Source organism: Tachysurus vachellii, chromosome 1 (genome assembly GCF_030014155.1).
Source record: "Tachysurus vachellii isolate PV-2020 chromosome 1, HZAU_Pvac_v1, whole genome shotgun sequence".
Taxonomy (NCBI): Eukaryota; Metazoa; Chordata; class Actinopteri; order Siluriformes; family Bagridae; genus Tachysurus; species Tachysurus vachellii.
The window spans coordinates 16,424,323-16,495,808 of NC_083460.1; the positions used below are offsets into that span (position 1 = coordinate 16,424,323).

A 71,486-nucleotide genomic window follows, 5' to 3' on the forward strand; every position below is an offset into this window, starting at 1 on the left:
CTCTGGTTGGATTCCACTTCATGAAGATTTCAGACACTCACTCACTCTCACTCATTTTCAACCTCGGGTCACAGGGAGCCTGTGCCTCAGGCGTCATCGGGCATCAAGGCAGGATACAACCTGGACGGAGTGCCAACCCATCGCAGGGCACACACACACACTCTCATTCACTCACGCAATCACACATTACGGACAATTTTCCAGAGATGCCAATCAACCTACCATGCATGTCTTTGGACTGGGGGAGGAAACCGGAGTACCCGGAGGAAACCCCCGAGGCACGAGGAGAACATGCAAACTCCACACACAAGGTGGAGGCGGGAATCGAACCCCGACCCTGGAGGTGTGAGGCGAACGTGCTAACCACTAAGCCACCGTTGGGTTAAAGTATGATATATTGGGTTGTACTGGGGTTCACATTAGAGTATATTGTACGTATTATATCAGTGTACATTGTGGTGTATTTGGGAAATACTGGCAGAGGTGGGAGTAAGTCACACATGTGCAAGTCACAAGTAAGTCTCAAGTCATGAATGTCAAGTCAAAGTCAAGTCGAGTCTTTTTTTAATATTTGTCAAGCAAGTCTCAAGTCTCAAATTTGCAACTTATTTCTGACTCGAGTCAAGTCATATGACTCGAGTCCCCCATCTCTGCATATTGGAGCATAGAGGTGTATACTTTGGGGAATTTTGTGGGTTTCTTGGGATATTAATACCAAATGGGATTTACTGGGGTGTAGAGAGGTACAATATATTGTGTTTTAGCTGATGCTCATGTATACAGGGGGAATATTAGGGTTTATTGCAATGTACTGGTATATACTGGGGTTTGTTGGAGCCAAAGGAAATGTATTGGATGTATTTCAATGTACTGCAACGTAGTTTTTTTTTTTTGTTTTTTTTTGAAGAAGATGCTGATGTTTATTATTAAGAACTAAAATGCACTAATGTAGTAAAATATATTTATTATATAATAGAGAATACTGAAGTATATCAAGATGTAGTAGCATATACTGAAGCCGCTGTGTTGTGAATAATTGATGTAGGCTATTTGGACTGCAGCCGGCACCACGCGACTCTCTCCTGCTGATCTACATGTGTTCACACAGCACGAAATCTTGCTGGCACAAATCCACAAGCACTTTCTGCTTGTTTTTTTTTCTTTTTCGTTTTTTGTTTTTTTCCCAGACTAACTCCCTCTTTCTGGTGCATCCTACACCATCTCTCTAAAATCATGCCCACTGTCCATTCCACAATCTCTGCTGCAATTTCTCCCGCTAATCTTCCACTTGCTCTGTGTAAAAACCATCCATCCCTCTTTCTCTCACCATTTATCTGTGTTTCTTTGTATTGCTTTAGAACATACATTTCCCCTTGTCCTGTTCTCTTTATTCCAAACCCAGCATGTGGGGTTTTTTGAGTACTGGTCTACTATTTAGATTCACAAATAATTATAATGAAAAAAATGACACAATTAGAATAAAGGAAGCTGTTCCCAACAGAATCAATTTTGCTATATTATTGTACGGTGCTTAATTTTAGAGTGATTTAGCATTTCATCATAATCATAGCTGACTGCGCTATTGTTATCAGGCAAGCATCAAGATCTGGGTCCCCTGAAGGATCCTAAACATGTTGCTTTGAGAAGCCATGTTACAAGTGTGTTTTTTCCCCACAGGCAGCCACATTAAATGTTAGCATACACTTTAAAAGGAAAAGCAAGAGGTATGCTTGTTCCTGCCATTAATATCCAATCAGACGATTGTGTAACAGAACGCAAACACCAGAATGGAAAAGAATATGATCTTAGTTACTTCTTAGTTGCTGGTTAAAGAAGGGCTGCTTGAGTATTTCCAAAAATTCTGGGATTTTCATATGCAAAAGTTTATACAGAATGGTACAAAAAAAGCTTCAATTTATCATCAGCTTTTTTGGTTGAAACAACATGTTGAAAGAATTCTGACCGTTATCAAGCCAAGAGGATGGTTACGTTGAAGAAAACATGCAGAAAAGTACAGAAAAGTTGCAGAAAAGAAAACGTGCAGAAAAGTTGATTCAACAAGCTGGCCTCTGAGCAAGGCACGTAACCCTCAATTGTTGTATAAATTAGATAAATGTAAGTGGATGAGGGCGTCTGCCGAATGCCATAAATGTAAATGTACATCGGCAGAGGATGGCAAAGTTTTGTTTCTATCAGAAACCTGATGTTACCTGGGTATTGAGTTATACAGTATTGTACAGATCTGTGAGTGACATCCATCCATCTGTCATTATTCCTCCAACATTAATTGAATGAAGCTGTGCTCAGGACCTTAGAACTATTGACTGTTGGTAAAAATGTGGCCTGTCAATCAAACTGCGGTAGGCTTTTTTTTCAGTGTTTGCTGCGTTCTCCTATTCTCATTACAATCACACAAGATGGTTTACACGGAAATGTCTTTGTGGTGTGTATCGTGTAGCTCATAGTGTCTCTGGAGCTGCACATGTTTATTCGGACTGTACAAAAAAGTAACAAATTGAATTGAATTTTAAGGCCAAATTAAATTTTGTAGATGCGTGTTGTAAAAGGGAGCGCTATCGACTTTGTGGGGAGAGAGGAGCGTGTCTGCGGAGAGTCGGCTCTCTGCTTGTGGTGAGAAACACTATCGATTCACCGCTGACATCCGGCAGCTTATTTACCAACAACAAATCGATGCTGCCCTCCGTCGAGGGGTGGCAAGAGCTGTTGTTAGACGCACCTCAGTTTGGGACTGTTACAACGAGAAGATCTGGAAATCCATCAGTGGTTGCATTGTTTCCACTGCTACCAAGAGCAGCCTGCATTATGTTTACATTAAGACTGGATTCTAAAATGGTAAGAACTTTGGAAATGATCAGCCATGATCAAGATGGGAGGATGGGATGATGTCATGCAGCCTCGAAAGCATATTCCTGTTAAACTACAGTACAGCAATATGCCAGTGATTACAATGACACATTGTGCTTTTTATCCATTTATAGTTACATTTAATGTAAAAGTTCATTGTTATCAGTTACTCTTAGTTCTCACCAACCTTTTTTTTTTCTTTCTTGAAGTTAACAAGTTAAATATGCGCAGCATGTTGTGGTCCACCCTGCATTGGAATAATGAAATTTGAACAGACCTAAATGTTGTAAAGCACTGACACCGGAGACTCCTTCCGATTCTGAATAATAATCCAACATCTCCTCAGAGAAAAGCTGTTGCCATGGAAACGATAACGTATTAGAACGAGGGCAATTAAACCTGTGATTTTAATTATATAAGAAAAATTGCTGAAGGCAGCAAAAGACACAACAATTAGAGACACAACAACAATTAATATTCAGCCTGCATGGATAAAAATGGCTGAATCCTTCTGATGTTGTAGAGAAGGAACCGACATGAGCGTGTCACATTTGCAACCATGTCCATGGTTACCCCAAGGTTCCATATAGAATGTCTTAGTGGTTTGAAATATAAATCGCTTGATAGAACTTTTGAAGGATCTCTATAGAACATTTTAGGGTTTCCAAATCTGATAGAACCCTTTAATGTGCAACCTTTTCAAAGGTTCATTCATTCATTCATTCATTTTCTACCGCTTATCCGAACTACCTCGGGTCACGGGGAGCCTGTGCCTCAGGCGTCATCGGGCATCAAGGCAGGATACACCCTGGATGGAGTGCCAACCCATCGCAGGGCATCCTTTTCAAAGGTTTTAAATATTTATCTATAAGGAACCTAAATATGAAACACCAATAGAACCTTTCAGCTTGCAAATAATAACCATGTGATAGAAACCTGTAAGGTTGAATCTAGAATTCTAATTTTTAGAATTCTATTTTTTAGTGTAGAAATGAATCCTGGATGCATCAGTGTCAGCGAGATAGTCTTAAACTGACAGAAGCTAGGAATTAATGGAGCCTTAGATACCATGCAAGGAAAGGAAAAGATCTAGATTCCTACTCGTATTGGTTCTGTTACAATGATTAAACCTACAAATAAAGAAAAATTGTCTGTGCTGCTCCTTTCAGACAAATCCCCAGTTGACGGCTGATGGTGATGGAGGTCTGTATTAGTGTGCTGTATTAGTGCGTTGAAGGTAATATGCTGTTGGGAGGCCATTTTGTGCCTGACACTGTACGTCTTTCACGCTCGTGAAAGCTCTGTTACTTTAGCACGTTCCCTCTCCCATTCTCACTTGGCCCGAGTCTGACCACTGGGTTCTTCTCTCTTTCAATCACACTCTCACAGTGTGTGTCTTCCAAACACACAGTCCATCCCAGCATGTGTTCGCTCTGGAGTGTGTGCATGTCTGCGTGTGTGTCACGCCTCTTAATCCAGCTTCTATCCTTGCAGTGTGTCTAACGAGACAGCAGAGGCACAGAAGGTCTGACACACATCACAGGCACAAGATGGCTGCGATGTACAAACACGAAAGTCTTTACAAAACCAGCCACTTGTTTAGAGACCGCCGAATTTGAGAAGAGTCTGAGAATGAAAATGAGAATGACCAAGCTGACGTGCTGATTGGTTGAAATGTAAAATGCATTCAAATGACTGAAAATCACTCATACGTGGAAATATTTATGCCCCTGATTACTAGCACTTCTGTTGAAAAGTCTTTTTGTGAGGAGCTGCTAGTTAGCTCAGTTATTTAGCTAGCAATATTCCTGAGGTAACTTTAGCCCATAGATAAGATTCAAGACTAAAAGGAGCAGAAAATCTCACAACTGTGCGTCCCAACTCGCCTACTCTTCTAGGCACCAATCTACTATTTTCCTATTTTGTAGTATAAATAGTCAAAATATTATAATATGCGAAGGGATGGAGCTAAAATGCGCTGACGATGGATGAGAAAAACTTTTCAAGATGGCTGACGACATTCCGGTGACACTCGGCTTTATGGATGTCTTTTAAATTAGCTCATATCGCACCAGATTAAATAATGTCTCATATACAACATGTTACTATTTGTCTTTTGTTTGACATTTGTGTTGCCTAGATATATTACAAATATTCAATAAATGTGATTTTTGTAAATAAAGCCATTAAAATGTGATTTGTTTGGATGTAAAGGTTTTATCTACTATATAATTATATTTTTTAAACACCAATTCTCTATCCAACTCCAACTTAGATCCTTTAGACCGAAGCACATCTGATTTGTTGGAGGAAACGAACTCAAAATCGTTGAAGACGGAGACGAAGACGAACGTGTGTCGGTGCACGAAAAAGAAAAACTGAGGCAAATCCTCCAAGAAACGGCGAGCAGGTCGGCGACAATTAGGTATTAGGATGTAATTTGATTTCACTTTATTGACATTGTGTGTATAACGGAGTAGAGAAGAGCATTATGTAGCCCTGAGGACTGAGTATGATCAGAAAACGAAGGGTGACGCGAATAGTCGGATGATGTGCGCATTTACAACGCTGTTTGATCGTCATGGGAAGAAAACGGCGCTTTAGTTCATCAACAATGGAAACCGTGCAGCTATTCACCTCTCTCGCTATTTTAAAGATCTAGGGGGCACTCTTTTTCTCTCTCTCTCTGTTTCACTCTAACGCACACACACACACACACACACAGACGCACACCAGGGTGGTCGTTCTTTTCAACCCCGACAATCACCAGCCGAGTTTAGAGAGGGACAGATTTAACAACGTCTTTGTGCTCCCTAATTGCATTGGATTACGAGATCCTGGTGAAAGATACCCCACCACCTCCGCCACCACCACCTCCATCTCCACCGGAGAGACACACTCTCACTCACTTACTCACTCACTCAGTCACCCACTCGCTATGTGTGTGTGTGTGTGTGTGTGTGTGTGAGAGAGAGAGAGAGACCACCTTAGTATGTGTGGAGAGTTTAACACTGGAATGTGTCAAATAATTCCTCACACTGAAAAAATAGCACTACAATGTACCTTTTTTGTACTCTCAATCATACATTGCACCTTCTGTATCATATTTCACCTCAAAAAAGTGCATCTAGTCCACCTAAAAATGATTTACAGTAAAATTCATTAAAGGTACACACATGGAAAGTGAATAGTTTTCACTTTTTGGATCAAAGAAAGCTACGTAAGCTAGTAAACGTACAAAATTTCTACTGTGTAGCTAGATGCAGGACAGCCGGACCTTGCTAATAGGCTGATAGCCTTGCGTCTCTTGATTTGGCTCCGATTTACAGCCTGCTCTCACAAAGCATGCTTAATTATTTTTTAACTCCGTGTTGGAACATGACGCATGAAACCCCGCTGCTGTACACGGAGACAGTTATCCAATTAGACCATAAAAAATGAGAATCTTTAGAGCATGTGGGTCACATAATTACTGCTAATTTAACGCTTTGATTCTCCCTCTTCCATTTTTATTTCCTTATATGTAGTTTGAGCAGCGGCTCGTTCGAGTTCTGTGATAGCTTGAACGGGGGTGGACATGAAATCACTGGCGCTTCCTAATGAATCAGCACCGGGCCTTGCGCATCATTTATGCGCCGTTAAGCCGTGTAATTGGACGAGCCGTAGTTTGCATATTAGACCATTAAACGTAATGTGCTCCGGTTTTCTCATGACACGGAGTGTTTAAGGCTTTGTGGTGACACGCTAATGTGCTGAATTATGACCCTAATTGCACACAATTGTTCTTTTGATTTGGCTGATTTGGCTGTTAGCAGCGCAACATTGTTCCTTATTGCACCAGCGGATTTCTGGACCACGCAGAAGCCTGAACGTTTTCGGTCACGATCCGCATACAATCGTTTAACTTGTGCGCAAAAACCTAGCACAAGCTCGTACGGACTTAAATGACAAACGCATGACAAGACTCTTCTCTCACACTTCAAGAAGTGTTCATGAAGCGCACAATTAGCTGAACTCGTGTAATCCTGTCTTTAACTCTGGTGCAGTGAAGAGAAAGGAAGCAGGTTTGGGTTTTTTTTTTTGCAAGAAGAAATGCGACTTGATCAGTTTCTGTGTTCACAATGATGCGTCTTCTACGTGGGGATGTCAAAATTTGTTCCAAATATTTTACACTGAAGTCGGTTTACACAGAAGTTTCCATTTCTTTTGCTTTTTATATCCAGCCAGTAGTTTAGATCGTCTTTAATATGGCATAGCTACATGCTAAACCTTTTCAGTTATGACCATGAATTGACAATTTTGAAAGGTTTTGCTCTAATGCCCTAAAAAGTGAGGTGCCTTTTGATACATCATTTTCCAAATGAAATACCTACAAATGACCGGTTTACAAAAAGCAGCACCGCTATGCAGACGTTAAGGTGAGCCACAGGGTTTTGTTTTAATATCCATGACAAGATCAGGAACCACAGACTCACCTGACGCAGGCTCGTACAAGATGGCAGAAGCAAAACCAGACCGTGCCTACCAAGGTGACTCCCCACCACCCCACCACCGCCCCTCCACTCCAAGCCCCAGATGCTGCAGAGTCTGGAATTAAACAGCGTGGCTCAACTGGTAGCTGCAGCAATAGAAATTGCTTGCTTACACTCATCTGATAAGGATGACAGACCTTCAATTAAATGCAAAGCTTCACGTTTCTTCACTTTCTCATATCCTGGATCATGGATTTTATCAAAAAAAACCTGGAAAAACAGCTACCTGGAGGTATCGATCTCAAGAGAGATTTAGTCACTGACTGCATGGTTATTAATCTATACCCCTTTGGTACAGTATCATTTATAGAAACAGTCATTCCAGAATTTCACAGTTTTTATTTGGCCAAAATATTCAATTTTGCAGCTTTTTTCAAAAAATGTCATGTAACTTTTGGAGTTTTTTGTGCTTTTATTTGTAGAAAACTTCTTGAAATTCCATGCTCGGGATCGTTCTTTTACACTCCTACCAGCTATAAGACCATGTACTCATGAATCAAAGGTGTGTGTTGTCATGAGGTCACACAACAAGTCTCAGTTCAAACCTTTGGAAAATCTGACACACTTGGCTCTGGCTGCTTTTACTCCATACTGTGTTTATGTAGAACCATGTTTAAATTTTCTTGGTTTTCGGTTTACTAGTTAATATTTTAATTGTATTTTATTTATATAGCACTTTTAACAATGGACGTTGTCTCAAAGCAGCTTTACAAAAAGTTCAAGATTAATATTAGACTTATATTTAAATGTGTTTGTATTTATCCCTAATGAACAAACCTGAGGTGACTGAGGTGACTGTGGTGAGGAAAAACTCCCTTAGAAGGAAGAAGAAGAAACCTGGAGAGGAAACAGACTCAAAAGTGAACCTCGTCCTCATTTGGGTGACACTGAAGGGTGTGATTATAAACTGTTATAAACACCAGTGTTATTATGAATAATGTCCTTTCTACAGTCTGATTGATGAGGAGGTTGTTGTCCTCAAAGACCACGTGAAGTTAAAATCTTCTTTTTATTAGCCAACATGATATGTTTAAATTATTAATTGAAATTAGCTAGCTAATGATCAAGTTTGCTTTTGTTTTTTTTTTTAGAATATGTAAATTAGCTATCAATTGTTTTTAAAAACCCATGTTAATGTGAAGATTATGTAAATGAGTATAAAAAAACTAACATGTTAAAACGAGCGCATTAATATAAGCCTATTACTTAAACTACAAACACAACATCATACTGACTTGAACTTTGAAATGAAACTATATCTTGATTTGTACAGACAGCTCATTGACTGGGTTGAGTGTTTTTGTTTAATACATCTCGGTTTCGTTGAATATGCCAATAATGAGAAGTTCTGATGAAACCAGTGTCACCAGAATCCACTCCCTCCCTCCACCTGTACACACACTCACACTCATACACTCTTAAGTCTCTGTGTCTTCTCTCCTTCTGTCCTCTCTTACTCTGCTCTTTGTCCAGTTGAAAGCTGATGTAAGTAGGCTCTCAGATGCCCCAGAGGGGGGCGACGAGGGGGGGGTGCTGTTTGATTTGCCCCTATCCGTTCCCTCGGCCGGTCTCTATAGCAACACCCTGAGCTGATGAAGAAATGTACGATGGGGGAGAATAATGCGGTGTGCTTTTGCTTTCAGCACGGACATGGACAGCTGGTCAGTCTGAGGCACCTGCAGCCTGCTAACACACACACACACACACACACACACACACAAACTGACCACCTGAATTCCACTGTGTGTGTTTTCTTCTCTCTGTTCCCCATTTCTCTATCACCTTCCTACTATTTCTATTTCTGTAATTCTCCTAAAGCTTATCTCTTTTTTTTGTGTTTCTTAAATATTTTCCAGAAATATTACCTTCATGTGTTAAAAATAAAAGCCACAATGGACCATTTAATTTGATCTTAATCCAAATTGTACAGTTTCGAAGAACCTACTATAACCTTATATTCCTGGTCTGGATTAAAAATAGAGGATCGCAATGTGGCATGTTTGCCGTTTATTGTAGGTTTGATCTGAGATGCTTTTCAGCTCACTACAGCTGTAACAAGTAGTCATTTGAGTCCCGTAGCCATCCTATCAGCTTAAACCTGTCTTGTTCTTTTCTGTCCTTGAGCTTCAGCAAGGCATTTCCACCTGCAGAACAACTTCTCACGGGATGTTTGAGTAAGCTCTACACTCTAAAAAAAGTTCTATACAGATCCACGAGTCTGTACAATCCACTAGAACATTTTTATGTAGATCCCTTGCAAAGCAATGAGCCATTTCTATTTACACTTCTATAATTCAAAGAATGTGTAAGAAAAAATGAGTGCCAATACTTTTAGGAATTTTGTGTTTAAGAATGACACATTTATATAAAATATCAAACAGTTGATTACATTTGTGAAATTGTTGAAACTGAATATATGGATAAGTGAATAAGTTGGAGGAGTTCTGATGTAATCGACTGTTTGAATTTGCTGTATTTTCTTGTCAGAATTTTTATATAATAATTTACAAGAAGAAGGAACCGTCTCACTTGGATTTAATAAACCCTTTAAAATGGTTCTATATGAAAGGTTTCTTTTAAAACTACAGGGACCTGTGGGTGAAAATCCCAGGAGGTCAGAATCTTCTGAAAAACTCAAACCTGCTCATCTGCAGTCAAAGTCACTGTGATCACATTTTCCTTCCATTCTGATGTTTACCTGAAGCTCTTAACCTGGATTTTCATTGCCTTGTTGTATCGTGATTGGCCGACTGGATAGAGAGAGAGAGAGAGAGAGAGAGAGAGAGAGAGAGAGAGAGAGAGAGAGAGAGAGAGAGAGAGAGAGAGAGAGAGAGCTTGTGTGAAAGATGACAATGAGGAAAGCTGATAAAAAGAATAGCAGAAGAGAAGAACGTGAGAGTAAGAGGTAGACAGTATAAGCGACAGATAAGGAGTGACAGAAAAGGGTGAGACAAAGGTACGGGGTAAAAGAGACGGAGAGAATTCACTGCAGTGTGCAGTAAAGACGCATCTGCCAACCAATCAGCCTCTTTTGGAGGAGGGGCTTCTGTTGAAAACGTGTGTGTGTGTGTGTGTGTGTGAGTGAGAGAGAGAGAGAGAGAGAGAGAGAGAGAGAGAGCGTGTCTGTATGTGTGTGTCTGTTTGTGTGTGTGTGTGTGTGTGTGAGAGAGAGAGAGAGAGAGAGAGAGAGAGTGTGTGTGTCTGTTTGTGTGTGTGCGTGTGTGTGTGTGTGAGAGAGAGAGAGTGTGTGTCTGTATGTATGTGTGTGTCTGTTTGTGTGTGTGTGTGTGTGTGTGTGTGTGTGTGTGTGTGTGTGTGTGAGAGAGAGAGAGAGAGAGAGAGAGTGTGTGTGTGTGTGTGTGTGTGTAGGTGTGAGTGGGTGGATGTGTGTGTGTGTTGTACCTAGGTCTCCTCTGTTCAGTGGTGTTCAGTCTCGCGCTGCTCCTCATGGCCGCGACAGCCTCCGCCGCTCACTACAGTCTGCTCAGCGCGAGCGCGCCGGTGCACGCGGACTCCGGCGGCATGCAGCAGCACGCGGCTCCGGGGTCGGCTTACAGGCACGCGCACGCCGCCGCGCTGCTGCAGAGCGAGTTCGCGCTCCAGAACAACGGCGCTGGAAGTCACGCGCACCAGTGGATCGCGGCCGCGCTCTCTCATGGCGGGAGAGGAGGGTTAGGAGGTGGAGGAGGAGGTGGGGAAGGAACCGCGTGGACGTCCGCCGACATCAAGCCCACGATCCGTAGCACCGGAGACGACATGCACGAGGACAACGACAACAGCGACGACAACAGCAACAATAACAACAACAACAACTCAAGCAGCGGCAACTTACAGCACATGCTTCATCACCCTCATCATTCCCATCACCACCATCATCAGCATCACGAAGAAGACGCCGCACGCGCTTGGAGGAGCGCGAGCGGTACGGCGGCGGCTCACCTGCCCAGCGTGGGAGCGTCGACCGGGCAGCAGAGTCTCACGTACTCCGGGGGTTTTGGCGCGCTCAGCGGGCTCGTACCGGGCATTCAAGCTCATCACCAGCACCATCAAGATCACGAGCACGAGCACCACCATCACCACAGCCCGCATCTGCGGGAGCACCAGCACCATCACCGGAGTTTGCACGAGTCTCCTGCGTCAGACGAGGACGCGACCCCGACGTCAGACGACCTGGAGCACTTCGCCAAGCAGTTCAAGCAGCGGCGCATCAAGCTGGGTTTTACGCAAGCAGACGTCGGGCTCGCGCTCGGTACGCTTTATGGCAACGTGTTCTCGCAGACGACCATTTGTCGGTTCGAGGCGTTGCAGCTCAGCTTCAAGAACATGTGCAAGCTCAAGCCGCTGCTCAGCAAGTGGCTCGAGGAGGCGGACTGCAGCGCGAGCGGCGGCGGCGGCGGCACCGGCCTGGATAAGCTCGCAGCGCAGGGCAGGAAACGGAAGAAGCGCACGTCCATCGAGGTGAGCGTGAAGGGCGCGCTCGAGAGCCACTTCCTCAAGTGTCCCAAACCGGCGGCGGCGGAGATCACGAGCCTCGCGGACAGTCTGCACCTCGAGAAAGAGGTGGTGCGCGTGTGGTTCTGTAACCGGCGGCAGAAAGAGAAGAGGATGACGCCGCCAAGGGTGCATCCAACTCACGGGACCGAGGAGGCCATGATGGAGCTCAAAGCGCAAAATGTGCAGTGATGGAGAGAGAGAAAGAGACCGGAGTGTGTACGGAGCTACAGCAGGATTTACTGTGGGAAACAAAAATACATCACTGTGACAGAGGCTTACTTTGGACACACACACTTTGGACACACACACACACACACACACACACACACACACACACACACACACACACACACACACTCCACGCGTGTAGGGCTGCTTTCCTATTTCCGCCTTTTATTTGAGGAAAATTGTTACAGTTTTGTGACCAGCCTGCGGACGATAAGTACATTTTACACTTTAAACATAGTCCATTATTATTATTATTATTATTATTATTATTATTATTATTATTATTATTATTATTATTATTATTATTATGTTATTGGCAGAATGTAATAATAATAATATAATAATAATAATAATAATAATAATAATAGGACAGTGTGTAAATAGTGTATATTGAGAGATTATCTCTTCACTTCAGCACTTTTTTTTCTTTAAACAGTTAAAATATTTTAGTGCTTATTATTCTTGATTATTTTGATTTATTTTTATATCATTCTTTAGATATATTCAATATGTTAGAACCTTGATCTTTGGTTGGTTTCCTCTTTTGCATTTAGCATTTAAAGAAAAAAAAAAGAATAAAATATTTTATAAATTTGAATATACGACATGACGGAGTGTTCACACTATTGTTTACCCCATAAACAAGTCTGTAAATATTTTAAAACTGATTTTTAAAAACGTGCTTTTTAGACACAAAAGTATTTAAAGAATCCAACTGAAATATTTCCAAGGCTGCAGTTCCATTTGTTCTGTATTTTATATTTATATTTTATGGAAAATTTATAAGATGAAAACAATGACATTATTATTATTATTATTATTATTATTATTATTATTATTATTATTATTATTATTATTGTGGTCTTTTGTACAGTTCGTTCAATCTTCAGATCCACTTTTACAACATGAATGAGTTCCTTATTTATACTGATTGTACGTGTCCCAATTTTTATATTGTGTAAATTGCCATGAAAAAGTGATTAACTGTACATTATTTCTTTTCTATGATATTATTATATTAATACACATTTTATTCATGTACAATATCAATCTGCTTCATATAAAAAAAATACCATTTGTATTATCAAGGTTTAACATCCCTATTAGATTTGTTTAGATTTTGTTACCTGTATGTTTGTCGTAATAATAATAATAATAATAATAATAATAATAATAATTAATTCCAAATCTCAAAGGGTTTCAAGATATTCATGATAAAGCACAGTCAAAGAAACTCTTAATTATTATAACACTTTCTATAAATGTCTAATAATTAATATACAAATATATTTCAATACTTGATGCTTGATAGCAATATAAAGAAATATGACTATTTTTAGCATTTCCAGGCACTCGTTTTATGTTTCGAAAGAATGACTCAAGAGATCTAATTTGCACAACAACAAGCTCTTGACCTGACTTATTTATCACATGTTTATATTTATTTTTTTAGAAACTTTTCTACACCTCTTTCACCAGTCAGGATTTCACTGCCACTGAGGACAGGGTGCCGAAAATATCAGAACTGAACATGCTTTTCTCTTTTGAGAAACAAAACAAAAACATGCCAATAAATAAGAGAGGATTTGGAAGGAGGGATGTCACAAGATACATTCCTGAAAATATAACAGTATATAATATAATATAATATATATATTAATATAAAATATGTCAGTGAGATTGTGATGGAGGAATTTGCACCCGTGTGTTAGAATGAAGGGGCAGAGAGAGCAAGAGAGAGAGAGAGAGACAAGCTTTTCAAAAAAAAAGTTACATTTCAATTTAAAGAATTGACAGAAATGAAAGACTTGCAAAAAAAAAAACCACTCACTTCTAAATTGTCACAATGAGAGTAAAATGTTTATTTAATTTCTCTTTTCCATCAACCTTTGTTTGAAATGAATGCATTCTTACATCTAACACGCATCAGTAAACTATCATCACACAAAAATTATTTTTTTTAAGATAAAAAATTAAAAATTATGAACCAAGTAAACACCATCAACATGCAACTTTTAATGAAGTTCCACTTTTACCGTATCACGACACACCCCTGAGTCAGTCTTATAATGAAAAATAAGAGATGGAAAACAAATCCCCAGTCTGGCATTGAGGTAACAAATTAGACCTGATCTGTATAATCCGAAATAATCTGAATCAGCCATTTAAGAGGAATTAACTGTTTACACACCCTGCAGTGATCAGGCTTTGATGTGGAGTTGTACTTAAGGAGGAAGACAAGACATTGGATCTGTTGCTGTAATGTAATCTTAACTGTAAAGGTAAACCGATAGCCTAGTGGTTAAGGCGTCGGACTACTGATCGGTAGCTCATGGGTTCAAGTCCCAGGTCCACCAAGCTACCACAGCTGGGCCCCTGAGCAAGGCCCTTAACCTCAATTGCTCTGGTGTATCAAATGAAACAAAAATGTATGTCACTCTGGATAAGGGTGTCTGCTAAATGCCGTAAATGAAAAACTAGACACAAAAGGGTTTTCATTTTGTTTCTTTAATTGGGGAACAGTATAGAGGTTTGATATTTTCAGCAGGAACTTTTCTGAGTCGTGTTACGTGTGACGTGCATTTTCTTTTTCACTACATTTAAAATGCATGTAGTTTTATTGCCATAAAGAGAACAGACTATTTGTCTTAACCGAGAGAGAGAGAGAGAGAGAGAGAGAGAGAGAGAGAGAAGGATAATGAGGGAATACCTTTTCTTTTTCTATAACATGAATAAAGCATCTCTCACAGAAATTCGCAAAAAAATCCATAACATTAAGCAACTCTAAATGGACAAAAAGTACTTCTAGGTTTATTAACAAATCTTTAATGTTAAGGCTTAAATGCAGGAACATTAGCTGCTTATCTGGATTTTTATAAACAATTGATTTTATTTTATTTTATTTTATTTTATTTTATTTTATTTTATTTTATTTTATTTTATTTTATGTAGCTGGACAATTACAAAGTTACGGTTTAACCGCATCGTCCTGCAAAATGTAAACGACCGAGATTTCTGTAATGTAAATTTTTTTCTCCAACTCACCTAAAATTGTCCAGTCTGAAGTTCAGTTTAGAAAAGTGAACATTTTACAGCAAAATGTTGTTTCTGTTCATTTCATGATAAAAATTCAAATCCAATGAGCTGTACATTAAAGATCTCCAGTTGTACATCGAGCCTTTAAGGGTTCACTCAGAGGAGCGAGTGAGGAACCGATAAAGTAACAGTTAAACACTTAAATCTCATATGGCATGTTTTTATTGAAATATCTGGTAAAAATGTGGTTAGTGATTCTGCTGCTTATTTGTTTGAGGGATTGTTGGTGATGTTACACTTACAGGTGTGTTTAATCATCACGATTGGATCAAATAATTTCAGAATATAACGCAGGATTTGTTGGTAAATTCTAAAAAAAAAAAAAACAATATCTCTAAGAGTCGCTCCAGTTGTTTTTTTTTTTCTTCCAGAAAATCTTTTCAAGCCCATGATTCTTCTTTTAAACTCCTACCAGTGACGACACACAGGAGTTTATGTAATGACCTGTGAGAGCTCTTCTCATATTCTCGTCTTGGCTGAATGCGTGATGTGATGATGTCACACAACGTGACTCAACTCAATTTTTAAAAAATCCCCACAAGAGTTTGGTTGAATTTGTATCTTTTTGCAATTGCAAAATGTGAAATCCTGAAGAGACTGAAAACAAGAAGAGATTTTCTTCTCACTCACCATTCTCTATCACTGTTGGATGGATAGACAGGCAGACAGACATAGAAAGACAGACAGACAGATAAATAGACAGACAGACAGAAAGACAGACGGACAGACAGATAGATAGATAGATAGATAGATAGATAGATAGACAAGACGGAGGGACAGACAGACAGACAGACAGACAGATAGATAGATAGATAGATAGATAGATAGATAGATAGATAGATAGATAGATAGATAGATGGATAGATAGATAGATAGATAGACAAACATAGAAAGACAGACAGACAGACAGACAGATAAATAGACAGACAGATAGAAAGACGGACAGACAGACAGATAGATAGATAGATAGATAGATAGATAGATAGATAGATAGATAGATAGATAGATAGATAGATAGATAGATAGACAAGACGGAGGGACAGACAGACAGATCTGTAGACAGATCTATAGATAGATAGATAGATGGATAGATAGATAGATAGACAAACATAGAAAGACAGACAGACAGACAGAAAGACAGACAGACAGATAGATAGATAGATAGATAGATAGATAGATAGATAGATAGATAGATAGATAGATAGATAGATAGATAGACAGACAAGACTGAGGGACAGACAGACAGACAGACAGACAGACAGACAGATAGATAGATAGATAGATAGATAGATAGATAGATAGATAGATAGATAGATAGATAGATAGACAGACAGATAGATAGATAGATAGATAGATAGATAGATAGATAGATAGATAGATAGATAGACAGACAGACAGAACGGACGTACAGACAGACAGACAGACAGACAGATAGATAGATAGATAGATAGATAGATAGATAGATAGATAGATAGACAGACAGACAGAACGGACGTACAGACAGACAGACAGATAGATAGATAGATAGATAGATAGATAGATAGATAGATAGATAGACAGAGAGACAGACAAATTATACAAAAATAATTTATCAGCATTAATGAAAGAATAAATATAGTAAACACTTAATATGTATAAAGCACTAAAGCGCTGCTGCATAAGTCTCTGTTGCCTCTGAAGAGCTGTGTGGTCATTCAAACAGGAAATTTCTATATTTTACATCCTATATTTTAGTTTCTCAGCGTATATCCACCTTTTATTTACAACCTATTATTATTATTATTATTATTATTATTATTATTATTATTAAAAATAATAATAATTTGCATTTTTACCTCTCCATGTGCGCCTCTGGTTTCTCAACATCCTCAGCCACAAAATAGGATTTCTTTAAATAAAATAATGTGCAAGTAATTTTGTATTGTTTAGCGCCCCCTGGAGGACCGTACATGAAATTACAGCACAACGTCACAGGCTATACTGTATAAAGTTAAAAATAGTTAGAAGTGATGATGTCTGGGATGCAGAAAAAGAGCTAGTAAACGACAGAGACCTCTAATATCAGGTGTTTTAGTGCACACAAAGTTTCAAAGTAGCATGAATATGGGGTAATGTTTTTAATAGACATTGTGTGTGTGTGTGTGTGTCCTCTATATAATCTGTTCAACAAACATGTTCACTTTCACAACTGCAGACATTTTAAAATCCACTGAAACACAAATTAATTCTTCGATCACAATTGTTTATATCTTTAACATAAGTAAAGTATCTTTCACAGAAATTCTCACAAATTCCACAATATTAATGTTTAAGCCATAAAAGGTAACTAGTGACACCATGCAGGAACGTTAGCTGTTAATCTCTGTTAAATTCAATTTGATTCAGTTTTATTTCTATAGCACTTTTAATGACGGACGTCGTCTCAAAACAGCTTTATGGGACATACGAGATAGAGTACAAAAAATAAATTTCATGATTAATATTAGATGTATTTTAACTTAATGGAAAAACTCCATTAGATGGAAGAGGAAGAAACCTGTAGAGGAACCAGACTCAAAAGTGAACCTCATAGAGTTACAGTTTCCCGCACAATATAAACGCCTGAGATTTCTGTAATTTAAAATTCTTTAGTCACTGACAGACAAAAAAGATCTTTTCATGATTGATATTTTTTATTTCCATAAAGTCAAGTCTTTCAGCATGATAGATAGAAGAGAAGTTATTATTGTGTTTGGATGTTGGGGTCAGAGCACTAGAGCCTTGATGATTAAGGGCCTTGCTCAAGGGCCCAACAGTGGCAGCTCGGCAGTGCTGGGGCTTGAACCCTGATTCTCCAATCAACAACCACATGAGCCACCGCTGCTCCATTCTGTGTCTCTATAATAGTGAATAGCATGTACAGTAAAGGAAATGCTCACTTTCTTTCTCTTTCCTTCGTTTATTTGATCCTTTCTGCTTTTGTGTAAGTTGTGCTTTAATTTTTGTGCTTTTCTCTGAATGCCGATTTCTCTGAAGGCGAAACTCTGAGACGGAGAAAGTAATCCATATTGTTCATATTTATTATTCGTAATTAACTCTCTCTTTCTCTCTCTCTCTTACACACACACACACACACACACACAGTTGATGGCACATATTAACTCAGAGCTTCAATAAATAATCCAACACACTTCACGTCATCTTCAATCCTTAGAAAAATAAGAGGGAGAAATAAAAGCATCAGTTTTCACATCATCAGTTCAACATTTTCCCCCATAATCCTTTTTTTCTCCCAGAATTCACTGCTGTGTTATTGAGACGCTCAGCAACAAACGATCGAAAAATAAAAATCTATATAAAAAAAGCTAAAAGTGACAATAACACAGCAGGCATTGTGTCTGTATGTCCTCTAATGCTCGTCCAGACACCGGTTCAGGTGAACGTACGGCGTAATCCGAGCATTTGTCCTGTTAGTGTTGCTGATCGACTGGATTCCGGTGGATTCCACTGGATTACAATGTAAAGGAATCTACTCATGAGAAGATTGACAGGGTTGGTGTGTTTTTTTTTTATAGCTTTTAGAGTGTAGTTGTGCTGGTTAATGAGAGAAAAGTTTGCTTTTAGGGCTTCAATAAAAAAAAACGCGTCAACACGACGGAAACACGTCAACTACTCTGAAGTTCTGATTTAATTAGGACGAAGGAGAAAAATAAAAGAAACAAAGAGAACAACTTTTTTAAATTAATTGGCGTTTCCTACTTTCCGGCTTGAGAAATAAAAAGAGCAAGCACAAAACAGACAAGAACAAAAACTAGCGTTCCTTAATATGAGTGTTTTCTTTAAAGTAAATAAATAAATAAATAAATAAATAAATAAAGACATAATATATTATGGGGGGAAAAATAAATAATAATAATGTAAAAATAAAAAAAAATTAAAAATAAATAAATAAATTAATTAAATAAATAAATAAAAATAAAAATAAAAAAACAGATTATCCTTCACATTATTTTCACTTCACTTACATGCATTAACTGGCAGAATCCAGGTTAACAATTATTATTATCCATTTATTCATTTTCTGGTTTCAAATCAATCAAAATCTATTTCCTCTGTTCGTTAAAAAGAAACAGGACAGACAAAATGACTATCAGAGAATGCAACACTCTTTAAAATATACTGTGGGCTGTATACGCATGCACTCTGTAGTAGAAATAAAGACGTGTAACGTTTGTCGTAGTTACATCTCTGGGCCAATCAGAACACAGTGTTTTTAAAAAAAGGACTGAAAATAAAGAAGTAGATAATATTCATTCATAACAAGGCTACTGGGATTATCTAAAGAAATAAACCCTGAGATTACAAACAGGAACTGTGTGTGTGTGTGTGTGTCTCCTTTAATGCAGTATGTCACCGAGTTCCAGTATCCTGGTGTCTGTCTTTCTGAGCGCCAGACCGCAGGGTCCTAGTGTCTGCTTAGTAAAGCTGGTTAAAGGTCAGAGGTCACTGGGTGAAACTCTTTTTGATGGCGACATTTGGAAAAAGTTCGCTGAGCTCCTGTACGGTCCGTGCATCGATCTGCGAGCAGAAGGAAACATCGAGCAGGCGCAGGTGGGGACATGACTGGAGCAGCCTGCGTAAAGCAGCCGGACTCACCAACCGTGTACCTGCATGTTCACACACACACCCACACACACATACACAGTGAATACACAAATTACACACCGAAATATGAAGGAGAAAATTGTACTGATCTGAAAATAAGTGTGTGGGTGTGTGTGTGTGTGTTTCTGTTTTTACTCTCTCTCCTCACCCAATATATCCAGGTGCTCCAGTGCAGGACAGTGTGTTGCGATGTGCTCCAGGTCTGCGTCACAGATGTTACGGTTAGCAGTGAGGTAAAGTCTGCGCAGACGGCTCAGTCTGCGTGCTGCGTGCCTGAATGAAGCAGATCCGCCGTGGAGGGCGGAGCCACTGTGGAGGGCAGAGCTCCACCCCAGGTCGAGTTCTTCTAAAGCGCAGCAGCCCGACACTAACTCAGAGAGGCCGCGCTCGGTCAGACTCCTGCAACGCCACAAATCCAGAGAGACGAGGGATCGACAGCGAGAGCTTAACACACTCACCACCACATCATAGTCCTCAATCTGAAGACAGTCAAAGACAAACAGCGCCATCTTATAGAAAGTTCCGCATCGTACAAACATAAATATAACAGAACTATAGACAGAAATATGTTCTAACTGAAAAGGGGGAGTTTTTTTTTTAGACAGAAATCTGTCTCTTGATTAAAAAACACAGACCAAGAGGTAAAAAAAAAATAAAGAAAGCTTTTTGTGCAGACAGAATTCTTTAGACACAAAAAAAATCGGTGCATGAGAGATTTTTGAGGTTTCTGAGGGACAAACAGTGACTTTTTGGAAGCTTGGACCAGGACAATTTGTCCCTCTATGGCACATGTTATGATTTGTATGACTGTACGTCTAAATGTTGAATGAATTTAGAACATTCAGAGAACTCACCATCACGCAGCTGCCTAAGTTCAGGTGTCGCAGTTCAGTGCAGAATGTCAGGATGCTCAATATAGCTGTTTGCTACACACACACACAAGCAAAAAGAGCACATTAGTACAAATCACAATTACTATTTCTACTTTTACTAGATGTTCAATTCATATCATTAACAACAGATATAGTCACAAAGCAGATTTATAAAAATATATAATATAGAAATGTCAAATCAGTACATAAATGATTCATTTTAAATTAAAATATTTATGTTGTATATATACCTTATATGCCTCTGCATCTTACTTACAGCAATAAAACACCAACAATTAAGGAAAAACACTCGTGTAAAGGAAAAAGATTCAACGCGCGAGTGCCATTACGTGGACAGACACGAGTGGATCGTCGCTTCAACTCGGAAATGACTCTGACCCGTTAGAGGAGCTTCAGGAGCTCTCGGTTGCTTAATTCCATTGGATTATAAGTATCTGTTGTAGAAAGGACATGATTTACATTTACTTATTATTGTTTCCTGTCCAGTGTCACCACAATGTGGATGAGGTTCATTTCTGAACCTGGTTCCTTTCAAATTTTCTTCCTCATATCATCTCAGAGAGTCTTTTTTCACCACCATCACCTCAGGCTTGATCATTAGAGATAAATGTTAGAGATAAATAGTAACTTCATTCGAAGCTTTACAATTTTATTCTGTTTCTATACTTCCGTAAAGCCCCTCTGAGACGTCAGTTGTTCACAGCACCGTACAAATAAATGAACTGAAAATTGCATATTGACAAATATTTTATTCGTCTTATACGAACGTATTGAATCGATTATTAATTCACTTAGAGTTCAGGTTAAAGCGGTAATTAACGTAAATGTATTATAAAGTCTTTACGCTTTAAAGTTAACGGAGACTCCTTTCAGGTTCTCAGATTACCGTTTAAATGTTTAGATCAACATAAATATTACGTTTGGGGCAAATCAAGATGAACAGAGAAGATTAAACAGATACGTGTTTTCTGATACGAATAAAAGAAAAAATGTAAAAGTGCAATTCGAATGGATTTCTGAACCCTGCACCCAGGAGACATGACAGAACAAACACTTTTTATATAATAATTCAAGAAAACAGATCCAGGAACCACAAAAAGGCTGAGAAAGCATCGTTCTGAGGAATAGAAGTGTCATAATATAACTATTTGACTTTGTGGTCTGGCATGTGTCACTAAACCTGGACAAAAACACAGGGGTTTAAAATTTCAGAAAAAAATACCCAAAACATCTAAATTTCACAACGACTAGCGGAGTTAAAAACACGTCTCTGTTAAAGCGCAGAGAACAGAGCTATTGTTCTGAGCTCACGTTAAAACATGTCTCGGTGAAGTGTGTGTGTGTGTGTGTGTGTGTTGCTTTGACTGTAGATCTCTTATTCTGCTGATGATGAAAAAAGAAATGTGTTCATTATATCAGTGACAACATAATAACATGATTTGAGTGTGTGTGTGTGTTGGGGGGGGGGGGGGGGGCAAGGGTGTAAATGATGCCCCATAAACATGTGAAAAGATCAGTTGTGTGTACTATAAATGGGTGCATTAAGAGGCCAGAACAGTCCTGTATCTCCTCTGTGTAAGATAATAAAAGTCTGGTATATTATATATATTTATTGTAGCAAAACATTTATTGTTATTTATCTCATTATATTTATTAGCTATCCCATGCTGCACAGTTATCTCATGTTTGCTCAGTTATCTCATGCTGCAGTTATCCCATGCTGCACAGTTATCCCATGCTGCAGTTATCCCATGCTGCACAGTTATCCCATGCTGCAGTTATCCCATGCTGCACGGTCATCTCATGCTGCACAGTTATCTCATGCTGCACAGTTATCTCATGTTTGCTCAGTTATCCCATGCTGCTCAGTTATCCCATGCTGCTCAGTTATCCCATGCTGCTCAGTTATCCCATGCTGCACGGTTATCCCATGCTGCACGGTTATCCCATGCTGCACGGTCATCCCATGCTGCACGGTCATCCCATGCTGCACGGTCATCTCATGCTGCACGGTCATCTCATGCTGCACGGTTATCCCATGCTGCATAGTCATCTCATGCTGCACAGTTATCCCATGCTGCATAGTCATCTCATGCTGCACAGTTATCCCATGCTGCACGGTCATCTCATGCTGCACGGTCATCTCATGCTGCACGGTTATCCCATGCTGCATAGTCATCTCATGCTGCACAGTTATCCCATGCTGCATAGTCATCTCATGCTGCACAGTTATCCCATGCTGCACGGTTATCCCATGCTGCACGGTCATCCCATGCTGCACGGTTATCTCATGCTGCACAGTTATCCCATGCTGCACGGTCATCTCATGCTGCACAGTTATCCCATGCTGCACGGTCATCTCATGCTGCACAGTTATCCCATGCTGCACGGTCATCTCATGCTGCACAGTTATCCCATGCTGCACGGTCATCTCATGCTGCACAGTTATCCCATGCTGCACAGTTATCCCATGCTGCACTGTTATCTCATGCTGCACAGTTATCAAATGCTGCACGGTCGTCTCATGCTGCACAGTTATCTAATGTTTGCTGTTATCTGACGCACACATACATCAGATTATTCAGACAGAACGGTCAGGTTTCAAGTTTCAATCCCGACGTGTGGATCACGGAAAGATCTCCTACTTTCACCCCATCGAAGTTGGCAGGTTAGTATCACGGCCCTTTGATATGTTTTTCTAGTTAAGCAAGAAATCAAGTCAGAATTGCGCATAACCTTTTTTTATTTTTAGTTAATTTTGAGGTCTGTATACAGAGGAGTTCGGTACCAGTTTGCTATAAACTCCTCACTCCTCACTACGGACTACGGAAAGTCAAGTGTCCGTAGTGAGGAGTTCGGTACCAGTTTGCTATCGAACTCCTCACTACGGACACTTAACTTTATACACTATATGCATTAAAAGAGTTTTAGGCTTCAAGTTTACAGAATCGCGTTGCTCTTGGAGAAGGCAATCCCATAAATCTGTCTGAAATGTTGGAGGCGCACGACTGTGTCCCAGCAACAGGGTCGCTCACCTCAATCTTGGTGCGGTACAGGACGAGTCTGCGCAGACGTGCGAGTTTAGCAACGTGGTTGAACGCCTGAGGTTCGAGACGGTCACACGAGGCGAGGTCGAGCTCCTGAAGGCTGCTGCATGTCTGCGAGATCACTTCCAAACACGCTTCGTTCAGGAAGTGACAACAGGACAGTTCCAAACAAAACAAGTTTGCGCCACATGCCTTGATGAAACTGTGTGTGTGAGAGAGAGAGAGAGAGAGAGAGAGAGAGAGAGAGAGAGAGAGAGAGAGAGAAAGAAAGAGTCAGCTTTGCAGAGGTGGGATTAAGTCACACATGTGCATGTCACAAGTAAGACTCAAGTAATGAATGTCAAGTCAAAGTCAAGTTGAGTCTTTTTTTAATATTTGTCAAGCAAGTCTCAAGTCTCAAATTTGCGACTTAAGTCTGACTCGAGTCAGACTTAGGCCTAATGACTCGAGTCCCCATCGCTGCAGCTTTGTGATTAACACCAGCTGGAAACACCAGCTCTCAGAACATTCATTAACTTTTACCCAAGGTTTTTGGGACTATAAATGATTATGGACACTTGAGAAATCCTCCGCAGCAGTAAGCAGTGAAAGCCGGTGATTATCGTGGAGTAATATCATCGCACTCAGCACTGTTTTCTCGTGTCCTCGTGCATCTACATCCAAAATCGTCTCACCTGCAGAATCCGCCGGCCGTTACGGCTCCTCTGTTTCCGGTCCAGGACACGTTGAGGCGCTGCAGGAGCGCGCACCGGGATTGTAAGTGTGCCAGAGACAGATCGTTCAAGCGGAACCAATATGGCTGCAGGCTGAGCTGAACGTACTGCAGCGGGTCGTAACAGTGGCGCTGTAGGAGCTTACAGCTCTGAGCCAAGCGACACAGATCTGGCACGGCCAAGTGACTCACAATCAACTGGATCAGCTGGGGAAAGACGCAGAAGATCTATTATTATGAAGGCCCAGGAATCTTTTTTTTTTATTGGGATCTCAGAACCAACATTTTGATTTTTTTTTAGGCTACACTTTGGTCTACTGGTCAAAAATCCCTTTAAGAGCTGACGCATGAGGAGCAGCACCGAAATCCACATATGTAATGACTTTCTAGGAGAGCTGTGCTCTGATGCACGTGAATCAAAGACAGGAATTGAGTTCCTGTGATTACAAAATGGCAAAATCCTCGAGGGATCGACTATTCAGGTCACTTAAAAAGTGTTAGGAGAAGTGAGGAGGACTTTTAAGAGCTTTAAGAGTTTCTTTATCAGAGGAGAAAATAGCTGAAAGGTGAAGAGGGAGAAGAAATGTATTGTGTACGATATTTAATAACGATAGTGAGTTAATACGATGATACAGATTAGATCGTGTAGGGATTATAGTGAAGATATTCTGCTGCTATGTCATTTAGAGATACGTTAATGCGTCACCTAGTAACAGGTTAAGCCCCGCCTCCTCTCTAAGGTAAACATTGTTGTATTGTCCTTGTTCAGAGTTGCTCTGATTTTGGTCCTGAATCACTGAAGATAAGATTCATAGTTAGAAATGTTTAAGCTACATTAGGAGCTCTCTGATATCATTATTAGACTCTTTACGAATACGGGCTCTGGCTTTGATCGTGTCGCTGTAATACGCAAGTTAGCACGTGTTCGTAGCTGCGTGCTCAATTTGAAGGTAAACAAAATTCAGGAGACACAACGAAATGTCACTGGAGAACATGTTTCTGTTTGTGGTGTTCCAAACTCACCAAGGAGAATAAATAACCAGGCCACATGTGTGTGTGTGTGTGTGTGTTCTTGGGATTAAAGCAGTGGTTTAATGTTACCTAGAAATAAGAAGCCCTAGGAAACAATACACTGAAGAATCCTGTAGCTAATCTGGAAACAAGCGGGAGCGTGTCGAACACGGTGTCAGCTGCCACGTAATAGCCAGATAGCGTTACAGACATAATAAAGTGCTAGCAGCTTGGCTATAAGATCTGAGGCAGGCTAGCAGAACACATCATGCTGCTTTTTCTAAAGTGACGTCCTAATTATCCAAAAATGATAAACACGGTGTAATAAGGAGTCGAGTCGAGACACGAAGCGTGTCGGGTTGAAAGCATCCAACAAAGAAGAGCAGCCATTTTGGATCCTGTTCGTAAAGCAGTGACGTGAACTGAACTGAACTGAACCGACCTCGACGGTCAGAGGCCTAGTTAAAGCCTAAACGTGCTGAAGGCTGATCGAACAATTTCACAGCTGCTGTGAATCACAACGGATTGATTTATTTTACACAGCAATGCCCTAATCAAATAATATGTTGACGTCGATGCGTTTGCTCTGATGCGTTGTTGTTTCCATAGTAACAAGTCAATCGCTTGGACTTGTACTGTAGATGCTCCACATGATCAGATTTAAAAAGTGTTCTAAAAAATCAACTTTTCTTCTAAAAAAATTTCACATTCTAATACATTTTTAAAGAAAACACATAAAAAGATCCTAAAAACACACTTAAATAAATATCCTAAAAATAACATTTAAATAAATTTTATAAAAATCACATTTTATTGAATTTTCTAAAAAAATTGACATTTAAAAAAAAAAAAATCCCAAAAAACACATTTTAATGAATTTCCTTAAAAATAACGTTTTTATTTATCTCCTAAAATCACTTTGAGGAATGACTTAATTACATCTAAACCCTTAACTTCTGCATAAATATATGCTATATTGCTATATGTGTTATAAATGTATCATTAACCCTTTTTTCCCACCACACCGGTGTTCCAGCACTCCGTCTTATGGAACGATCAGTATAAACAAATGAATTATTTTATCGTAAGTCACAAGTCTGATCTAAAATTCAAGACTTGTGATTTTCCCTCTTACACAGAATACTAGGGGCTGATACAAGATAAAGCCTTCAAATTTTTGTCTCAGAGAGCAGAAATGGGTTTGATATTAACATATAGCTTGATATTTATGTTTGTGTATAAAAACTGGGTTAGGGCTAACCCCTAACCCTAACCCTAACCCCTAGCCCTAACCCCTAACCCCAAACCCTAACCTCCTAAACCTAACACCTAACCCTAACCCCTAACCCCTAAACCGAACAATAATCCCTAACCCTAAAATTCTAAAATAAACTTCCCAGAGGCCAGAAATGGCATTTTTATCTAGCCTACTAAGAATATATTGCCCCTGGTAGACTAGATAAAAATGCCATTTCTGGCCTCCGGAAGTTTATTTTAGAATAAAACCATGTGATCTGACAGTTCTGGAAACTCCTGGAGGAGTCCTTCATGAAGAAGGCAGTCTGAGAAGTCGTTAAAAGAAAAACATTACAATGACATGATGTTGGTTATTGTCACCTCGTATGGTAGCTTGCTGAAGTAGCCATTGGCGTTGCCCGTGCTCACGTCGTTGCCCAGCAGCTCGCTGTCCTTCTTGGTTGTGGTGTTGGCAATGACGGGTGCGGTGATGCTGCTGACGTGGTTGCGCAAGCCACGCAGCATGATAGCGTCCAGCTCGGTGTAATAATCCAGTAGAGAGCTGTTTACCTCCAAACGTAGTAAATTCGTAGCAAAGCTAATCGGACGGATGGGGGGGCAAAACTGACGCGCCTGAGGACTGACCAGTTTGGTGGGCTCCCCTGCCCACAGCACCTCCCACCTGCACGTAATAAAGAGAAAACGATTTTCATTAACATAAAACAACCGAGCCACGTGGTTTATTTCATGTGGAGATGTGTGTGATGTCGGTTGTGCATGTCAGTGAGCTACTAATTCGTGAAAGCAGTCAGTTTGTGAGCCTGTAGTGACTGTGACGATCGAACCACGTTCGTTCGTTATGTTGTATGTACAGTATGCTCTTTCGTTCACCTGACATCAGAAGTGGGGTTTTCAGCATAGGGATTAAATGAGCAGGCGAGAATTTGGATGATAGCGCCTGGATGGTAGGTCTCCAGAACGGTGATGGAGGTGGGGAAAACCTGCTCCTCGAACGCCACCTCGAGGAAATCCCGACTGTGGAAGGAGTGCGGCGTCCGGCTGAAAATTTGCTCCCTGCGCTCGTCCTCCCACCAGCGTCCGTACGTGCGGAACACGGCCGTGTGCGTGAAGTCCCCTGAACTCGGGAACACGCTGGGGGCTCCAGCTGCGTTCCACATTGTGTACGACATGCTCCCTTCGCCGCCGTAATGCGAGCTGAAGTCCAGCACCTCCTTGGCGTACTGATCCAACTCAGCTTCCGTCTTCGTGGTGGCGGGAAGAGCTGGTCGCCTGTAGTGAAACGCAGCATCGTTGTGTGAGCTGCTCCTGCACCGACGCCAATGCACAAACACGAAAGAAGACACGCCCAGAAGAGTGAGCATAGGGAGGACGGAGAGCGTAGGGCCTAAGCGAACTGCGATCTACACATCATTTAAATAATTAGGGAACAGATACCTAGAGAACAACCTAGATGCTGTTAAACCAAATATGCACTTTATTATTTATTATAACATGCTTATAACTAGGTTATAAGCTTAGTATAAAATAAGGAGGCAAGGAACACAAGAGGGGACACCGGGTGGTGGTGTGGTGCAAAAGCGACGGTAAGGCATCTACATTCCTACAGGCCGAGCTGCATGCATCACCTGCAACACACACACACACACACACACACACACACACACACACCCAGTCAGAGAGTTAGAACAGCAATTGTACAGCACACCAAGCCTTTTCTTATAGCTTTTTATTTTCCAACAAAGTATCCACTGGACAAATTTTTATTATTTCCTTGTGTCTGTAAAAGTGTAGTTATATTTGTTATAAAATTCATACAGAGACCAACACCAAGACACAGTTAATGCGACAAGCACAACACAACACAGACCAGTCAGGATTTCAGAAGTTGTTTTTCTTTTCTTTTTTCTTTTTTCTCACGTTTACTTTAATGTGAATGGAAGAGTTACATGTGTTACTTTATTTGAAATCCTGTTGGGACTGACAGACATTTCCACTCTTTTAATAATTATGACTCATAATTATTGGCACCCTTCAGGAACACGAGCAAAAATAAAATCACCATTATTTATTAGCAGTATTTCAAACTTTCCCCTCAAGCTACACCTCTGGGGAAATTGACTATTTAATTGCCACACCCTCTTTATAAATGGTCCTCAATCTCCAGGAACCAAATTTAAGCTTGCAAAAAAAAAAAAAAAAAGTATTGCTATAATAATACCATAAATAATACCATGAAGCAATTGGGAACAACAGCAACTCAGACACAAAGTGGTACATAAAATCACAGAGTGGGGACAGAGCAAGTTCCAGTGAAAGGAACTCTTAATGCTTCAGCATAAGACATGTTGGACAATTTCATGCTCCTAACATCGTGGGAACAGTTTAGGAACGTCCCCTTCCTGTTCCAACATGACTGCACAAAGCAAGGTCCATAAACCATGTGGTAGCATTTGGTAGCCTAGTGGTTAAGGTGTTGGGCTACCAATCGGAAGGTTGTGAGTTCAATCCCATGTCCACCAGACTGCCACTGTTGGGCCCCTATTCAAGGCCATTAACCTTCAATTGCTCAGTTGTATAAAAATGTGGTAATGTAAGTCGCTCTGGATATAAGGGCGTCTGCCAAATGCTGGAAATGTAAATGTAAAGACATGGATAAGAGAGTTTGTTGTGGAGGAACATGACTGGCCTGCACAGAGTCCTGAGCTCAACCTGATAGAACACCTTTGGGATGAATTAGTGCGGAGACTGAGAGCCACGTCTTCTCGTCCAACATCAGTGCCTGACCTCACAAATGTGCTTCTAGAAAAATGGTCAAAAACTCTCATAAACCTCGTGGAAAGCCTTCACAGAAGAGTTGAAACTGTTATAGCAGCAAAGGGTTTAACTCCATATTAAACCCTACGGATTAAGAACGGGATGTCATTAAGTCCACGTGCATGTAAAGGCTGACGTCCCAAAATGTTTGCTAATATCCTGTACGCTAAAGCTTTCAGAAGGGTGCCAATATTTTGAGTTGACTAAACAATCCAGCAAGCAATTCTATACATAAGGAATGAAACACAACAGGGCGTGCTGTTGGAGACAAATAATCAACGACAAGGTTGTGAATGTCGCTCGAAAGTAAAGTGAAATTGTTTGAACCTGAAGTTGATGATTTGAAGAAGAGTTAAAGAACATAATGAAATACATGAATCTGTTTGCAGTTTAATGTTGTAGGATGTCTACAAAACTTCCTGTTAACTAACAGTACTGTTACAGAGACCCCACTAACATTAAAGAGCTTCTGATATACAAGTTACCGTGAATGAGTTGTTACTATGGAAACGATCGTTAATGTTATTATCGATTATAGGGTACGAGGGTATGAGCCTTTGTGACCAATTAGAATCCAGACCAATCAGAATCGAAACCAATCAGAATCGATACCAAACAGAATTCAGACCAAACAGAATCAGAATACAGAGCAATCAGAATCCAGACCAATCGGAATCCAGATCAATCGGAATCCAGAGCAATCAGAATCCAGACCAATTAGAATCCAGACCAAACAGAATCCAGACCAATCAGAATCCAGACCAATCAGAATCGAGAATTGTAACTACATTGTAACTTTTTTGTTTTGTTTTGCAAACAAATGAAATAGGAAGTATTAAAACAGCTTTTCTAGACAAAATACAGATATATAAGCCGTCAGTAGGAGATTATATTAGTTCATCTCTGCGGTGTCAAATCAGCAAAATTAAGAAGCAACTTCTCAGTTAGCTAATTGCTAATGTAAACATGAAGCTAACGGCTAACTTACAGCGAATCAAACTCCGGAACCCGGCAGTCCATCTATTCTTCCCTCTATCCCTCTACACATATAATTATATATTAAATACGTGAATTTCTGACTGTTTATATATACATATGCTTTTACCCATATGTCACTGCAGGCGCTCGTATTGTTTACTTCCTGTACCAAAATCCGGGGAAACGGTTAAGCGCTATGCATTGTGGGATTTGTAGTTTCCTTTGAGTACACGTGAACTACATAAATACAATAAGCTAAAGGCTGCACCGGCCATAATATATCCTTATTTCATCATCATACTATATACAGTAAATTGGTACTTCAACTACTACTAATACTAGTCCTAATAATAATAATAATAATAATAATTCTATTAATAGTAAAATTAATGTCAATTGGAACCTGTAATTGTAATATTATAATATAATTATATAATTATAATATTTTAAAATTAACAATGTTTTTCTTTAACTATTTGCTGTCTCTACTTGGTATATTTATAATTAGGGTTATTATAATTATAAAAGTGCTATATCTATATAATATACATTAAAAATGTTTGCTTGTTTACTGCATGGTTCACTAATGCATTATTAATAAATAAGTAAATAAATAAATAAAATATTATATATAGAATGAGAGTGTGTGTGTGTGTGTGCCCTGCGATGGGTTGGCACTCCGTCTAGGGTGTATCCTGCCTTGATGCCCGATGACGCCTGAGATAGGCACAGGCTCCCCGTGACCCGAAGTAGTTCGGATAAGCGGTAGAAGATGAATGAATGAATGAATGAATATATATATATATATATATATATAATATATATATATATATATATATATATATATATATATATATATATATATATATATATATATATATATAATTTTTTAAAATTATTATTTATTTATTTATTTTTAATAATGCATTAGGGAACCATGCAGTAAACAATCAAACATTTTTAAATAAGCTGTAAAATTTATTAAGCCTACAATTAGTGCCAGGATCTAGTCTACAGTATGCCATCATTCAAAAACGTGTCAGAGAGAGAGAGAGAGAGAGAGAGAGAGATGTGCAATCACACCCAGATGTCCAGTCTAAAATGCCCAACAGCTTAACATGTCTGCTGGATGTGCTGAATAAAACATTCCCACAACAAAAATGAACAGACAATGTGTTAATTGTGACATTTAGCTATTTTCCCTATAAATGCCCGTTCCCTCATGACATACCCAGCTGTCTCTCATGTGGTGTGTCTCCGAGCTGAGCGGCGTTCTCTGAGAGTCACCCGTGTCCATCACGCATCACAAGCCTCTTTTTGAGAAAGACGTGATTTGCTTTGGCATGACATTTATATTTAAAGGATGAATGGCTTGTGTAGTCTCAGAGGAGTCGAGCCACAAAGAGCTGGAGAATAACAGCAGAGCGTCAGTAAAATAAGAGGAGCTTTCGCTTCCTTCTCTGTTCTTACTACAAAGGCTTTTTTGTGCATCGATGAATGTCTAATTTTCAATAAATACTAATTCTGCATCCTTTACATGTTGTGTTACTCTTTAGTTCAGTTTAGCCTGGCTGTCCAGAAAACGATGTTAATTAAACAGCATTTACCACATTATACTTCCTTTATGGCAGAGACCAAGAGCCGTAATCAGTGTTGTATAAAGTACTAGAAAGCAATACTTGAGTAAAAGTACAAGTATCGCGCTAGAAAAAGACTTTGGTAGAAGTGAAAGTTACCATTTAGAATATTACTCAAGTAAAAGTCTTAGAGTATCTGATATATACTGTACTTAAGTATCAAAAGTCATTTTCTGATATTTAATGTACTTAAGTATTTGAAGTAAAAGTAAAAAGTGAATGGGAGCCGCATGCGGCTCTTTGCCCGGTTTCATGCGGCTCTTACGTTCATATCGAAGTTTGTATTTGTGTCTTTTTAATATGCGTGTTCGCTTCGCTTGAGTTCAATACGGTAATTTTGTCAAACGCGCATGTGAGTGGGATAAAAATACCTCAAAGATTCCGAGTAGGAGCAAGATCATTTGAGCAAACAATTTGTATTCGCTCTCAAAATGGCAGGGAAAAAGTGATGATCATGTGTGCCCATGTGTATAATGTGGCTCTTTGCGGTAACACAGTAAAAAATGTGGCTCTTGGTCTCTGACTGGTTGGACACCCCTGGTCTACGATAACGGGAGGTCCTCCAGCAGGTGCTTCCATGGCGGTTTCAGTTGTGCTTCCGCCTCCTTTTGGCAACATTACGCTGAAATAGAGCGTGCGGAGCGTAATGCAATCTAGGAGCAGTGATTCGCCAAACCTCCCTTATTGGAGTCGCACACATTTCTGATTTTATTTTGTAGTAACGAGTAACGAAGATGCTTAGTGGAAATATATCGGAGTAAAAGTATACATTTTATCTAGGAAATGTAATGGAGTAAAAGTGAAAGTTGACATAAATTTAAATAGAGAAGTAAAGTACAGATACGTGAAATTTCTACTTAAGTACAGTAACGAAGTATTTGTACTCCGTTACATTACAACACTGCACGTAATGCACAAACACTTCACATATCAGAGATGGGGGACTCGAGTCATATGACTTGACTCGAGTCAGACTTAAGTCGCATATTTAAGACTTGAGACTTGCTTGACAAATATTAAAAAAAGACTCGACTTTGACTTGACATTCATGACTTGAGACTTGACTCGGACTTGAGTTAAATGACTCGAAATAACTTGTTTTTTTTGTTCGTTTTTTTTAAATCTGTTTAATATATGTTAAATCTGGTCACTGTTTATGTGGAAATGTCAGCTTTTTTGCAATAGCACTTGTAATTGGTCTTCAGTGTTAGGCTTTGAGTGAAAAGCGTACAGTATGGATTTTTTATGGGGATGCACATTATATATAAAAAACATAAATATAAATCTAATAATAAAAAACTTCAGAGTTGCAAGCACAGCCATATTCTTATCTCGCATGCACACGCACACACATTCAATTTAAAGGGATATTCACCCAAAAATAAAAAAAATTCTTTCATAATTTTCTCACCCTCATGATGTTACAAACCTGTATAAATTTCTTTGTTATGATGAACACGGAGGAAGATATTTTAAGGAATGTTTGTAACCAAAGCCCCATTCAGTTCTATAGTATTCTTTTTTCCCACTATGGAAGTGAATGGGGCTCATGAATGGTTTGGTTACAAACATTCCTCAAAATATGTGTGTTCATCATAACAAAGAAATTTATACAGGTTTGTAACATCATGAGGGTGAGAAAAAGATGACAGAATTTTCATTTTTAGGTGAACGATCCCTTTAATTAATAAATTACACTCACTCCAATCATCTCTCTCTCTCTCTCTCTCTCTCTCTCTCTCTCTCTCTCTCTCTCTCTCCCCAATAGTTAATTCACTTCAAGGTTTGTGTGATTCAATAATTTACGTTTTTTTGATTGACGTGATTGATTGTTGTTGTTATTCTGTTGTTAAAAAGGAAGGATCTAATTTAAGGATGTGTTCATGTCCCATTAAAAGGGAATGCACTTTTCCATGGTCTTCTGACATGTTTGAGGCATATTGAAACTTTTCATGCTTTTCTGTCTCATCTTATTCTTTGTAGTTTTGATTTTTATTCATTTTTAGATTTTTATTGTATTCACAACTCACCTCTATGTGGACACCTTTTAAAAATAAATGCATATAATCATTTTTGGTGCAAATAAAACTCTCATAGTCCATAAATACTGTAGATTTAACTTTGTTTAATATATACATTTAGTTAAATCATCAAACATCTGTATGACTTGCCAGTGACTTGCTTGACTCAAGCTACGACTTGACTTGAATTGCTTGACATAAAGCAGTGACTTGACTTGACTTGACTTGACTCTCACAAAAAATGACTCGGACTTGCTTGAAACTTGAAGGTTAAGACTTGAGACTTACTTGTAACTTGCACATGTGTGGCTTACTCCCACCTCTGGTATAGAGATATATTTTCACTTGATGTATGGTTTCTAAAAGAATCCCAGAGGGACGTGATTTTAGTTACTCATTCATCTCAAGTTAACTAAAATCTATACAGTTTTCTATCTGCCCGGTTCAGCTGACTGTCAGCTACACAAGCGTAGAAGTAGAAGTTAGCAACAAAACTGCCGAAGGGTCACTGCGTCCCGTTCGTATCTCTGTAATGACATTAGCAGTTATCAGATCCAGATTGTTCTGTTTTTTTTTTTTCTTGTTTCCTCAGTTATTTTTCTGAATTTTATCGGAATGATAACTGAAGTATCGAGGGAAAAGATGAAGGTTATGAGTCTCTTGCAGCGCTATCGCATCATTTTAATTACATTTGCAGATTCTGTCATTTGGATAAAAAAACCCTGGAAACTCTTTAATAATCTTGCTTAGTGGGAATCAAATATTCTGATAGGCAAGATGCATTTATGAATAAATATGAGCGGAGTTTGATGGATAATAAAAGATAGATATAATTTTTTGTGTAAACTGTTGATTAGTGGTTATTATTTTCACTAATACAATCAGGGCTGAAGGGCAAAGCACAAAGCCCAGATGTTTATTATACCTGTGTAATGATATAATGATAAGGAAGTAATATCATTAGCGTTATATTGTTACAGAAGTTCAATGCTGACATTATTTTCATATAAATGCTAGTCAGATGTTTTGCATTGAAGAGTGTTCAACAGCTCTCTCCAATTTTCATTAGTCATTACAGGAAGACGCCCAGTGCTGCCCTACTCTCCAAGTGACAAATATTAACTTGTAAGAGTGCCAATATTTTTGGAAACAACCTTTTCTAGAAAAAAGCATGAGATTTTTTAAGATTGTATTAAAGTAAAACCATATAGTCCCTCTTTATGTTTACGCTCATATACACTCATACACTCATTGTTTGCATCATTGTTCTGAATTATCAAATCTGATTGGTCAGAAGGTGTAGAGAAGGTCAAAAGGTGAACAGCAGATCTAACAGCAGTGTGGGCTACAGAAATTACAGGTTTATACTAATTAACTAACTATCTGAACTACCTGGTCTATACAGGGACACGAGTAGCCTGCAGTCCATCCCGGTGGACTATATGCTTCCTACTGAATTCAATTCAGTAACTACTTCATTTGATTCAGTACCTACTGCATACGATTCAGGTCCTGCTGCATTTGTTTTAGTATCTCCTGCATTCGATTCAGCACATACTGCATTTGATTCATAATGACTGCATTTGATTCGGTATCTATACATTCAATTCAGTACCCATTACACTTGATTCGGTGCGTACACCATTCAATTCCATGCTTATTGGATACGATTCACTATTACATTCAATTCGGGACCTACTAGATATGATTCAGTACATGCTGCATTTGATTCAGTATCTGATGCATTCAATTTGGAACCTACAGCATATGATTCAGTACCTGCTACATTCGATTCTGTACTCAATTCATTCGATTCAGTACCTAAATTTAAAAAAAGAGCCTTTTTCATTAAAGTTTTGTACAAAATATTCTGACAATCCAAGTGAATCCAAGTAAAGCGTGAAGTCAGGATCATGAAATGATTTGTGACTAGAGCAAATAATAAATAATGGAATAATAAAATCTTAACAACCTAAAACTAATTCTCTGTGAAAGTTATTTACTGTTAGTAGATGCTATGTGCATATTTCCAGCTTCTTCATGGGCCTTTTGCAGTAAATACATTTTTGCACTTACTTTCTCCAAGCACCTTCAAGAGGGAACAAAAGTGAACATTTAAGTGATATTAAATTGAACAAAAAACGCTATCAGAGATTACAACGAATACAAGATCCAAACATACTTATATTTCAAACCATATTATTTTCAATCCATTAAATTGATCTTAAATGGATCAAAACAAATCCATTGCTTTGGAAAGATACAGTAGGACACTGCCGGGGCGTGCATATTTATGACTCTTTCTGGTGATTGACTAGGAATAGTAGATATTTAGCAGCCGATTGTAATACTGGAAAGTTTGAATATTTGTTTGTTTCTTTGTTCAGTAATAAGATTAATAATGATTTGCAAAATGATTCTATGCCTAAAGAGAAGAAGAATAAAAGCAGAAAGGACATTTTTGTTGTGTGTCATTACCAGAAACACTGATTACACTCAAACACGCTAAAAGTTTCTGGGCTTTTGTAGCCTAAACAGTACAAAAACATTCCTTTCATCAAAAATATAAATACAAACTTCTCAGTTTCAAAAGTTCTCAGTTCTATCCATCCATCCATCCATTTTCTGTACAGGAACATGGAGAATATCTCTCTGACTTGGGGCACAAGGCAGAACACACCATGGACAGGGTGCCAGCCTACCACATGCACAAATACACATCCAATCAGTCAAATCAGTACCTGCTGCATTCGATTCAGTATCTGCTGAATTTTATTCAGTACACACTGCATTTGATTCATACCTACTGCTTTTGATTCAGTATCTGCTGCATTCGATTCATACCTACTGCATTTGATTCAGTGTCTGATGCTTTCAATTCGGTAGCTTCTGTATTTGATTTGGTAGCGACTGCATACGAATCATTACCTGCTGAGTTCAGTTCAATTCCTACTGCATACGATTCAGTACATGCTGCATTTAATTTGCTATCTACAGTACTACATTCAAATCAGTCCCTACTGCATTTGATTCTGTATCTATTGCATTTTTGTTGTGTGTCATTACCAGAAACACTGATTACAAACACAAACATTCATCTATCCATCCATTTTCTGTACTGCTTATCCAACACAGGGGCACAAGGAACCTGGAGAATATCTCAGAGGACAAAGGGCTCAAGGCAGAGGACACCCTGGCCAGGGTGCAAATCCACCACAGGCACTAATACACACTCAATCAATCAAATTGTTACCTACTGCATATGATTCAATACTTACAACATTTGATTCAGTAGCTACTGAATTTGTTTCGGCACCTACTGCATACAGTTCATACCTAATGCATTTGATTCAGTAGCTACTGCATGTGATTTTGTACCCACTACATATAATTCAGTACCTGTTAAATTCATTTCGGTACCTACTGCATATAATTCAGTCAGGCTCAATGTAGAGAACACTGGACAGGGTGCCAGTTCACCATAGGCACAAATACACACCCATTCAGGCAATAATACATGTCTTTCAACTGAGGTGGAAACCTGGAGGAAACCCCTGAACCATGCCAAGAACAGACAAGCTCCACTCACACAAGGAGGAGGCAGGAATCAAATCCCAAATTTCATATCGGACCCAATTTACTGCTCCAGTCACAGTCAGATAAATATTAAATATAGTATTTTATATGTACAGTATATGTGACAGAGGTGGGAGTAAGCCACACATGTGCAAGTCACAAGTAAGCCTCAAGTCTTAACCTTAAAGTCTCAAGCAAGTCCGAGTCATTTTTTGTGAGAGTCAAGTCAAGTCAAGTCAAGTCACTGCTTTATGTCAAGCAATTCAAATCAAGTCGTAGCTTGAGTCAAGCAAGTCACTGGCAAGTCATACAGATGTTTGATGATTTAACTAAATGTATATATTAAACAAAGTTAAATCTAAAGTATTTATGGACTATGAGCGTTTTATTTGCACCAAAAATGATTATATGCATTTATTTTTAAAAGGTGTCCACATACAGGTGAGTTGTGAATACAATAAAAATCTAAAAATGAATAAAAATCAAAACTACAAAGAATAAGATGAGACAGAAAAGCATGAAAAGTTTCAATATGCCTCAAACATGTCGGAAGACCATGGAAAAGTATATATAAAAAAGTACAATGGTTTCTATGCAACCAAATGGCATTTTTTTGAACAGGCATTCCCTTTTAATGGGACATGAACACATCCTTAAATTAGATCCTTCCTTTTTAACAACAGAATAACAACAATCAATCACGTCAATCAAAAAAAACGTAAATTATTGAATCACACAAACCTTGAAGTGAATTAACTATTGGGGGAGAGAGAGAGAGAGAGAGAGAGAGAGAGAGAGAGAGAGAGAGAGAGAGAGAGAGAGAGAGATGATTGGAGTGAGTGTAATTTATTAATTAAAGGGATAGTTCACCTAAAAATGAAAATTCTGTCATCTTTTTCTCACCCTCATGATGTTACAAACCTGTATAAATTTCTTTGTTATGATGAACACACATGTAGATATTTTGAGGAATGTTTGTAACCAAACCATTCATGAGCCCCATTCACTTCCATAGTGGGAAAAAAGAATACTATAGAACTGAATGGGGCTTTGGTTACAAACATTCCTTAAAATATCTTCCTCCGTGTTCATCATAACAAAGAAATTTATACAGGTTTGTAACATCATGAGGGTGAGAAAATTATGAAAGAATTTTTTTTATTTTTGGGTGAATATCCCTTTAAATTGAATGTGTGTGCGTGTGCATGCGAGACAAGAATATGGCTGTGCTTGCAACTCTGAAGTTTTTTATTTTTAGATTTATATTTATGTTTTTTATATATAATGTGCATCCCCATAAAAAATCCATACTGTACGCTTTTCACTCAAAGCCTAACACTGAAGACCAATTACAAAAAAACGAACAAAAAACAAGTTATTTCGAGTCATTTAACTCAAGTCCGAGTCAAGTCTCAAGTCATGAATGTCAAGTCAAAGTCGAGTCTTTTTTTAATATTTGTCAAGCAAGTCTCAAGTCTCAAATATGCGACTTACGGTAAGTCCGACTCGAGTCAAGTCATATGACTCGAGTCCCCCATCTCTGCTCTATACACCTTACACTGGTAAAAATGATGTGTTGAATTTACTTAAAATATGTATGCACCATTTTTGCATCACACTTTTTAAGTAAACCCAACTTGGAAAAAAATTACTTAAAATTAACAAGAAAACTGTTGTTATATGTACTTACATTTTTGGGTACACTCAACATTGTTTACTTAAAAATATATGTAACATGATAGAATCTACTAAGTAATTGCAAGTTAAGTTAACTTAAAATTTAAGCTCATTTATGTTAAAAAAAGATAATTAATTGAGTTGAACCAATGTAAAATTTTAACTTATTTTAGATCATCAGCTATTGGTTTGCATACTGCACTGCTGCTTGAATGGGTTAAACGCAGAGCACAAATTCCTAGTATGGGTCACCATGTCACTTCACTAAAATAAATTACACATGCAAATCACACAAAATAAAGCATTTCACTTTATTTGTTTAACCAGGCTGCAATACAATGGTGAAGCCTAAAACCACACATCATGAATGTACAACAAATGTGTCAAATTAACAAATGAAAGTTCACTTCCAACAGGACACTTCCTTGATGCTGCCCCCTTTGCAACACTTTCTTGCTCTGAGCTAGAAGGAGAAAAAAAACAGTTTTATATTTAGTATGAATAGGCAAGACATTGCAGCGTCTTATTAGCATAGACCTTTTCAGTAAAAGATTGTATATACTAAAATGAACTAAAATGACGCATCACCTTTTTTTGGCAAAATACTCATATACTGGTAATTTATCAATACTGTTATTTAAAGATATTAATAGATTCCGTTTTTGCATAATGTGCTATGCTGAGACCAGCGGATGTCGCTAGCGTGTCACGCCCTTCTGCTCCGCATTTACGCATGCGTAGAAGTTTCTCATTATTATAAGAAAATATGTTACGAGAAACAAAGTCATTATTACGAGAAACAAAGTCATTATTACGAGAAACAAAGTCATTATTACGAGAAACAAAGTCATTATTATGACAAAATAGTACTGGTGGTATGATCCACCCGTGAGTGCTAATTATATAAACGGAAAATCAGAATAATTTCATTTTTAATTTTATTTTGTTCAAAAATCAAGTTTCAGATGCAACAAACCAAACTTGCAGATTCGAAAATTAACCTGATTGGCAATTATCTGTTTGTGAATTCATTCATTCATTCATATTCTACCGCTTATCCGAACTATTCTCGGGTCACGGGGAGCCTGTGCCTATCTCAGGCGTCATTGGGCATCAAGGCAGGATACACCCTGGACGGAGTGCCAACCCATCGCAGGGCACACACACACACACACACACTCATTCACTCACGCAATCACACACTAGGGACAATTTTTTTCCAGAGATGCTAATCAACCTACCATGCATGTCTTTGGACCAGGGGAGGAAACCGGAGTACCCGGAGGAAAACCCCGAGGCACGGGGAGAACATGCAAACTACACACACACACAAGGTGGAGGCGGGAATCGAACCCCGACCCTGGAGGTGTGAGGCGAACGTGCTAACCACTAAGCCACCGTGCCCCCTGTTTGTGAATTATTCTAAAAAAATGAAAAAATTTAAGTTTGAAGCCAACTTTTCATTGGGTTCATTTTGATGGTGGGAATTGAACAAAGAACTGCAAAGCGTTACACGGAGCAGGGCGGGAACAGATTCGTCCGAATTTGCCCTTATCTTAATGCAAATGTGCCAACGCGATGCATGGTTATATACCTCTGAAATAATTAACCACTAGAACATTCATTCGATGGAGGCACACTGCTTTTAGGCCGACAATCACGTGCACACTCGTTCCTCATTTCATATAATAACTTACTTGTACAAACTGGACTTTCATAAGTATTCAAGTAACACGTTTCTATTTGTTGAAGCTAAATTCGTAGCAATTCAGAAATTCAATTTAAAAAAGTTTCTTTCTTGACCACAAACGCATTAACACAAATAAACGAATGTACGTTAAAACGACAAATCTTCCGTCTTTTCAGCATCTTTGTCTCTTTGCATTTCAGAAAATATCTTCACCTAACACTACAAACAAGTGTTTATTAATGTCAAAACCTCAAAATCGAATATTTTGCTTAGTTTATAGAAAGTTAAGCTTACCTCTTTCCACCGTCTTCACATGTGCGTCACAAAATGGCTCCAGTTTTTTTTTCCAGATTTGCATATCACGTGGCTCACAGTCATATACCTAAAATATTATGTTATAATTACTTAGTTTTTATGCAATTTTAATACTAGTTGATGTGACTTATGTTTTTTCATTATATTTATGCATACACTTAGGTTCACCTTGTAACTTATATAGAGGTTGGAAAGTAGAGGTCATGTCATGTCATGTTCTCCAAAAAGGGTGAATTTAACTGTAGTATAGTTAGTACCCGATGGGCTGGTATGAGAATTTTAGGACTACTGATCTCCTTGGATTTTCGCACACAACAATCTCTACAGTGCTGAGCTACCAATAGCTGAAAATAGTTGAACAAATGACAATTTTTTACCTTCTCAATTAAACTTTTATCTTCCTCAAAACAAAGTCCAAGATAATGCAGCTGGACGCGGTAAAGATGTAGACCAAACAACACCAGGGGGGGTTGAATAAGGCTCCTGAACACCCAGTGCATGAACAATTAAATTCAAGTTTATTTGTATGGCGCTTTTTACAATTGACGTCTCAAAGCAGCTTTACAGAACATAAACATAGAACAAAAGGTTAATATAAAGAATAATATAAAGATTAATAGAATACAAAATTCAAGATTAAGATTAGATAGATTTAGTTCACAGTGTGTATGTATTTATTCCCAATGAGCAAGTCTGAGGTGACTGAGGTGAGGAGAAACTCCCTTAGATGGTAAAGGAAGAAACCTTGAGAGGAACCAGATTCAAAAGGGAACCCATCCTCATATGGATAACACTGGAGGGTGTGATTATAAATATACAGTCTGACAAGTGTTGTATTGATGCAAAAGACCACATGGAGTATTTAGTATCGCAGAGTCCAACTGGAGCTGGTAGATCTCTAGATGCCTCAGGATTCTCAGAGTCGGCCTCATCTCAGTGGAGATCCAAAATCTTCATCACACGTAAGACGATCTGAGCTGGTACAATTTCTAACACCAAATGAACACCAAAATAATACACCAATTTAGAGTACCGTTAAACACCGGCTATGGTCTAAGTTAGAAAATAAACTCCCAAAATCTTCATCTTCAACCAAAAAACTTTATCTAAGTTTATGTCTAATTCCAGAATATTCAACCTCAGACATTTGCTGTGCAGAAATTGGACAGTTGAGGATGAAAGAGGTGATGATGATGATGATGATGATGATGATGATGATGTATGCAGTCAGAATCTTATTTGTGCCTTAATAAAAAGCCAGTTGTCTTCTTGTTAAAGTCTTATTATTATACTCAATATATTTATATTCATTTTATGGCATTTTCATATTGGAATATTTTCTGGCTTAATCTAGAAGTGTGTGCTTAATCTACTACACTTGGTATTTATAACATTTATAATTTTTTGGTTTTGATTTGTTTATTTGTTTCTTGTAGCCCAAACATAAAGCGTCAGACTTAAGCGCTCATATTTAACCACATTTCTCGGTGTCAGCCTTGAGGGATTCGTCTTTCTCACCACCATTAAAATCATGATTACTAATAAACCAATAACGTTTTCCTCAGCCATGATGGACCAGCAGATTAGAAAATCCACATTCCCTCTAAACGCCTGCTGGTTCTCATCAAAACAGCACAAAACATTCGGTGATTAAGAACGCGATGAGGCATGCTAATGCTAGCACATCTTAGCTGCTAGCATGTCTGCTGGGAATTCGTTCAGGCAAAAAGATGAATTTAATCAGATTAATGAACGTCATACACTCACTGAGGCTTTTCTATGAAGAGGTTAGCATTAGCATGAGAATTACAGAGTTCTCGTATGGGTTTAGGGAAGAGAAAATTCTGCGTTTTAATTTAGATCTGCTACGTTAAAAATACTACGTTGTACTACTAAGTACAAAAAAGTGTATGAATACTTTTCTCCCTTTGCATATATCCTCGAATGACACACCTGTGATTAAAGAAAATGACTTCAATGTTATTAGATCATCATTCAACCCAATTCAGACTCGCAGAAACAGAAATAGTATTGGATTAAAAAAATTAATTAAAATAATAGTGAAAAAAAACATTTTTAAAAGTATCTTGAAGTTTTGCAACTATGCTTTTATGTCATTCTATGTCCATGTTGATGATTGTTTGCTTTGAATATGAATTAAGAACTGTAATACGTGTACAAAGACTAAGCATGTAGTTAGCATTAACGGTGTACATCCTTCTGGTCAAATGTAATGGAAGCCCTGTTCTTGTTGACATTACGTTCCCTCCACCTCACACGCTCTGACACTGTGTGTGTGCGTGCGTGTGTGTGCGTGTGTGTGTGCGTGTGTGAGTGTGTGTGCGTGTGTGTATGTGCGTGTGAGTGTGCGTTTGTGTGTGCGTGTGATTGTGTGTGCGTGTGTGTGAGTGTGTGTATGCGTGTGTGAGTGCGTGGGTCTGTGTGTGTATGTGTGTGTGAGTGCGTGTGTGTGCGTGAGTCTGTGTGTGTGTGTGTGTGTGTGTGTGTGTGTGTGTGTGCGTGTGTGTGTGGACATGGATGAATAATTAAGTCGTTCAAATCCACTGCGGCTGTGGTGTAAAGGGACAAGGAGACAGATGGCACAGCGCAGATAGGCTCCAACACGCGCACGCGCGCACGCACGCATCCTCCCGCATCCTCCCGCATCCTCTTCCATCCCCCATCACTTTCCCCACCGATCAGAACCGAGCTCGCGCCGCTAACACCGTCCTCGTGCCTTTTGTTTCTGCCGTTTTTAATTTGGGAGAGCCGATCGAGTGTGACGCCGCGTGTTTACCGGGCGCGTCTGCTTAAAGCCGTGAAGCAAAGAACATAATAGAAATTAACATAAAACAATCTTCCGGGTCTCGAGCGGTGCCGAATTAATCCGCCAGAACACCGCAGAGGTTAAAGCAGCTCTAATAACCGCTCTGCCTTCAGGAGGAGGTAAAAAAGAAAGCAAGAGGTGAGACGGATAAAGCTGCTAAATTTCCCCTCGGAGTCGCGAGCGAATTGTTTTCAGAGGTCGATAATCGCGTTATTAGGGCAAAAGTCAGTATCAAGAGGCCAAGAGAGGAAAGCTTGAGGAGAGAGATAAAGTGCATCCCTTCATCCATCTATCCATCCATCCATCCATCCATCCGTCTCTCAGGAGCAACATCACACTCTTCCGTTTCACTGAGATCTGTAAAAGTTTACTGCACATCATCAGTCAGCTTCTAGTGCATTTACATATAATGTCCATCTTTTACAGTGTTTTCTGAATCCTGCACGTGTAGTTTTTATCTCATTTTATACAACTGAGCAATTGAGGGTTAAGGGCCTTGCTCAGGGGCCCAGCAGAGGTGGACAAGGGCATCAAACTCACAACCTTCCAATCGGTAGTCCAGCACCTTAACCACTTGGTTACCACATCCCTCTAATGCGAATGTAAACACTAGAGCTCGCGTGATCCATGGCGAAGAACAACCACTTCTTCTCCTTTATCTCTTGAGATATTGCATATATATTCTGCTGAATTTTATATACGAACGCTCTTCCTCCAGAATGTTTCATTTAAGTGGCAAGAAAACGTGTTATCAAGTGGAACCATGGTGGAGAACCTGGAGGATCTCTCCTAATAGAACCTGGAGGAATGTTGTTCTTTTCATCATCTACTGTCAGCTATATATGGTTGAAATGACAATAAAGGTTTCTTGACTTGACTTGACATGACAATGCCGTTTGTGTCACCCGTTGATAAACATTAACCGGTAGTAGGACATCTCTTCATACTAGGGATCGAGGTCGTGATTTCCACAACCAAGTGGTTACAACCTCAAGTCTTTCCTTGATGACAGACCAACAATCGGTCTGATGATTGGATGGCCGCCGTCCAGTCCACATATCACCATAGGGTTCATACCGGACATAACAACGGACAATTAACAGGTTCCCTATCATAGAATGCTGCTAGGTCTGATAGACCGGTTAACAAAAGTGTGTGGTTGGAACCACTCAAAACCTCATGGGAAGGTAACTATCTTAGGAAACCAACATTGGACTCGATCCAGATGCGGGATCAGCAGACAGTACAAATCTTGTGGTCTAAACTTCTTGTCGCAATGGCGCTGCCTTCTCCTGAATCCATCCTCCAGAACTTAGATAGTAACTTGATGTTGTCTATGAAGGAAAACTAGGATCCAGATGATTTAAGGCAGATCATTCACTGAATAAGTGCAGTACCAAGGTAGGTATTTGAGATGCAGCAGAAGGTGTGTTTGTGTGCTTGGTTGACATTCTGATAAATTAGGGGTTGTAAGAGAAACATTAAAGAACAAGGGACACACACACACATACACACACACTCATGTTCAGTCATCAAAATGATAGACTGAAGGATAGACAGAAAAAAATCAGAATTATTTAAGAAGACAGTGCCACCTTTTGGTGTTGTAGTTGAAACAACACACAAACCACACACATGGTAAACAGTAGGAGGCAGATGGAAGGGTCACAGTTTGTGCCAGGCGGTCAGGGAGCCAGGAGACGAAGCCAACAAAACACACACACACATACACACAAACACATGCACATGCACATACACAAACACACTTGTTTGCTCTGATTTGTAGTCAGGGTGTTGGGGGAGTTCCCATTTAATTTCCTTGTCTGTTTACCCTTATAATGGGCTGAGAGAGCAAAAGTGTGTGTGTGTGTGCATGTGTGTGTTTTCTTTTAGTCTGCAGACAACCTCTAAATCTACTCAACTACAACTAACTAATTCCCAGTTAGCAGGATTCACAGAATTCAAAAACTCAATGCCAGTTCTCGCTTTTATCAGATCCCAGATGTTGTCTGAAGAACCATAAGTTTTCTCTTTAGGATTAGAAGTTTGCATGGTTTCACACAACATACTATTTTTTCTTTCGGAATAGGTTCCATGTACCAAGTTCCTCCTGTCTGGCGGCAAACAACAAACAACCCAGTGGGAATTTCTTTTATTTACAATGTACAGAAAATTAGACAGAGTCAACGTACCTGTGAGTGAACATAACATATAGACAGTGAGGAAGACATCAAAAAATCTTTAGCCTGTTATCATTCACGTTTATCGTTACAACGGCGTGAATTTCTGTATATTAAATTATATTTTTATGTTTTTATATTATATTATGTTGTATATTTCAATATAAACTGTTGCGTTTCCATCAGCTACTGTTAAGCATTAGCTATAAACCCACTCACATCTGTTCACTTCTTATTATCATCTCAGCATCTTGAAAAATGTTCAAAATGATTTAGCAAAATAATAATAATCACATTATCTACCCAATCAATAAATAAATGGATTGATATATGATCTATAAATAAACGTACATTCTGGTTTTCGAGTTCAGGTAATTTGAATGATCTGCTCTCTGAGGTTAGCAAGTTAGCTAACGTGCCACCTAGGTTGCATGTTGCATCTATGACCATGGGATTCAAATAGTATGGTAGTTAAAATATTGTAAATACAGTTTATGTTTCAGCTTTAGATCTGAGAATAATTTTTAGGTTTATTGTTTAAGGTACTACTTTCATACATCGTGAGTTTGTTTGCTAACTTGTGAGCTGATTACTAGCAAGCTATCAATCTTAAAACAATAAAATAAAGCGATTTTGTGCATCTAATTGTGTCTCCTAAATAAACTTTTAGCTGTTTTAAAGTGAAAATGGAGTGGACATTTACATTAGACTGCAGTGTTTGAAAAAAGAATTTAATATGAAGTGACAAAGTGTATATAAAGGCAGAATACCAGGAGAATGAGCGCCATCTCGTGGTTATGAAAAATAATTGCAAAGCTGAACAATTTAAAGACACACTCTCTCTCCGTGTGTGTGTGTGTGTGTGTGTTATAATTTCATTTAAATGCTCTCCCTCTATTACAGTTAGGTAATAACAGACAGGACACACATTTGTACAATCAAACAATCAGTCAATCAATCAATCAATTTAAAAATACATACATTCAAACATACACACTTCTAATAACTGGTTAAGGGATAAAACCTTTTTGTCACTGGCAGGAAAGATAGAAAGAAACACACATCAGTTACTTCAGCAAGTAACTGATGCAAAATATGTACAGCATCTCAGTCCACACTATATAATGAGTGAATGAAGTGTATTCAGGAAATCCTGGTGCACTCATGTGGACACACACACAAACTCGTACACACATACACAGAGCCCACTGTGTTTAAGTGACAGGTTTCCATTATAGGGACCATAATGTCTTTGAATTTACCCTCACAGAAGAATTTCAATCCTGATGCTTTAAAAAACCAACAACATTGTGACATGCACATCACACGCACACCACACACACATACAAAGCTATGATATAAATTGCATGTGTGCATCAGGAACTCCTCTTCTCTCCGCAAAAAATCCACTCACGTAAAATGTCTTTCAAGCATTGACCTTCAGCTCAGCACCCGATTCGTCCACCTCGATGTCAGAGTCGGAGATAGAGCGTCCGGAATCTGTGTCTGGAGAACGTTTGTGTGAAAGAGTGTCCATCTCGTCCAGTGTGTCAGCGCAGGAGAACTGACTGTGTTGCATTGGAGAATCCGTACACATCTCCGAATACAATTCCTCATAATCTAGCACCCATTCGGGCCAGAACTTCCGCCGGATCCGCTCACAGTAACGTACCAGGTTCGGCAGCTCACCTGAGAACAGGTAATGTAAATGTTCGTCATAAGTAGAGTCCCCTCCAAAAATGTTGAAATGGCTATATTGGATCTGTTCATTTATTTTTGCTCACCTACAACAATAAAAAAAAAAAAAGATAGATAGATAGATAGATAGATAGATAGATAGATAGATAGATAGATAGATAGAGAGATAGACAGATAGATAGATAAAATAAATAAATAAATAAAATAAAATGTGAAATTCTATTCAAATTCATATTTATCTTTTGATCTCCAAATATTTTTTAATCCAAATGTCATCAGGTTACAGCAGTAACCCAGACATCAGAAATGTCCTGGATAAATATTCTACAAATCTGTTTTTCTATGGAGAGAAATCTGGGATTAAATGATAGAAGTGCAATAGATAAACCGGTGTGTACCTTGGACAGTAAACTTCACAATGTTTTAAAAAGAAGAAGATGAGGATTATAAAGGTTTGCCATGTTGATGTCCTTGTAAATGCTAAAGCAGTTTGATGGCGTGGACTGTGCTATTAGCATGAAAGTTGAATCTTTTGGTAACTGATCTGTTTAAGCTGCTAAAGGACTAAAGTGCTGCCTCATAAAGCGATAAGAGATAAAGCGAGGATAATTCTCACTACACCACTCGCTCACTACCAGCAGGAAGAGGAACGGCGGTGTAGGTAATGCACTTATTGGCAATTCTTATTGGTTTCTGTTAGCTAATCTTAGGAATCTTAACAGATCGATTGGTGTAAATTTTATTGGTGAAGATAAGGAATTATATCTAACATGTCAACAGCTCATTGGACTGTTGGAAACATTCTGGTGATGTATTTAATAAGTAACCACTTTAATCATTCATTCATTAATGTGTGTGTGTGTGTGTGTGTGTGTGTGTGTGTGTGTGTGTGTGTGTGTGTGTGTGTGTGACCTTTAAGGAGCTGTTCTGGACTGGATCCCGTTAGCGTCCACATGACCTGAGCAAGATGTCCAAACACTGCAGCATCCACACTGGACACTTTAGAGCCCATGATGTACTTCTTATCTCCTAATAGACAAAAAACACAAATACTACTGACACAACACAACACACACACACACACACACACACACACACACACACACACACACACACACACACACACACACACACACTCACTCTGCATGTGTCTTACCCAGCAGTGTGGAGAGAGTGCGCAGGTCTTTCTCTAGCAGTGTGTGGATGAGGTGTGTGTTGAAGCGGCCAGTGCCGTGGCAGTACATCTCCCTTTTTACCAGGCTGCCGTTCAACTCACACACACTCCACTGCAGCAGCTCACACATACCCAGCATGTGGCGAGTCTCCTCCACATTCTCCACCCACTGACAGTATGCTATCATCCTGCAGACACACACACACACAGTAAATATATATTTTCTTAGATACAAAGAGACAAACAGACAGGTAGACAGACACAGAGAAAAAGAGAGATGCAGACAGACAGACAGACAGACAGATGCATAGACAGGGCATTCCAGGTCTGAGTCATTCAGCTTATAGTCCTAAAGTCTGCAGCCTTAAATAGATGAGGAAGTGAAGTGTCCTTCCTTACTGACGTACATCAGAAACACACTCCAGAGTTTTGTTACAGTGAGTCATATTATAGTTATTTATAGCCCTACTACTCACACACAAAGGATACACACACTCCATGCACACACACACACACAGCAACAGTCCTGAGCCATAAATATCTGAATCAATAGCACGATGGTGTGCATCATCCAGTCCAGGATAGAGTGGAGAAAGGGAAAGATGGATCACATTTTTTTAAGAAGAACTACTGAGGGACTACTGATAAGGCTGATAATCTAGTAAAAACCTGTCCAAGTGCTCCAAAGAGCTAAACTGACCATACACTCTGTGTGGTACGGACATCACTATTCTCTCCCCTGTCAATCACAGAAACGCCGACCAATAACATTTAAGCTCAAGTATACAGAAGAAGCCAAATTACGATTTCCTCCCTGTGATGTAGCATGAGCAGCAATCTGAAAAAATCTCTCAGAAGAACTGCATGTTAACCTTCCCCACTTGTGTAACACACTGCACTCACCAATGTAAATGTTCATCTACCATTTTAGTGATGGTGTGAGCGATGGCCTCTTCCTTTGCACTCAGACCCTTATTGAGACTCACACCCAGCTTCTTCTCCAGAAATTCTATGATAAACTCCGTCCCAGACACGCGTTCGTGGTTGTACTCGATCCACGGCATTTTGCCCTGAGCAGAGAGGCGGCCATCGAAGTAAGTCTGCAAAGACGAAGAAGCAGAGATACAGAAAGTTTATATGGTTATGCAACAACAGCACACAAATAGCAGAGGGTGACAGTAATGCATGTGAACTGACAGCTATATGTCCTGTCTATCCACAAATACAATCCCATCTAAAAGTACTGGAAGGTCATAGTGGTTTAGTGGAAAATGCATTAGACTACTGATCAAAAGGTTGTGAGATTGAATCCCAGATCCACCAAGATGCCACTGCTGGGCTGTAACCCTCAACTGCTTAGTTATATAAATGTATGTTACCCTTAACATCGGTGTCTACCAAATGATGTAAATGTAAGTAATGGCAAGGCCAATTGCTTTGTTTTTGCTTTACACTGAAAACATTAGAGTTAGAGATTAACAGATGAACATGAGATAACAGATGATCAGAATTTCATCGTTCATTGCCTAATATTTACATTTAAATTTATTAAACTTAAAACATGGTATTTTTGGTGGTAGACCAAAAAATCTGTTCAGGTTTCTCACTTTTTCAGATATTCCAGATTGCTGTATTGGATTTTCTTTCTATACACATCTTAAAAATGGCTAGCTTTTCTCCAATAAGTGGCTCTCTGGTCATGATGTTGATTTATTCTTGTAAACAGCAAATGAAGTCTTCACTGGTGAAACCCAGGGCTCGAAACCAAAAAAAGACTTTTAGAGATATTAATTGTTTCAATAATGAATCTAACAGGGCACACCCGAGCAACTAGAAATACCTGTCAGTCATCTATCCATCCATTTTCTGTAGCACTTATCCTACACAGGGTTGTGGGAAGTCTAGAGTCTATTCCGGGTGACTCGGACACAAGGTAGGGGACACCCTGGATGGGGTGCCATCCTATCTATATGTGTCTGTCTGTCTGATAAAGCTAAGAGGTATGTGTGAGTGTACACCTGATAAGGAAGGTCCACCATTCTCAGGTAGGTCTCTATCTTCAGGCAGAGCGGATAAAGACTCGGAGAAAGAACCGGTCGGGAGAACTGGTGGAGGATGATAGCGTCTGTAGAGTCGAGTTCCTGCTCCTTCCTGCAAAAAGTACTCTGTGTTAAGCCCTGTTCATGTTGGACTAGCTTTTCCCAGAGGAATGGGGTAATATAATCATTACTGTAGTTTCCCTGGAATTTCTGCAGAAGGTGTGAATGATATGTGAGTGCAGAAAGAAGGTGATCCTAATCAGGAAATGGACAGTAAATGTTAAACGCCAATGTGTGAAACAAGCACATGATGTATTCACACTATCAGTCTATAGTGAATACACTATATATTCATCATTTCCCAGCAGAAAGGTGACTCACTGAGCTGTAGTCGTGTTGTCACCAGCACTTCTACTTTTTGATTGCAATCCAAATGATTTATTCATCTCATAGTGTGGTGATGCATCTTGATGCTGCAACTGAGGCTTGCTACAGTTTCCTTCATTTCATCAAATCAGGACACATTCTGCCTAATGCCAAGAACCATTTTAATTACGCGAAAAAACATACATGTCAGACTATCAGTCAACTCAACTCGATAAGTAGCTTATAATAAATTTGGGTAACATTATCTAGCCTTTTATTTTTTGCTTTGTTAGCTAGCTAATTTGCTAATGCCTTCAGTCTCAGGGGCAATCAATGACAGATATGATGGAAATTAGGAAAAAAACTAACAAAAACACAAACAACAACAAATAAAATTTGATGTAAAAACTTTGGTCATTTTGATCTTTTTAAATTCTAGGCTGAAGTCTATGTGAATAACTGAAATTCAAATCCAAACTGAAGCATAATTAATCGTAAAAAGCATTCAGCCTCTTTATTAATTCGTAAAATCATTACACAGGCAAAAGCAGAGAACAAACTGAGAACCCCAGCAATAATGCCCAAATTAATATTCCAAATAGTTCAAATGTTTAATGTATATGTTATATTAAAAGTAGGGAGATTTTCATACTGATATGTAACGGTGAGACTAAATGTAAAAATTATACTTTCTTTTCAGTTCAAACATTCAGAAGAAATAGTTTTTTCAAAAAAACAAAACTCAAGTCATTCATTCAGCTTCAGCTATAGAAAGTGCTTAATCCCAGTCAGGGTTTGTGGTGGATGATAATCTGGAACCAATCCTGGGAACACTGGGTTCTAACTTTGAGTTGTAGTTCAGTGGATATGGCATTGGTCTACTGATTGGAAGGTTGTGAGTTTGAATCCCAGGTAAACCAAGCTGCCACCTCTGGGGCCCCAAGCAAGGCCTTTATCCACGAATTTCTCAGTTATATAAAAACGAGGTTAAATCTAAGTCGCTCTGGATAAAGACGTCTGCCAAATGCCACAAATGTAAATCAGACAAAATCAAAGCACCAATTGCCCAGATTTACACCGGGGGGTCATTTATATAATAATGTCATTAATGTCATGACTCCAGAGTAACAATATTAACAGTAGAAGACGATGTGTGTCGCTGTCCAAAGTGCTGAAATCACTGCAGCTCAAAATTACTGCTGTTTTCTGCAGATTCAATCAAATAAATAAGAAAATAAAAACACCTAATCAATTCCTGTAGTTGTTGTTAAAGATATTAATATATATATCGTCTCACGGATTCATTCCTCTAATCTCAGATTATTTTTCTTCAATTCGACTGGCAGAGCTTTTATTTTTTACTGACATTGATGAGCTGAGGCTTAAAGAGAAGGTCAATGTAAACACCACGTTCAGATAGATGACTACGATAATGGATTTAAAGGGCTTTTATAAGCAGGCCATTTAAAATTAATGAACAATTACAGGATGGTGCTTTTTTCCAAAGATATAATCGGTGATTTATTGCTTTATAAGTGTCATAATAAACCACACCGTGCTCTGTCCTCAATGTCTCTCTGCTCCCATTGTATACAAACAGAACATACTGTACACTATATAGTCATGAGTAATGAATCATTGTATTATTACAACTACAGAAATGAATTAAAATCGATAAGCAATGATGCATCGTATTAGTTTAGGATACCACATAATGGCACAGATAATATATTGGGAAAAAAAGAAAAGATAAAATATAATTAATATATATATATATTATAGGTATAAGAGATATATAATAATGTAAAATAAATAAAATGCTCTTACTTGATGGATAGCAGCTCGTAGAAGATATAAGCAGCAGCAGCGAGCAACGCTCCTCCGCTCACATACAGGGTTTTCCTCCACCAGGAGTCAGACACCCAGGCCGCAATCATCATCCAGCCACTTTCCTGAGAAGGTACGTTGACTCTCAGAGCACCAAAGTCCTCAGGAACGGGTTCGACTCTCGCCCTGATCCAACACCACCAAGCGGGACGAGGGGAAGTCCTCGAGCCGCATCAACATTCCCCCGCTTCCTCCTGGCTTCCCTTTTAGTCTTCATCGATGAAAACGGATTAAAATCTAATATATGAATAGCTGTTGTTGATCTTCAAGTCATAACAAAAACACAACCGAAGGTGAACGTGACACCATCCGGTAATGTTTTTTCCCAACGCAGCAGCATCCTCTGTTGAAACGCGGACTGTGTCCCAAATCGCACTCCCTTCCCTTTTCCCCTGCGCACTACCTGCACTGCGTAACGTAGGGTAGTTTTGTTTTGTACTGCAATTTAGACAGAAATTCTAATTCAAATGTATTTCTATAGAGCTTTTTACAATTGACATTGTCTCAAAGCAGCTTTACAGAACATACACATAAAACAAAAGGTTATTATACAGAATAATAGAATACAAAAATACAAGATTAATATTAGATATATTTAAATGTTTGTATTTATCCCCAATGAACAAGTCTGAGGTGACTCAGGTGATTGTGAGGAGGAAAAACTCACTTCGTAAATCGCAAAGGAAGAAACCTTGAGAGGAACCAGACTCAAAAGTGAACCTCATCCTCATCTGGGTGACACTGGAGGGTGTGATTATAAATATACAGTATGACAAATGGTGTATATGTTGAAATGGATTTTTTTACTTCATATAAAATAGAAAGATCATTTTTTTTCTTCTTCAAAAATAATAATAGTGGTAATAGTAATCTGGGGTCTTGCATAAGTATGTTGCATAAGTTCACAACCTTGAATATTAAAGGAGATTAAATTTCATTTACACTTCTGTCATTTAGCAGACAACTTTATCCAGAGTTACAATTTATTTCAATTCATACAACTGAGCAATTGAGGGTTAAGGGCCTTGTTCAGGGGCCCAGCAGTGGCAACTTGGTGGACCTGGGATTCTTCTGGTAGTAATGAGTTTGATAGTCCAGCACCTTAACCACTAGGCTACCACACCCCCCATCACATATATCACATCACCTACACAAAATAGCTCATGTAGAGTCAAAATTTATGAAGATGCAAAAGCTATCATGAATCACAAAGATGCATCACAAAGACCAGAAAGCTATCGAAAAAAAGACAAAAAAAAAACAACAACATGTGAACATCAGGATCTGTATCAGGGCCGGGCATATTAAAAAAAATTATCCTAAACTTCAGACATCCCATAAAGCAGCACTGAATAAATTATTTTAAAAAGGAAGAAAGAATGTCACACTAGCACAACTCCACCAAAAAGGTAGCAACCATGCTTCCAGATTTCTGCTGAAATAATCACAAATGCACAAAACACTTTTTAATTACAACCGAATTTAAAGTAAAAACAATATTATTTACCACTGAAATGTACACAGAATTCTCTTTACCATAAATGTAATTGATTAAAGATGACATGCTTTAGCGTCCGTTTGATTTGACATCATATGATATGAGCTGAGACGTAGCTTAAGGTGGAAAAGATTCTTGTTCATATAATTATGTAGTTATAGACTTATTTGGCATTGACATGTTTTTAGATTTGATGTAATCGTTTATATGAAAACGATATCGCTGAACTGAATGTCTTGAGGCTAATGCATATGAATTTCTTTTATTTCTATTATGTTGTACAAGTTGTCTTTATTAAAATCCGACACTGAGAAACTCAATATGGACAAAAGTCTAATCATCAGCAGGGGTCTGATGCGGTGGCTCCTCCTTCTGTTTGATGGCGTGTAGTGCGTAATTCACTGCTGTGCTCTGCTGCCAACTCCAACATCCGGAAATAGGGTTATACATCATTCCTGTCACAGTCTGAACACTCAATCCAGCTGAGAAGGGGGGGGTGGTTTAGAGAGAGAACAAACATTATTAGAATACTACACTAGTGTTAATTTGTGCTTGTTTTCATAATTTTTAAAGAAAATAATGCTCCATCAATGACCTTCAAACACTGAAGAAGTCACATCCATCTGTAGCCAGTAATCAAGTGAGTGAATCTGTCTGTGCATTCTGTCTAGCAGAGATGCAATATTTCTTTCTTTCTCTCTCTCTCCCTCCCTCCCTCACTCCCTCCCTCCGCATCTCTCTCCCCATCTCTCTCCCCCCCATTATTGCCATCTGTAATCTCATGTATGTCAAAGAGTGTGGGGAAGTTCTTCCCTCTGAGGGTGTCCTGCTGACCCAACTCACACTGGCAGTTCATGGAAAAAGAGGTGTAATATCAATGAAAGCAGCATACGATGTTCTAGAATTTGTTAGATGTTTCTAGACCTTCTATGAAAAAAAAAGTTGTAGGATCAACATTCAGTTTGTGTTCTAATGTGCTGTGTGTGTGTGTAACTCACAAGACTCCAGCAGTGTTTCCAGCTCCACTGGACTGATAAACTTGTCCCACTGGTGTGTCCCTCGTGGTACGATACGCAGCACCTTCTCAGCCATCACGATTCCCATGATGTAAGACAGCTGAGTCCGGCTGATAGTGGTGATGAACACAGACCCTCCTGGCTGAAAAAACACACACACCCCAACACACACAGACACACACAGAGCACAGTATGGCCTGTTAAAGTGGGTAGTGCAACCTTGAATGTATCATATTGCATTATATTGCACCTTATACTTACATTAGTAAAACCAGAAAACCAAACTGTGTGAGCAGCTGATCAATTTTGTATCAGGAACACTCGTTCGAGGGAATGTGAGAGTAAGTGTTACCTTCAGCATGCGGTAGCAGCAGTGGACGAAGGTGTCGAGATCCGCCAGGTGTTCAACTACTTCCGAGGCCACGATCGCATCGAATGCTTCCTCGTTTTCATCTTCCTCAGTCAGGTCTTCCAGGGTGCATGCGCGATACCGCACTTGTCCTCTGAGCGCAGGATCGAGGGACGAGTGCAGCTCCGCTGTCCGCACGCTCACCTCCACCGGGTCAACACCCAACACCTCAGCACCCATTCTCCCTAAAGGCTAATGCAGCGGGAAATCGAAATAATGCTGGAATCTGAGTTTACCTGAGTTCAGTGTAAAATACCTGCTGGTGATTTCGGAGGTAAAAAGTAAAGATGCGGTACCTCAGTAAGCAGACCACCACCGCAGCCCACATCCAGTATCCTGAGCCCAGCCAGAGGGCGACCCATCTCACCCTCACCGTGAACAGTCAACAGGTTATCACTGAAGATCAAAGATCAGAGGCAACAAATAAGATCAGTGTATCATCATCCACCTTCTTTTGTGGTCGGTGATCATACGATTCGTTTAATAAATGCAGAATGTACGTACTGACCGGATGAATGGCACTCTGAGCTCATTCATGGCGTGTAGAGGTGCGAATTCACCTTGTATATCCCACCATTTATTGGCCAGAACCTGGAACTTTCTGATCTCAGCTGGGTCCAGAGTGCTGGAGGAAAGGAGTCGGACACCGTAGGAGTGAACGCTAGAAGAAAAAGGAGATGGTGATGGTGATGATGATGATGACAATCACACTTTATGTACAATACACTTTATTTTGTTGTTCTCTACAGATGGGAAATTGAATTCAATTCCACAGCAGGAAATTTTAATCAACTGTTTGTGACTATTCACGTCATTTTTAAAGTAATAAACTCAAAATATGATTGAATTTGTGAGAGATTAGTGCTTATAAACTGACTTTCTCACCATGTTGTGTTGCTCATAGTGTGTGTGTGTTGTTTATGTCCCATCCAGCTGCTGTGGGAGCGACTCAAACCTTCATTTATAGGATATTTTACAACAGAATTCAGCCATTTGAACCTGTATTTAAATACAAAGTTATTAAGACGTACAAATTTCTTACAAAACATTATTATTATTATTATTTAATATCGAGGAGCTTCAATGTGACCGAACAGGTCCGTCACTAATTTCCGCCGGGAGGAATCTGAGCTGTGTAAAACTAGTTCCGGCTCTTAAATAATAAAATAGCTCAGAATAGTGGTGATTTATTAAATTACTAACTAAATAGCAACCTCATGATTGGGTTTGTGTTGCTAATGGAGGAATAAATAGACAAAAATGAGATCTGTTGAGCTCAAGAAATGATCGATAAACAGCATTTTTACCCTGAAATTTGAACACACACTGAGTTTGGGACCTGGTCAGTATTTAAATTATGTCAGGGGGAGGTTTAGTGCGTCCAAAAGAGTCACTAGACGTCACAATATAATTTTGCATATTCATTCAAACATTTGCATAAACATTTTAGAGGCTACTTTCAGCATTTGAGTTTTGTTCTGAATAGAAAAGGGTTTATTATAGCTTAAGATTTCCATCGTGGAAGCAGTAGATTTTATTACAGAAGACAAAAACAAAGTGATAACAAGCCAAACAGACACGAAGGACTAGAATTACTAATGGAAACAACACACAAAAACAAAACTTCATCGTAGTTCCTTGCTGTTTGTGTGCGTGTTATTTCTGAGCATCATTCAATTCGAATTTATTTCTATAGCGCTTTTAACAATCGACGGCTTTACAGAACGTAAACATAGAACAAAATGGTTATTATAAAGATTAATAGAATACAAAATATCAAGATTAATATTAGACTAATATTTAAATGTGTTTGTATTTATCCCTAATGAACAAGTCTGAGATGACTGTGGTGAGGAAAAACTCCCTTAGTTGGAAGAGGAAGAAAGCTTGAGAGGAACCAGACTCAAAAGCGAACCTCATCCTCATTTGGGTGACACTGGAAGGTGTGATTATAAATATACAGTCTGATAAATGTTGTATTGATGAGGAGGTTGTTGTCCTTAAAGACCACATGGAGTTGGCGTCTCCTCTTTAGTATCGCAGGGTCCAACTGGAGCTGGTAAATCTCCAGATGTCTCAGGATACTCAAAAAAATTCATCTCCACGTCCATGTGGATCCTTGGTTTCTTACGACCTTCCCAAAAGCAAGCAAGCTGGTATGTAGATCTAAACTGAGATGTGAATGTGTGTGTACAGGGTGTTCTTGAAACGAAACAGCTTCCGCATTGAGAGCAATAAGGAAAAACACGACACTCAAGTTGAACAGAAAAAAAAAAACATTATTATTTTATTGGACACTTTACATTAGATGAAGTCTCTCCCTCGTCTTGAGGGCTTTAAAACGTTACAGCTTCGAGATCCTATATCAACTACCGATGCTGAGTCTTTCATAATACAAGGCAGAAAGAACCTTATCGTTCGAATCTTTTCACATATCAGACGTCGCTTAAAAACAAACACGTATTTACAGTGAAGGTTTGAGTGTAGAGTTCACCTACAACGCGGCCTCCATAACGAGACGCGCCCTTTAAACTCATGGAATTTTAAAATAAGTGAGAAAGCGCAGGGATCCTCAGCGCCTGCGACGGCTCAGGGAGGTCGACCTGTGGAGAAACGGAACACACACGGATGGAAAGTCAGTGTTATCTCGCTTTGGCACTCGCACAATCACACCTCACAGCTTGTAGCATCAACACAATACAGAAACAGGCAGCAGGGTTAAATGTACAATGGCTCAGTACAACATGGATTACTGCCCTATGTCTTGAAAATCTATTTTCAAAAATAGATGAAATAGGTAAAAATGCATGTGTATGATTACAGTGCTAAATAACATTAATGTAACATTACACCACAGACAAGGCTTAATATATGAAAAAAAAAGGAAAAAGGACAAAAATGGATACTACCTTGATCGCGATTTAGACTTGTGTTTGCGGGTTGCCTTCTTACCAGACTTGTGCGATTTTTCCGTTGACCTTGACCGACTACGTTTGTTTTTTTTAGACTTTTTGCCTTTGCTAACCTCAGGGGACGGGGACCTGCTGGAGTCAGAGTCTGAATACTTCCTGTTCGGCTTGGCCGAATTCTTCCTACTAGACCTGCTGTCCTGTCGTGAGATAGTGTCGCTCTCGCGCCGCTTCTTCTTCGATCTGTTCTCCTCCTCTCTGGCTGAGCTAGCATCCCTCTCTCGTTCTCTTTCCCTCTCCTTCTCCTTTTCCCTTTCCTTCTCCCTAGCCTTTTGCTTGTCTTTCTTTTTCTCTAGCTCTTTGTCTCTTTTCTTTTTCTCCTTCTCACGGCTAAGACTCCTCTCTTTCCGCCTCTCTCGGTCTCTGCTTCTCGTTCTCTTCCTTCGGCTGTGGCTTCGGCTGCGCCGTCTATCACGGCTGCGACTGCGTTTTCTGTAGCGAGCAGAGCTCCGGTCTCGACTGCTCCATCTCCTCTCTCTGTCGCCGCGTTCTGAATGATTCCTGCGAGAACTCCGACTGCGGCTGCGCCTGCGATTCCCACGCGAAACTGAGCGACTGCGCCTCCTCTTCCTGCGCGGCGAGGAAGAACGGGATGAAGAGGAAGAGGACGTGGAGGAGGAAGACGAGGACACAGAAGAAGAGGAAGATGAGCTGGAGGAGGACGTGCGACTGTGGCGTGACTCTGAATGCTTGACCTCACTAATCTCTGACCTCTGGCCTGTATCTACCTCCCTATCCTTAACTTCCTGTTTGTGTTTAGAATCTAACTGCTCGTCCTCATGACTCTCTCGCTCCCTTTCCCTGCTTCCTAGGCCGGGGGGTTCTAGAAAATCACAAACAATGTTATTAGCATTCTCAGACATACAGAAGAGCTTAAAAAAATATATACTGTATATAAATATATTTATGTAAGTTAAAGAGGCAACAAAAGAGGCATGTGGATAAAGGGGCAGATGACGTGGCTGTACTGTAGATTAAAGGGGAAGACAACATGGTCTGAGGTTACAGGGGAAGACAAGCTGCCTGGAGGCTGAATGGTCAGTGGGTTAAAGGGCAGCTTTTTTGGCCTAAAAAGGAAGGACGTCGTCTGGGTTGACATGATGCTTACCTGGGTTAGTATTAACATGCTCCTCCAGCTCCTGTCGTTCCTGCTCCTTGCGCCGAAACGCATCCTGTTTCTGGCGAATCCTGTGCCGCAGCTCCTCTTCATCCGTATCGGACGAGTCTGATCCTTTCAAGCTACGTTCGTCCTCACTCCCGTCTGATCCGTACGCCCCGAGGCCACCTGCAGCCGAAAAATCATTCATTATTTTCAAAAAAACCACAATAACTGAATATAATCAGCATGTTACGCTCCCTAAACCTGAATGAGCAGCAACAACAGCAAAGACTAAATATCAAACATCAGTCCTGCCTATGGCAACATGACACACACACACACACACACACACACACACACAGTCTCTCAGCTGTGAGATGTGTGGGTCGGTTCTCACGGCCTGCCCTTGTTTTCTGGTTTGAAGAGTGCCGTGTTTAACTCGAGCTAACGTTAAGTTGATGTTAGACTAATAAAGGCAAGCATGAGATTAGCGTGAAGCTAGCATTACAAGTGTGAGGTTAACCATTACGCTGTGACGTCAGCTCCATCTGTATGCATGATGTCCGAGATGTAAGTAACATTCGAGTGATTTTTACCGTTATGTTAACGTTCCGTCAGCGTTGGGGTTAATGTTAAGCTGCCGTGAGTGTAAGATTATGTTGGGGATTAGCATGTGCTGATAAAAAAGAAAAAACAAAAACAAAAAAAAAAAAAAAAAAAAAGCAGCTTTCAAACCCACACACACACACCATCTTTAATGTGGCCTTCTGCGTAATGAAGCATGCTCTTAAGTATTGAGTAAACAGTTTATTAACCTCGCTCTAGTGTTATACTGAACAGCAAGCACACGACTGCTCATTAATCCACTATTAAAAAAAAAAAGTGACAGTTATGCCTCTATAGAACCCCCCACCCCCTCCCCTAAGCCTGCCCCCTGACCCCGACCCGGTCTGAGGAAGTGTGCACTTACCGAGCGAGGAGAGAGAAGCCAGTGCACTGGACTGTGCCAGCTGTTTTGCAGGAGCTTTGATTCACATCAACAACAGGAACAACATGTTAAAACACAAAGCCACCACTTTCTCTCTCATAGCCTCTTAGACAGGAGGGTACACTGATAACAATACTGACAAGCGCCGCCTTGGCAAGAACACAATAAAAAACATAAATAATTATAAAAAGAAATAAAATAAAATAAAAAAAAATAAAATATGGAGAGAAAAAGAGGGTTAAACAAACAAACACATACACAGCGCAGTAGAGGGAGAGAACCAATCTGTGCTAATGAAGTGTCTCTCTGAAAAAGACGTCCATTAGTAACAGTTGTCATCTTGCAGTTGTGTAATTTTTGTCCTTCTCATTTGTTTTTTTTTTTAAGCATTTGCAGAGAATGGCTGACGTTCTAAACGTTAATACCAACTCATCTAATTTACTTTCATATTTGGGAAATCAAACAGTGCACAAGATTGTGTGAGCAAATGCGTCTTCCTTTCATTGCTAAAGTGGAAGGCACGGTTCAACGGGCAAAGAAGAGAGGACTCAGACCTTTGCTGGCTTTGCGGTGCGTTTCCAAGACAACACGAACGATTTCTTCGTTGGTCACCTCCAGCAGAACTTCAGTCAGAAGCGTTTTGGTCATCAGCATCTGCGTAACATGAAAAGACAGCCATGTTAAGTGTGCTGAACTTTTTAGAGAAACTTCATTCATTAGTTAAGCCTAGTCTCTGTGTGTGTGTGTGTGTGTGTGTGTGTGCGCGCGCGCGCGCGCGAGACTGACCAGCTGAAACTCTCGCTCCTCTTCTGTCATTTCTGGCTCGCTCTGCTCCTCCTGAACTGGAGACGGGACTTTCAGCGTAATGCTTTCCTCTGTCTCATCACCTTCATCATTCTCCTCCTCATCACTGTCCTGTGATAGACATAAAACATAATTATACCACAAACACACAAATGCAGAGACTGAACATGTGTATAGAACTCAAGCAAATGCACACGCACACAGATTTGTTTATATTATTTGTATAAATGTCAGAGACCAACCAGAGCTTCCCTTTACTTAATGCAAATACTCTGATTATGTAATCAGAGAGGAGTCAGTGTTTAACACCCGTGTGTTCTCTCAGGCTTTAGCGGAGCTGGCTGATGGAACATGCTAATGGCTCGTCAGAAAGTCACCTGACCGGCTGGACGCAGCAGTGTTTGGGACACGCCCACTTTCTGGATCTGGATTTCCTAAGAGTGTAAAGATGTGCACTGTACAGGGAGCGGTCCTAGATGCAGAAACTGAACACTTACAAACTTGCTCTTGCGTGGTATTCGAATGCCGTCTCCCTCCTCCTCAACTGCGTCGTTGTGTTTTTCTTCATGAGCCATTTCTGCACGCTCTTTCTCCATCCTCTCCTTCTCCATCTTCTTCTGCTTCTCTCTGTCCATTTTTTCGAGGCCTTCTCGAATCCACGCAGGAAGAGTGCGTCTTTTAACAGCGTCTGAGTTACAGATTGGGCGCAAAGCATCAAGAATGAACAGTGCCAGAAAAAGAGGAAGAAATATTTCTATATAATATCATAAAGCCTCACCGATAACCGGTGCTTCTGTTTTGATGCCCATCTGCCCAGGAGATCTGGGTCGTTCAGGTCTGAACCCTGGCATCCTGTCTCTCCTGTTTTGGGGACCGTCGGGCCAAAATGGTGGGGGAAACCCAGTGCCAGGAGGACCAAATGCCCCGTGCTGAACAGAAAAACAACAATCTCAGTAAGATAACCTGTGATCACGTTACCTCTGTAACTAACTGGTATAGCCTTAATAATGACTACCGAATATCAGTAGATAAATTTATAGTCAACAGTTTACACTCCACAATTATACCCACATTAAATCTTAGTCATACCTGATAATCAAACTGGTTGACGGCCATCGGAGCGACAGGGTAGTGTTCGGGCCCGCTGTTGAACCCATGACTGTTCTGGTTGAAGACGTGATGCGGGTCGTTGGTGAACTCGACACTGTCCTGACTGTTACTGTCCTCGGATGGATTCACGATGTCCATTGGCGCCGGCACTGGAGGAATCCAGGTCTGATCTGCGGGAGGTGGGGGCGGGGGAGGAGGAGGAGGTTGGCTGTGCATCCCCCACTCTATAAACAGAGAAAAAATATCATGGTGTGCCAAACGTCACAGACATGTCACTGTACATATACAAACATCCACCTCATCCAAACATTAACTAAAGGGAAGTGTTTAATGAATGTCTTCTAAAGACAAAAGCTTATCTAACTTGTGTAAAGTAAATAAATAAATTCACAAATCCTAAATCTTTAGACTAATACAAAGAGCCCAGGATAGGAGATAAAATAAGCTTTAACTGTATGCAAATGAGAAGGGAAACAGTGTGGTGAGAATAAAGAGGCAATAAGTGTAAAATGTGTACAAGTTTGAAACATCATGCACCCAATGGACACTTTTGCTCAAGTAAGCAGAGCACTGGATCACCAACGATAATCCAAGAGGACAAGAAATGTCTTATTTTCAACATTTAAAAATTTCACCATAAAGTTAGAGGCGATTCCTTGCGAGCGTTTTACTTCATCTGCCATCGACTGGTTAGTAAAAGATATGTTCCAATTGAGACGAGACGATGCAACCCTTTTAAAATTCATCAACCAGATGGTAGGGTACACAGTGCATAGTGTAAGTGTATAGTGTGCCATCTGGGACACAACTTAGGAGGTCTGAACTGCCTACCTGGCTGCCACATTCTATTAAAACTGGAGTCATTCTGAAAGTTTGTGTGATTGTTATGAGCATCGAGTCCTGCGGTGTCCTGCCCGTTAGGCTGCTGCTGCTGCTGCTGCTGCTGCTGCTCCATCGTTGGGCCGCTCGACTCCTTCTGCGCGATCCACGCCTGAGCTAAAGCCGCCCAGTCCACCTGACCTGCAACACACACAGTCGGGATATTCTGTGACACAGAACTGTCACGTTACGCCCGCCTGAAAACCGTACTGACTTTTCTAAGTCACCTACCTGGATCTTGCTGATGCTGAAACGACTGCATCCATTGTTGCTGACTCAGAGGCCATTGTTGCCAGGGCTGCCCTCCCTGGTCCCACATCTCCGATCTTCAATACACTCAGCCTTCACACAAACAAACAGGAAATTAAACCCGGTGTAAATAAACAACGCAGCTGATCTCAACCGCTCCGTTTTCCAATCACACGACCTTTAGCTCGTGTTATACAAAATTAAAAGAATTTAATAAACACTACGACTAAACATTTGGGAAAACAAGCTATGAAAGAAAGTGAATAAAGAACAAATGCATCATTTTCCTTGAATTTTCACCCAGATGAATGTTTCCAGGTTTCTTTTAATGGCTAAATAAATAATAATAAATAAAATACATCTTTATACGTGTATGAAAGTAAAAACATCATATAAACTATTTTATAATAAAATGACTAACAGGGGATTTGTATTAAATCTTTTGATTTTGACCGTCGACATTAAAGTCAAACGCAGCACTAAGTGTCAGTTTTTATGCTTTTATTTAAAGCCCAACGCACTTTGGTCCTTCAGAACACTAATAAACGATCAGCTTGACGTTTCACAACAAGATGTTGGACATTTAATTAAAAGCTTCATCACAACAGTTCGGGTGAATTAAAGCTAAACCCGAAACCTCTAACGAATGAAGTGAATTGCGGCACATTTTCTCTCAAATTTATTATTTATTCAGCTCTGGTTGACTTCACAAACTCGTCAACTCGTTTCCAAAAAGCTAATTAATGTTACACGGAGTTAGGAATAAAAGTTATAGGGTTATAAACGCGTCATGCTGCTATGCTAATGCTAGGCTAATGTTACGCTAATGCTAACGCTAGGCCTCAAGATGAACACACGCATATATTAAAGGTAAAAATATCGCCTCCTGATGCACAACCGACGCTAATATCCCTTTATTGAAAAGTGTCCGTGTTTATAATAAGAATATTATCCGTTATTGCTGTATAACGTTATATTTTCTGCAGCCCGTCGCTTCTGCCCTACCTCTGATACGGCCTGCAAAGAAAATGGCGATTATTTGATTACCCGGAAGTGCTTTTTCGCTACGCAAACCGGATGTGTTTGAGTTGCCTCATGCTAGCACGTTGAAAATCCAAGATCAAGATCGAGATTCTATTTTAACTTTTTTTTTTTTTTTAATTACATCAGGGTACAGCAGAGTGACATCTCCAACCCTCCACCCAAAAACAACAATGGGGATGCCCCCTACTTGCTCCTAAAAAAAAAAAAAAAAAAGATTCTGACATAAAACATTCCAAAACTTAATATTCTAATTAAACAAAACATATTAAATTATACAATGTAGTGCTGTTGGTTAGTAGCCTTATTTGACTGAGATTTATTACACAGAATTTATGATAAATTCATTATTTTATAAAATGTCATAAAGCCAGAGCCCCCAGTTTGAGAACCACTGGCCTAGACTACTTGAGCAGGTGTTGTCAGTGAACAGGCTGTAAAACTGTTGGCTAAGTTACAGACACTCATGAAAAACTCATGCTGATTATCTGGGAAACTTTCTCTAACAGCAGTCAAAATGTTATTGTTTGTGTCAAACAAGTTGTGAATTTGTTGTAACATTACAACAGGAGATCATAACTTACTCTGTGCTCAAAGTGATGCTCACAGCTCCAGTGGTTTTCTCTGTGGGTGAACGAGGATGATGCTGAACAATTCCAGGATCTGCTGGCACATTGAAAAAACCAAGATCAAGATCGAGATTATTTTATTCTAACTTTTCTAAGTACAACTAAATTAAATCAGTCCCTTACAGTGCAATTCACTTATAATTTGGTGCATGATACAATTTTAAGGATTGAAAACAACAACAGCAGCAACACAATTGCACAGTTGTTGAGTTTGTTTGGTGTTTAAATTGGCAGTCCGAATATAGATGCCAAACCGTCAATCAATCCAAAAACGACTTTTAAGTACCTTGTAAATTGAAGTGATTTATAAGGAATAAGAAATCAGAATCGTTATACTAGTTCTGAACACACGGGGGCGCTGTATGACTTCTCCTGCTAACAATCTCATCCCATGTTCTTACTCCAAATGTTTGTTTTAAACATAGTTTTTAAAATGTGTCTAACACACCAAAATGTTTCATGTCAATGTCAAATGTAATGAAATTAAAAAGTTTCTTATACACTACTGTAAATAACTGAGCGTTGCACCCATTTATTGGTGCAACATCAAAGTTGCAAGCACACAACTGTGTTGTTATAGGACTCACAGAGCCCTGAACAGTCCTCCAGTGAACACACCTTTGAGATAAATTTGACCAGCTGGGCATCTGGTAGCCTAGTGGTTAAGGTGTTGAACGTTGGTAGACTAGTGTTTAAGCTGTTGAACTTCTGGTAGCCTAATGTTTAAAGACTTGGACTACTGGTAGCCTGGTGGTTAAGGTCTTGGACTACTGGTAGCCTATTGGTTAAGGTCTTGGACTACTGGTAGCCTGCTAGTCTAGTGGTTAAGGTCTTGGGCAACTGGTAGCCTAGTAGCCTAGGGTAAAGGTGTTGGACTACTGGTAGCCTGGTAGCCTAGTGGTTAAGGTGTTGGACTCCCAGTAGCCTAAGGTTAAGGTGTTGGACTACTGGTAGCCTAGTGTTTAAGCTGTTGAACCTCTTGTAGCCTAGTGGTTAAGGTCTTGGACTACTGGTAGCCTAATGATCAAGGTATTGGCCTACCAATCGGATGTGACTTTAAATCCTGGGTCCACCAGGCTGCCTCTGCTGAGCCCCTGCACCAAGGCCCTTAACCCTTAAATGCTCAGTTGTATAATAAATGAAATAAAATATAAGTTGCACTGGATACGTGTGTCTGCTGAATGCTGAAAAATGTATGAGTAATTACTGAAACAATGAATTAAACAATGTTTTGTTGTTGGCCAAAGTTGCTGGGCCACCTTGTGAAGTGATTGTGAGCATTTGGCAGAAACACTTATCCAGAGCAGCTTAATTTTCTCATTTCTACAACTGAGCAGTTGAGGTTGAAACGCCTTGCTCAAGGGCCCCAGGATGGCAGCTTGGTGGAACTTGGATTTGATCTCACAACTGTCTGATCAGTTGTCCACTGTCCACATTTTTAACACAACATCTTTTCACATCATTGGCACTTGGATTCTACTTTGTTTATTGCCACATTTTTTAACAATTGAGCTTGTCTTGGAGGAAGCCATCGTACACATAAAGGGCAAGATGATTAACTGTTAAAATGACATAAAGATGATGATGACAATGACATCTCAATACATTTTAATGCAGATAATGCATGACATTACCATATTTCTTGGTAAATGTTGATTACATCTGTTTTAGAGAGAGAGAGCGAGAGAGAGAGAGAGAGAGAGAGAGAGGGAGAGAGAGAGAGTATATTAGAAGTAAAGAAACATATTCTGCTGGAGGGAAACCATGTGGAGTCTCAGAGACATTTCTGGGAAATGTGGTGCATTGTGAGTCATTGCTCTCTCTCTCTCTCTCTCTCTCTCTCTCTCTCTCTCTCTCTCTCTCTCTCTCTCTCTCTCTCTTATTTGTACGATCACTGTGACCCAGTGTTGCCAGGTCCATAGATCTCTGAGGCTAAATTTGAACTGTTTCCTCGATTATCGATACTAATCGACACATCGATTAGAGCTTTGACATTTGGTATACATGAGATTAACAATATTAATCTTCTTCAGATAAATGAGAAAAAATGAACAGATTCATTATCTATATGTATTGTGTGGTGTTACTTTGTAAACGTGATCATGTATTTGTAAACCTGTGGAGGAAGTCTTTTGGTATTGTGTTGGTTTTAGGTCTGATTTTGATCTGACAGCCCTGATGGGTAAAAATCCACTCACTGTTTAACTCAGTAAGAGTATGAACTGCTGATGATTAGCACTTTCCCAGCACTTATTTACCCCACACTGTAGCAAGTAGGTTGTTGTTGCAAAATGGTGTGAGTGGAGGGAAAAAGTAAATAGTTTGAGAGTAATGAATGACTGAATGACACTTCTGGAGCTACCTGGAGGATCAGGATTTATAGCTTAAAAGTGATATAATTATCTTATAATGACATGGTTAGGCTGGGTAACTGACCAGAGGTTGAGTAATGTTCAGCACCACTTATCTTCTGCAGACTAAGACTGGACAATCCAGGGTGCTCCATAAGGACGAGGAGTATGTTTGCTCTGAATGGCCAGCGGTAAGGACTTGAAATAATACTTCTCAACGTTCGTGTACATCATGAACCCATCAGATTATGCCTGCGTACAAGATAAACAAGAAGCACATCAGTCTACCTTTCCATCGTAGTCAATCCACAGCAAGGGATCAAGTGAGTGGAACATCTGCAATTAACCATGAATATGTCATATGTTGTCTTTAACTTTGTTTGTTTTTAAAGGAATTTGCAGCAAACCCTCAGTATAAAAAGCTGAATATTAGAAAAATGGAACTGGAAATCAAAATCAAAAATGTATGCAGCCAAATTTGAAAGTTTTGAACAAAATTTCATTTCCACATGCTGAATGATATGACTAAAAACTTTTGTCTACCAATCAAAAACATAAATTATTATTTAAAGCTGTACAAATAGGCCAAAGGAAGTCTTCAAAAAGGGAGACAACAAAAGTTTTATTATCAGACTCTGTTACTAAACTCTGTTATTAACATAACATCTCTTTACAACTCTGGTGAGAAGAGAAGAATCACAAAACAGGAATACAGAGGCTAGAGGGTACAGGTTCATCTATAGTTTACTATCCAGTTAATGTTTGGAAAAACATCTCCTGGTATGATGCATGATGTTTTTGCTGGTAGGGTCAGAATTGGTGTCCACAGCATACAGTAGTTCAGTGGACACAACAGTTCCGGTAGCATGTGATGATTTTAATGGTGTCATGAATGTTTTCTTGGCACAAACTTGGTCCCTTAATATCAGCATCTCTGAGATCTGATGCTGACCAAGTGCATTCATTTCCCATCATATATAGCCATGCCTCAAAGCACAATTGGTCTCAAAATGGTTCCATGAACATGGCAATGAGATCAGTGTACTTCACTAGTCTTGTATAGTCACCATGGACCATGAACCAATGCAGGGGTCCGACTCCTTAGCTACCTAGTATGGTTAGTATAGTGTTCCTTATAAAGTGACTAATTAGTATATATATCCTCTAGAAATGATTTTGCAACGGAGCTCAATATCTAGTTTTCAACTCACGTCTCCTTCACAGCTTCATGAAATAGTTCTTAGTATGAAGCCCTCCTCTTGTCACTCTGATGTTTTGCCTTCACACATTTTTAAAGAGATTTTTCCAGCTTTGAGTTCAGTTGTTACTGCTATTATTAATAGCTCCTTAACAAATGGAATTGTACCATCCTCTTTCATGCTATAGTTCAACCATTGTTAAGAAAGCATCATCTCGATCAGTATGCGCTGGATAATTACAGACCTATATCAAAATTATCCTTCATCTCAAAGGTCTTGGAAAAAGTTGTGTATTCGCAGGTCTCCACTAAACTAAATACTTTTAACATCTTTGACATATTTCAGTCTAGGTTTAGAGAATTTCACAGTACTGAAACTGCCCTATTGAAGGTTACCAATGATATTTCATTGTCACTTGACTCTTGCTGTATTCTAATCATGCTTGATCTAAGTGCAGCATTCGACACAATAGATCATGTTATCCTTCTACAAAGACTTAATCAAGTAGCCGGTTTTCAGGGATCTGTGCTGAACTGGTTTGCTTCATATCTTAAGGACAGATCTTTTTCTGTGAATTTGGGAAATTGTTTTTCATCTAGAGCTCAAATCTCCCATGGTGTTCCTCAGGGCTCTATTTTGGGTCCTTTGCTTTTCTCATTGTATATGCTTCCACTCGGTTATATCTTTCAGAAACATAATTTATCATATCATCTCTATGCTGACGATTCTATTTTCCTGTTAAAAACAATAACTGCTCTATATCCACTCTGTTTGCTTGTCTTCAGGACATTAAGTGCTGGCTGGATCTGAATTTTTTACAGTTAAATAATGACAAAACCGAAATAATAGTTTTTGGTCCAACAACTGTGTCCTCTGGTCTTATAAAGCAGCTTGGCCCTTTGTCTGCTAATGTACATGATCATATTAGAAACCTTGGTGTTGTTTTTGATCCTACGTTGTCCTTTGATAAACAGATTAGCACTGTTGTGAAAAGCAGCCTTTTTCAGTTAAGATCAATTGCTAAAATCAAGAAGATGCTTTCTATGAAGGACCTTCAAACGATAATTCATGCTTTTATAACCTCGAGATTGGATTACTGCAACTCTCTTTATTTTGGCTTGCCTAAATCATCTCTCCACCGTTTACAACTGGTACAAAATGCGGCAGCGAGATTACTGACTGGCACCAGAAAACGTGAGCACATTACCCCAGTACTTGCCTCATTACACTGGCTCCCGGTTAAGTTCCGTATTGATTTTAAGATTTTACTTTATGTTTTTAAAGCTTTACATGGTTGCGGTCCCCAGTATACTTGTGACCTCCTCACTCCGTACCCTACCCCTAGATCTCTTCGATCTGCTAATCAATTCCTTCTCTCGGTACCTCGTGCACATTTTAAAACTAAGGGCGATCGGGCGTTTGCTACGGCAGCTCCAAAGTTGTGGAACAATCTCCCTCTTCATTTAAGATCTGCTACCACTGTCTCATTGTTTAAATCTGCTTTAAAAACCCACTTTTATTCTGTATGTTTTAACTCTGTTTGAAAGTGTAAAATTTTATGTGTTTTCTTTTGGTTTGTTTTGGATT

General features: G+C 39.4%; 5 protein-coding genes across 8 annotated transcripts; 1 reads left to right on the forward strand and 4 right to left on the reverse strand.

The window, feature by feature from the left end:
* The first annotated feature begins 10,844 nt into the window (after positions 1-10,844).
* On the forward strand, positions 10,845-12,091 carry pou3f2b (POU class 3 homeobox 2b). The gene has a single exon (XM_060861425.1). The coding sequence runs from the start codon at positions 10,845-10,847 to the stop codon at positions 12,078-12,080; it is 1,236 nt and encodes a 411-aa protein (XP_060717408.1). The 3' UTR covers positions 12,081-12,091.
* Positions 12,092-18,028: 5,937 nt separating this feature from the next.
* fbxl4 (F-box and leucine-rich repeat protein 4) lies at positions 18,029-30,749 on the reverse strand. Of its 2 annotated transcripts, none has more exons than XM_060874836.1 (8): positions 30,699-30,749; positions 27,650-28,404; positions 27,140-27,440; positions 24,474-24,718; positions 23,788-24,001; positions 20,714-20,785; positions 20,008-20,338; positions 18,029-19,861 (listed from the first exon to the last, which is right to left on the reverse strand). In XM_060874836.1, exons 2-8 carry the CDS (start codon positions 28,138-28,140, stop codon positions 19,698-19,700), a joined length of 1,818 nt encoding a protein of 605 aa, XP_060730819.1. In that variant the 5' UTR covers positions 28,141-28,404; positions 30,699-30,749; the 3' UTR covers positions 18,029-19,697. The 2 variants fall into 2 exon arrangements, with proteins under 2 accessions (XP_060730819.1, XP_060730810.1); XM_060874827.1 differs by having other exon boundaries at positions 30,582-30,733.
* Positions 30,750-46,534: 15,785 nt separating this feature from the next.
* faxcb (failed axon connections homolog, metaxin like GST domain containing b) lies at positions 46,535-53,984 on the reverse strand. Its single transcript, XM_060861557.1, has 6 exons — positions 53,599-53,984; positions 51,385-51,517; positions 50,270-50,466; positions 49,349-49,554; positions 49,105-49,221; positions 46,535-48,183 (listed from the first exon to the last, which is right to left on the reverse strand). Exons 1-6 carry the CDS (start codon positions 53,709-53,711, stop codon positions 47,921-47,923), a joined length of 1,029 nt encoding a protein of 342 aa, XP_060717540.1. The 5' UTR covers positions 53,712-53,984; the 3' UTR covers positions 46,535-47,920.
* A 667-nt stretch (positions 53,985-54,651) lies between these two features.
* Positions 54,652-57,717, reverse strand: coq3 (coenzyme Q3 methyltransferase). Of its 2 annotated transcripts, none has more exons than XM_060861771.1 (6): positions 57,467-57,717; positions 57,142-57,242; positions 56,878-56,977; positions 56,525-56,773; positions 56,155-56,314; positions 54,652-55,638 (listed from the first exon to the last, which is right to left on the reverse strand). In XM_060861771.1, the coding sequence occupies exons 2-6, from the start codon at positions 57,156-57,158 to the stop codon at positions 55,490-55,492; spliced, it is 675 nt and encodes a 224-aa protein (XP_060717754.1). In that variant the 5' UTR covers positions 57,159-57,242; positions 57,467-57,717; the 3' UTR covers positions 54,652-55,489. The 2 variants fall into 2 exon arrangements, with proteins under 2 accessions (XP_060717754.1, XP_060717670.1); XM_060861687.1 differs by having other exon boundaries at positions 54,654-55,638; positions 57,090-57,242.
* A 1,122-nt stretch (positions 57,718-58,839) lies between these two features.
* Positions 58,840-65,739, reverse strand: pnisr (PNN-interacting serine/arginine-rich protein). Of its 2 annotated transcripts, XM_060874846.1 has the most exons (12): positions 65,685-65,738; positions 64,662-64,772; positions 64,383-64,571; positions 63,531-63,775; positions 63,220-63,370; positions 62,939-63,129; positions 62,424-62,552; positions 62,192-62,291; positions 61,620-61,673; positions 60,659-60,835; positions 59,491-60,373; positions 58,840-59,184 (listed from the first exon to the last, which is right to left on the reverse strand). In XM_060874846.1, the coding sequence occupies exons 2-12, from the start codon at positions 64,747-64,749 to the stop codon at positions 59,154-59,156; spliced, it is 2,238 nt and encodes a 745-aa protein (XP_060730829.1). In that variant the 5' UTR covers positions 64,750-64,772; positions 65,685-65,738; the 3' UTR covers positions 58,840-59,153. The 2 variants fall into 2 exon arrangements, 1 of the variants encoding a protein (XP_060730829.1); XR_009648775.1 differs by lacking the exons at positions 58,840-59,184; positions 59,491-60,373 and adding an exon at positions 61,896-61,943 and having other exon boundaries at positions 60,741-60,835; positions 61,620-61,786; positions 65,685-65,739.
* Between the last annotated feature and the right edge of the window lie 5,747 nt (positions 65,740-71,486).

What these genes read in the sequence shown, in the direction of transcription:
- pou3f2b (XM_060861425.1), top strand. Translation starts at nt 10,845, where the DNA reads ATGGCCGCGACAGCCTCCGCCGCTCACTACAGTCTGCTCAGCGCGAGC.
- fbxl4 (XM_060874836.1), bottom strand. Translation starts at nt 28,140, where the DNA reads ATGCTCACTCTTCTGGGCGTGTCTTCTTTCGTGTTTGTGCATTGGCGT. An exon ending in AACCCCACTTCTGATGTCAG is followed by an intron (nt 27,441 to 27,649) that starts GTGAACGAAAGA and finishes TATTACGTGCAG; the next exon opens with GTGGGAGGTGCTGTGGGCAG. An exon ending in TGTACCGCACCAAGATTGAG is followed by an intron (nt 20,786 to 23,787) that starts GTGAGCGACCCT and finishes GTGTGTGTGTAG; the next exon opens with CAAACAGCTATATTGAGCAT.
- faxcb (XM_060861557.1), bottom strand. Translation starts at nt 53,711, where the DNA reads ATGATGATTGCGGCCTGGGTGTCTGACTCCTGGTGGAGGAAAACCCTG. An exon ending in TACGAGCTGCTATCCATCAA is followed by an intron (nt 51,518 to 53,598) that starts GTAAGAGCATTT and finishes TACTTTTTGCAG; the next exon opens with GAAGGAGCAGGAACTCGACT. An exon ending in TCCAGAACAGCTCCTTAAAG is followed by an intron (nt 48,184 to 49,104) that starts GTCACACACACA and finishes ACCTGTTCTCAG; the next exon opens with GTGAGCTGCCGAACCTGGTA.
- coq3 (XM_060861687.1), bottom strand. Translation starts at nt 57,630, where the DNA reads ATGTTTTGTAAGAAATTTGTACGTCTTAATAACTTTGTATTTAAATAC. An exon ending in CTCAGAGTGCCATTCATCCG is followed by an intron (nt 56,978 to 57,089) that starts GTCAGTACGTAC and finishes TTTGATCTTCAG; the next exon opens with TGATAACCTGTTGACTGTTC. An exon ending in GGAAACACTGCTGGAGTCTT is followed by an intron (nt 55,639 to 56,154) that starts GTGAGTTACACA and finishes CCCCCTTCTCAG; the next exon opens with CTGGATTGAGTGTTCAGACT.
- pnisr (XM_060874846.1), bottom strand. Translation starts at nt 64,749, where the DNA reads ATGTGGGACCAGGGAGGGCAGCCCTGGCAACAATGGCCTCTGAGTCAG. An exon ending in TCAGCATCAGCAAGATCCAG is followed by an intron (nt 64,572 to 64,661) that starts GTAGGTGACTTA and finishes TGTGTGTTGCAG; the next exon opens with GTCAGGTGGACTGGGCGGCT. An exon ending in GCATGTTAATACTAACCCAG is followed by an intron (nt 60,374 to 60,658) that starts GTAAGCATCATG and finishes GTGATTTTCTAG; the next exon opens with AACCCCCCGGCCTAGGAAGC.